Genomic DNA, 72,089 nt, shown 5'->3' with positions numbered 1-72,089 from the left:
GAATATCGACACAGGTCTGTCATTGAAGCATAAGCAAAGAATGAACGACGCGGGCATTGAGGAGGCGGTGGACCAATAGGATGCCTCAAACCCGGGTTTGAGGCATCCTATTGGTCCACCGCCTCCTCAATGCCCGCCCCGTTCATTCTCTGCTTATGTTTCAATGCCGGCACCATTTACTTCGCCCTCATGCTTTTTCCTCTGTGCTCATGCACTGCTTGCCCTTTTCAGGGCATGCAGCGCACGAGCACTTAGGAATAGCATGAAAGCAAAGTATATGTTGCCGGCATTGAAGAATAAGCAATGAACGGCGCTAGCATTGAGGAGGCTGTGATCCTATAGGATGCCTCAAACCCGGGACTTCTGTTGTAGACCAGGGTTTGAGGGATCCTATTGGTCCACAGCCTGAATGCCCACCCAGTTCATTCTCCGCTTATATTTCAATGCCGGCACCATTTACTTTGCCTTCATGCTTATCCCTCTGTGCTCGTGCGCCGCTCGCCCTTTTTGGGGTGGCCAGCGTACGAGCACTTAGGAATAGCTTGAAAGCAAAGTAAATGGTGCCGGTATTGAAACATAAGCAGAGAATGAACAGCGCTGGCATTGAGGAGGCTGTGATCCAATAGGATGCCTCAAACACGGGACTTCTGACGTAGACCCGGGTTTGAGGCACCCTATTGGTCCGCAGCCTCCCCAATGACTGCTCTGTTCATTCTTTGATTAGGCTTCAATGCCTGCCCCCATTTTCTTTGAGTCCTTTCAGAAAACTCTGTGCTTGTGCACTGCCCATAGAAAAAATTTGGTCTCCCTGGAAAACCTCTTTAAGGCCTCATTCACACGACAGTGAAAAACGGCCGTGTGATGGCCGTCCTTTTAACGGCTTTCACATGGCCGTTTTCAGAACAATGATATTCTATGGGTGCATTCACACGGCCGTTTTTTTAACGGCCCGTGAATAATGGCCGTCAAAAAATAGGACATGTCCTATTTTTGCCTGTTTTAACGGCCTGACGGCCCCCATAGAAGTCAATGGATCCGTTTTTAACGGCTGTCAATACATGTAACAACCGTTAAAAACTGATCTGTTACATGGGGATTGGCAAGGGAACTACTAGTTCCCTTGCTGTCTTTCGTTGGCATACTCACGTTTGGGGCGCTTCTTCAGGTGTGGTCACTCGTCTTCACGGGTTTGAAGGCGCCTCGATGACGTCATCGCCCCGTCGCACTGCCTTGCCAGATCCCGTGCCGATGAGTGACCACACCTGAAGAAGACAAGAGACGGCGCTGCTCTCGTGAGTATGTGGCACGATCTACAGGCAGGCTGGTGTGGCATCTACAGGGAGGCTGGTGTGGCATCTACAGGCAGGCTGGTGTGGCATCTACAGGCAGGCTGGTGTGGCATCTACAGGCAGGCTGGTGTGGCATCTACAGGGAGGCTGGTGTGGCATCTACAGTGAGGCTGGTGTGGCATCTACAGGCAGGCTGGTGTGGCATCTACAGGCAGGCTGGTGTGGCATCTACAGGGAGGCTGGTGTGGCATCTACAGGGAGGCTGGTGTGGCATCTACAGGGAGGCTGGTGTGACATCTACAGGGAGGCTGGTGTGGCATCTACAGGCAGGCTGGTGTGGCATCTACAGGCAGGCTGGTGTGGCATCTACAGGGAGGCTGGTGTGGCATCTACACGGAGGCAGATGTGGCATCATCTACAGGGAGGCAGGTGTTGCATGATCTGTAGGGAGGCTGGTGTGGCATCATCTACATGGAGGCTGGTGTGGCATCATCTACAGGGAGGTGTGTGGCATCATATACAGGGAGGCGTGTGGCATCATATACAGGGAGGCGTGTGGCATCATATACAGGGAGGCTGTAAATAGTGTCTAGGTGAACATGTGACCTTCCTTTGGTTGTTTTAAGGGGGTTGGGACAAAAAAAGCCTGACCAATGAAATTCATCAGTTTTTTTTTAACGGCCATGAAAAACTGATGCAAAATGGATGTGAAACGGCCAATAAAAACGGACAGATGGACTTGAAATGGATGAAAATTTAGAGACACACTGATGCAAAATGGCCATGAAAAACTGACAGTTGATCAGTTTTAAATGGACATTTTTTTTCACTGTCGTGTGAATAAGGCCTAACTTCTTCAGGACGGGCCGATTTTTTCAAATCTGACATGTTTCACTTTATGTGGTAAGAACTTCGGAATGCTTTTACCTATCTAAACGATTCTGAGAATGTTTTCTCATGACACATTGTACTTAATGTTAGTGAAAAAATGTGGTCGATAAATTCAATATTTATTTGTGAAAAACACCAAAATGTAGAGAAAATTTGCAAAAAATAGCTCTTTCCTAAATTTTAATGTATCTGCTTGTAAAACAGATAGTAATACCACACAAGATAGTTACTAGTTTATATTTCCCATATGTCTATTTTATGTTGGTATCGTTTTTTTTTTTTTTCTTTATCAAAGATTTTATTTTAAAAATATAACAATACATAAACATTTCACGTTTGTGAAATTTGCACTCAGTGCAATACATTAAGTGAAGTTTCATAGTATAACAATAATATGTAATATATATATACATGTATAAGAACATCAGTAGAAGGTAGCCTCCCACCTATCAGAATTGAGTGATAAGAGAGATATAACGGCAATAACTGTACCATGTTCGCAATAGTCAGGGAGACCACCCCCCCCCCCCCCCCCCAGTAAAGTGAGAAGTGGCACATATAAGAGCACTTTTGAATATATGGACACACAACACATAACACTAGACAACAAAGGGGAAACACATACAGACAAAGCGCCTCAGTTAGGCAATATAATTCGTTCAGAACATTCCATCCAGCCAGAGAGGTAGATCAGCACCACCCCGGAATCCAGACCACACCATCCAAGTTTGGACGAAGAGCACTGATTTGCCCCTATCAGCGGACAGCAACTCCTCCATCCTCATAATCCCGTTCACCTCCGTCACCCATTCCGTCAGGAACGGTACAGTATGCGACTTCCAGTGACGAGGTATCACCGTTCTCGCTGCAGTCAAGAAATGTCGAAAGATCCCCTTTTTGAGGTGTGGGAGTGATCCAGGAACCATAGAAAGCAAGCCTATGGAAGCCGAAGTCGGAACCTCAGTATGGAGAAGCTTGTTGCCTAGATCAAAAATCTTTCCCCAAAAGGGACGTAGCATGGGACAGTCCCACCAAATATGCAACATAGTTCCAGGAGCCCCCCCACACCTACAACAATCAGCAGACACATCAGGATATATCCTATGTAACAAGGTCGGACAACGGTACCACCTGGTTAGTATTTTGTAGTTCTTTTCCTGGGCAAAACAAGACATCGGTAACTTATGGGCTAAAAAGAAAGCGGTACCCCACTCCTCTTCAGAGTGTCTAACCCCCATTTCCTCGTCCCATGCAGCAGTGAAGGACGATTGAGAAAAAGACAATTTTGGCAGAAGGATCCCATGTAAGTGGGACAACACATGAGAAGGGGCTGTGGGCAAGGACAAGTAGAGTTCCAGAGGAGTCTTATCCTGTAGTAAGACCAGGCAGTCACCCATGGAAGAGAGATAGGACCGCAACTACAAATAGGACCACCAGATTGACCGCCTCCCCAGGCAGGCAGCAGATACAGCAGTCATTGGCAAAATGGCACCGTCCGGAGTAAGGGTCTCAGACAAACATCCACCATTCCCTCTCTCCCAACAGAGGAATATATCAACACCCTCCGCCGGAGGGAAGGAAGGGTTATCGAATAGAGGAGTCAAGGGACCCGGGCGATGAACAAGGCCCGTAGTACCGAGGATCCGTTCCCATACCATGAGAAACTGACGTGGGAGGAAAGGTAGAGAAAGAGTTTGTCTCTGAAGGACTGACAGCCACAGCAGAGAGGACAATGCAAGAGGAGACATAGCCTTTTCAATACGCACCCATTGCTTACCTGTTTCCGAACGGAACCAATCCACTACTCTCATAATCATCGCAGCTTGATGGTATCGTTTAAAGTCTGGGAGACCCGCGCCCTCATCTACTTTTGGCCGGCTAAGGACAGCAAACCGAATACGAGGCTTAGAGGAGCCCCACACAAACTTGGTTATGGCCCTATGTAACACCTGGAAAAAACTGGATGGTACGGCAATAGGGACAGTCTGGAAGATATATAGAAATTTGGGCAAGATATCCATTTTAACCGCATTGATACGCCCAAACCACGACATGTGGTTCCCGCCGTATTCCGCCAATTCCTTCAGGGTACACTGTAGAATGGGCGTATAATTCAAATCTGACTGTTGCGTGGGGACATGTACCCCCAGGTGTTTTAAGAAAGTAGATTGCCAATTGAACGGAAAAACCTGAGCGAGATGGGCAGCCAGAGGGGGATCCAAAGAGATATTCAATGCCTCCGATTTAGAGTAATTGACTTTAAAATTACTTAAATGACCAAAGCACTCAAATTCCTCCGTCAAAGATGGCAAAGAAATCATGGGAGTTGTGATGTATACCAGGAGGTCATCCGCGTATAACGCCAATTTATGATGCTGTGAGCCAACGTGTATACCATTAATATTAGGGTTGTTCCGCAGTGCCACGGCCAGGTGTTCCATGACCAGAATATACAAAAGAGGCGAAAGTGGGCACCCCTGTCTCGTGCCATTAGCAATAGACAGAGGATCAGATAATAGTCCGTTGACACGAACTCGAGCAGTAGGCCTATGGTACAAGGCCATTATCCTATCCACCGTAGTGGTGCCAAGGCCAATCTGCGTCAGGACACTGCGGAGGAACACCCAGTGCACTCTGTCAAAAGCCTTTTCGGCATCTATCGATAGTAAGCACATCGGTATCTTACGGGTTTGGCAGTATGACGTCAAAAGGAGGGTTTTGTTAGTGTTATCCCGCGCTTCCCGACCACATACAAACCCCACCTGATCATCCGCGATCAAGCCAGGCAGTACCGGGGATAAACGAGAGGCAAGCAACTTTGCAAAAAGCTTCGCATCTACATTGATTAGCGATATGGGCCTGAAGTTTGCGCACAACGTTGGATCCTTGCCTGGTTTTGGTAGGAGAGTTATATGAGCCTCGAGGGATTGAGGCGCAAAGGGACACGAGGAGGACACCGAGTTAAAAACTTTTGTCAGAAAAGGAGCCAATTGATCTTTAAATGCCTTATAAAATTTGTTATTAAACCCATCGGGCCCCGGGCTCTTGCCCAAGGGTGACTCTCCAATAGCACGCTCAACTTCGGATTCCAAAAAATCCTCCTCAAGCTCCAAAGCCACCCCCTCCTCCAAGGTCGGCAATGCAGTATCATGAACATAACGGTCGATTTTATCATGTAATGCCTCTGCCTGCATATCATGAAATTGGCCTTTAATATTGTATAGCGCCGAGTAATAGTGTTTAAAGCAGTCAGTAATACCAACCAGGTCATGAACCTCACCGCCCGAGGGAGATGAAACTTTAGGGATATATGACGCTTGTGTACGGGGATGCAGCATCCGTGCCAGAGACATACCGCATTTATCCGCATATTCGTATGAGTGCTTGCGCATCCGATCCCTGAACCGAGCATGTGACTGATCTATCAAAGAACGTAAGGATTCTCTCGCTGTAGTGAGCTCTGCAAAAATCTGTGAGGATGGAACCTGTTTATGACAGGATTCCAGATCCCGTATCTGAATCAAGAGACGTGCAATAGCAAACCCCTTTTCGAGCTTCAATCGTGCCCCATTTTGTATCAGTACCCCTCGAATGACACACTTCAGTGCCTCCCACTGGAGTGGCAAGGGAGTAGCTTCATGTTCATGAACCTCAAAGAAACCGGTAAGTGAATCTTTAATGACCACCACGCATACTGCATCCCGTAGCAAATTGTCATTAAGTTTCCAGGATTGGAAATTAGGCAACGAGTTAGGAAATGTAAGGGTCAGAAACACAGGGGCATGATCCGACCAAACCATAGGGCCCACTTCAGAGGTAGGAAGCCAGGTAAGCAAGTGGTGACTAACCAAAAAAGCGTCTATCCTACTGTACATGTTATGCAGTGGGGAGAAATAAGTGTATTCTCTTACCCGAGGGTGTAGAATCCTCCACACGTCAATCAACTGCATGGAATGCATCACAGTTTTCAGTGCCCCCAAATGCGACTTAGGGACAGCAGACCTGCCCGAGGAGGTGTCAAGTCTGGAATCGAAAGTCAAATTAAAGTCACCTCCAACAATTAAAACGCCCTCAGTGAACTCCTCCAGTTTCCTTAAATACAATCGGCCCACTCGTGCCTGGTCCTGATTGGGGAGGTACAAATTAGCCAGAGTAAAGATCTTATTACGTATAGATAGCTTGAGAAAAACATATCGACCATCCGGGTCAACCAGAACATCAAGAATTTTATGAGAGAGTGACTTATGAATACATATACTGGCACCCTTGGACTTGGATTCCGGGTTGGTACTGTGGAACCAGGCCGGAAAATATCGATTTGTGAACTGTGGCGTATGGCCCACCTGAAAGTGGGTCTCTTGTAGGAACAAAATATGTACCCGCTCTTTATGCAGGTTATATAGAATTTGTGAGAGTTTTTCTGGGACATTAAGCCCCCTAGCATTAAAGGTACAAGCCTTCAATTGTGCCATCGCCACCTCCCACTGAAGGAACTCGTAGAGCAATGCACTAAGCAGAGGCGAGACGAACAGAAACAGGACAAACAAGGAAGGGAGACACGACCACAAAGACAAACAGACAGGTGAAGTAGTCACCCACTCCTTGAGCTACTCAAGGAGAAACAATCCAATATACACCAGATATAACCAGTGAGTCCCTAAGAGGAGAAGTGTCAGGACAAGGTCTAGCCAGCGCCCCGCACCCCCCAACCCAGTACAAATATCACACATCTAAGAACCAAAACATGAATGGAAAGAAAATCAAGGCAATTAGCTCAATATCACAAGAAAAATGAAGTAATGGCCGACATTTGGGCAGGATCAAACAGAGATGCCAGCATAACAAGACATTCCCGGAGATGTACACATTTACTGCATGGATGTACAGGCATGTAATTAGTAAAAACGTAGGTAATCACATAACATATATAGTGCAGTATTACTGGCAGCTGAGGAACATTAGTTAATCACGGGCAAATGGCCTATCTGATCACCTGCAGCCCCCACCTAGATCGGACGAACAGACATAACGGGGTGTTACATGAAACACATCAGACCATCGCCTCCCAAGATATAAGCAGTAACAATTTGAACTTAACAGGCCTAGTCCGACTGCTGGCCGACAAAGAAACATCCAGACGAAATCACAGCGGATCAGCACGTCGCCCACCAGGACGACCCATAGGAGAAGCGGGAGAACGACCACGCCGGCGTGGCTTTGGACGCTGCGGTGGTAGGGGGACATAAGGCCAATCAGGCAGGGAAACTCTCGGCACCCGGAGGGCAGCACAGAAGTCCGGAACATCTCCTGAGTCTCGAACACTCAGCAATGTCCCGTCCCTGCGAACCTGCAGCTTGAAGGGGTGACCCCAGGAATAGGAGATCTCATGCTCTCTCAGCACATCCAGTAAAGGACGAAGCACTCGCCGTTTGTCCAGGGTCATCTTGGATAAATCGGATAACAACTGGATCTTGACCCCTTGTAATAAGACTTCTCCTTTATCTCGGGCCTTCCTCATGATCTGCTCCTTCAGAGAGAAAAAATGGACACGGCATAGCACATCTCTAGGCCTATCAGGATCCGGGTTACGGGGACCAAGAGTCCTGTGAGCCCTATCCAGCTCTAATGGATCATCAGCAGGACGCTCCAGCAGGGAGTTAAACAAGGACTGTAAGACAGGTATGAGTTGCCCCAGAGAGATATCCTCAGGAATGCCCCGGAGCCGAATATTGTTACGGCGATTCCGATTCTCATGATCTTCAGCCAGGTTAAATAGCGCACGAATCTGCTGGGAGTGATGATCCAGCCGTTCTGTATGAGAGACTTGCTGCTGTGTAACAGTGGAAACGTCGCCTTCTATGTGATGAACTTGATCGGACAATTGAGAGACATTATTCGTAAGTGCCTGTATCTCAGATTTGTAAGTCATCTCAAGACGATTCACATAACGCTCCATGTCCTGTTTAGTGGGCAATGTGGCGAGCTGTTGTCTCAGGCCCTGTAAATCATCTCCCATGCTAGCAGAGCCAACAATGTGGGGAGAGGAATGTAGATCCAGATCCCGAGGAGAAGCAGGCATCGATGCAGACCCCAGCATGCCAGAGGATGAGGAAGGAGAGACCCGGGCGCCATGACTAACACCACGTGGCGAGCAGGACGGAGCGGGAAGCGCCATGACAGTCCCAGAAGGACCCATCTCCACCCCCGCCAGCAGGGAAGGAAACGGACCCAGGGAGCTAGAGACCGAAGAGTGGGTACTGTCAGTACCTGATGCTGCAGCGGGAACCCTGTTCCAGTACGTCTCCCCTCCTGCGGCGCCATCTTGGGAGACGGCCCGGCAGCAGCATCGGTGAGGAATCTTTGAATGGAGCCGGCTGAAGACATCTGCCTCGTACAGTATGGAGTCCCCGTGGTTGCCTTAGATTTCCTGACCATTAGGTAGGTCCAAGTGTGCCTTTTAGTATGCTTATGAGCGGGTTAGGGAAGTGCAGGAACGGAGCTCCCAAGCAGCACGTCTGGTCAGCGCCATGTCCAAGCCACGCCCCTTGGATGTGTTTTCTGGCATCGTTTTTTTGAACGTTCTTTTCTTTTTCTAGGACGTTACAAGGCTTACAACTTTAGCAGCAATTTCTCACATATTCAAGAAAATTTCAAAAGGCTATTTTTTCAGGGACCAGTTCAGTTGTAAAGTGGTTTTGAGGGCATTATATATTAGAAATCCCAATAAATCAACCCATTTAAAAAACTGCACCCCTCAAAGTATTCAAAACAGCATTTAGAAAGTTTCCTAAGGCCCCATGCACACGAACGTAAAAACGCCTGTAATTAGAAGTCTATGGGACTCCCGTAATTACGGGTGACTACGTGTGTGCACCCGTAATTACTGGAGCGTTGCTAGGAGACGTCAGGGGATAGTCACTGTCCAGGGTGCTGAAAGAGTTAAAAGATCGGCAGTAACTCTTTCAGCACGCTGGACAGTGACTTCCGATCACAATATAGATCAACGTGTAAAAAGAATAGAAGTTCATACTTACCCAGAACTCCCTGCTTCTTCCTCCAGTCCGGCCTCCTGGGATGACGTTTCAGCCCATGTGACCGCTGCAGCCAATCACAGGCTGCAGCGGTCACATGGACTGCCGCGTCATCCAGGGAGGTCGGGCTGGATGTCGAAAGAGGGACGCGTCACCAAGACAACGGCCGGTAAGTATGAATTTCTTTTACTTTTATTACGGAAAGGGCTGCCCCTTCTCTTTATCCTGCACTGATAGAGAGTAGGGGCTGCCAATTAGTGCAGTGCAATTTTGCATAGAAAACATGCCCGTAAATACGCGTGGAATACTGGTGACACCGGACCCGTATTTACGGGCACGGGTCCGTAAATACTGGTGCAATATGGGTCGAATACGTGTGACCAAGGACCCGTATTTATGCCAGTATTTACGGGAGGAAAAAAATATGTTCGTGTGCCTCCTTAGGCGTTTCACAAGAATTAAAGTAGAGGTGAAATTTACAACATTTTTTTTTTTTGCAGAAATTCATATTTAATCCTTTTTTTTCTGTAACACAGTGGGTTTTACCATAGAAACGCAACTCAATATTTATTGCCCAGATTCTTCAGTGTTTAGAAATATCCCACATGTGGCCCAAGTGTGGTAATGTACTGAAACATAGGCCTCAGAAGCAAAGGAGAACCTAGAGGATTTTGGGGCCTTCGTTTTATTAGAATATATTTTAGGCACCATTTCAAGTTTGAAGAGGTCTTGTGGGGCCAAAACAGAGGAAACACTCCCAAAAAGACACCATTTGGCAAACTACACCCCTCAAGGAATTTATCAAGGGGTATAGTGGGCATTTTGACCCCACAGGTTTGTTTTGCTGAATTTAGTGTAATTAGGCCGTGGAAATGAAAATCAAATTTTTTTTCTAATAAACAATATGTAAACTTTATTCTGCGGGTCGATTCGATTACAGTGATTCCAAATTTATATTGTTTTTTAAGTTTTACTACTTTCCCACAATAAAAATACTCTTTTCTAAAAAAAAATCATGTTTTAGTGTCGCCATTTTCTGACAGCCATAAAATGTATCTTTTTCAGTTGATTTCGCTGTGGGAGGGCTTGTTTTTTGCGTAACGAACTGTCGTTTTTGTGGGTATTAGCAACATTTTTTATCACTTTTTATTAAAAAAAATTCTGAGACAAGGCGACCCAAAAAATTAATTCGGTCATGGTTTTTTATTTAATTTTTTTACCATGTTCACTGTGCGGTAAAAATAAAGTGACATTTTTATAGTTCAGGCCTTTCCGAACTTAGCGATATGTATTATGTATAGTTTTTTTTATTTTTTTCTAATGATAAAGGACTTGATCAGGGAAATAGGGTGATTATTGTTTTTATTACTTAAAGCTTATTTATTTTTCTTAAAACATTTTTTACTTTTTTTTCTTTAGGCCTCATTCACACGACAGGGTCCGAGTGTCGGCCGGGAAAATCGTCCGTTTTTGGCCGATTTTCCCGGCCGGTTTGCATCCGTTCCGATTTCGTTCCGGGCCGTGTTGCCGTTTTTACCGGCCGATTTGGACCCGATTTGCATCCGTTTTTTTCCCTGTCCGTTTTAAAATCGGATGAATTTCATTTAAATTTGTTGCCACACACAGCCCTTTGTAGATAATGCCACCCAGCCCCCTGCAGGTAATGACACCCAGCCCCCTGCAGGTAATGCCACCCAGCCCCCTGCAGGTGATGCCACCCAGCCCCCTGTAGGTGATGCCACCCTGCCCCCTGTAGGTGATGCCACCCTGCAGGTGATGCCACCCAGCCCCCTGTAGGTGATGCCACCCTGCCCCTTGTAGGTGATGCCACCCTGCCCCCTGTAGGTGATGCCACCCTGCCCCCTGTAGGTGATGCCACCCTGCCCCCTGTAGGTGATGCCACCCAGCCCCCTGTAGGTGATGCCACCCAGCCCCCTGTAGGTTGCACCCATCCCCCCCCTTCCAGGAGAAGTCACTGACTTTAATGTCCATATATGGACAGTGTAGTCACTGACTTCTCCTGGAGAGGAATTCCCTGCCACAGGTCGGGAATTCCGCTTCAGAAGTGAGTGACGTCACTGTGTCCATATATGGACAGTGTAGTCACTCACTTCTACTGTAGCGGCATCCCCGGCCATAGAGTCGGGGATTCCGCTGCAGAAGTGAGTGACTTCGCTGTGTCCATATATGGACAGTGTAGTCACTCACTTCTCCTGTAGCGGAATCCCCGGCCATAGAGTCGGGGATTCCGCTGCAGAAGTGAGTGACTTTGCTGTGTCCATATATGGACAGTGTAGTCACTCACTTCTCCTGTAGCGGCATCGCCGGCCATAGAGTCGGAGATTCCGCTGCAGAAGTCCGTGACTTCGCTGTGTCCATATATGGACAGTGTAGTCACTCACTTCTCCTGTAGCGGCATCCCCGGCCATAGAGTCAAGGATTCCGCTGCAGAAGTGAGTGACTTCGCTGTGTCCATATATGGACAGTGTAGTCACTCACTTCTCCTGTAGCGGCATCCCCGGCCATAGAGTCGGGGATTCCGCTGCAGAAGTGAGTGACTTCGCTGTGTCCATATATGGACAGTGTAGTCACTCACTTCTCCTGTAGCAGCATCCCCGGCTATAGAGTCGGGGATTCCGCTGCAGAAGTGAGTGACTTTGCTGTGTCCATATATGGACAGTGTAGTCACTCACTTCTCCTGTAGCGGAATCCTCGGCCATAGAGTCGGGGATTCCGCTGCAGAAGTGCGTGACTTCGCTGTGTCCATATATGGACAGTGTAGTCACTCACTTATCCTGTAGCGGAATCCCCAATCCCCGGCTGGGGATTGGGGATTCCGACTCCTACAGGGAGCAAAAAAAGATCCTCCTCCTCCTCACATGCACTCTGCACTGTGAGGAGGAGAGAGAGCGCGAGCGACGGTAGACCCGGCCATCACTCGGGACACATTCCGGTGATGGCCGTGTATTACCCGGCATGTCCCAATTTTTGACGTCCGGTTTTCCCGGCCCGTCAAAAAATCGGTCGTGTGAATAGACCCATTAGGGGTCTATTGTTCCTAATGCAGCCGGGCGCCGGCCGATTTATGAACGGCCGGCACCCGGCCGGGAAACCCTGTCGTGTGAATTCCGCCTTACACTTACTTTGGGACATGAAGATCTGATCTTCTGATCCCCTGCACAATACACTGCACTACTTATGTAGGGCAGTGTACTGTAACTGTCATTTTTCATCTGACAGTTAAGCTTATTAGGCCCTGCCTTGGGCAGGACCTAATAGTCTTCTGTACCTGGCCGACCATGAAGCCGTTGCTAGGCTTCCTGGTTGCCATTGCAATCGCGATCATTTAAAGGGAAGGTGTCATGAATTTTGTATTTTTTTTTATAATATTGCTTTTAGTGTGATATTAAAATACATTTTATTTATTTGTGTTCTTGTGTTCTACTTGTGTTCTTTTTTCTTACTTTTACTTCTCTATGGGGGCTGCCATTGTTTTTTCCATCTCTGTATGTGTCGATTAAAAACACATACAGAGATGGAATACGGCACATACATCCCCATAGAGAATGCGAACAGGAGCCGTTCCATTCACTGCAGCGTACGCCGTCTGTGTGGGAACGGCGCCTGCACCGCTCCCACACAAACCATAACAAAGCTCGTTAGCAGAGCGAAATCCGGCGCTATTTTCATGTGGACCGGAAGCTGGTAACTTATGTTTGTGTATGTGATGTATGTATTATGTTCGTGTATGTTAGTGTTATACTGTCTGCTTAGCACTGTATCTAATCCTCCTACACTTGTCATTCGCTCAGAAAATGGCGGCCCACAGTGTAGGAGGTTTGAAGATTTAACCCCCTCCTTCTCCTGGCACTAGCCAGAATGAGGGAGGGGGGATTGTGTGAGAACACTAGAGCGAGTGTGTCTACCCCAAATTTGCAGCATAAAGCAATGAGGTTGCTTTACCACATTGACCATGTTGCAATTTTGGGAACTGCTCCCTCTAGTGACCAGCACATGGAAATTTTATAAATTACAATCTAATTTATAATATTTCCTGACTTGTGAAAAAATTTAAAAAATGCAAACAATGTGTAATCACTCAAATAATGATTGTTTAACTAAAAAAAAAAATAATTCTAGCGACACATTCCCTTTAAGTCCTGTAACTTGTGAGGTGCAGCCTCCATAGAACGGATTTGTTTTTCCTGCACATCCCACAGATGCTCAATTGAATTAAGATCTGCAGAATTTAGAGGCCAACACCTTGAACTCTTTTTCATGTTCCTCAAACAATTCCTGAACAATTTTTGCAGTGTGGCAGGGCGCATTATCCTGCTGAAAAAGGCCACTGCTATTAGGGAATAACATTATCATGAAGATGTGTACTTGGTCAGAAACAATGTTTAGGTAGGTGGTACACTACCGTTCAAAAGTTTGGGGTCACCCAGACAATTTTGTGTTTTCCATGAAAACTCACACTTATACTTATCAAATGAGTTGCAAAATGACTAGAAAATATAGTCAAGACATTGGCAAGGTTAGAAATAATGATTTTTATTTGAAATAATAATTTTCTCCTTCAAACTTTGCTTTCGTCAAAGAATGCTCCATTTGCAGCAATTACAGCATTGCAGACCTTTGGCATTCTAGCTGTTAATTTGCTGAGGTAATCATGAGAAATTTCACCCCGTGCTTCCAAAAGGCTCTCCCACAAGTTGGATTGGCTTGATGGGCACTTCCATCGTACCATACGGTCAAGCTGCTCCCACAACAGCTCTATGGGGTTGAGATCTGGTGACTGCACTGGCCACTCCATTACAGATAGAATACCAGCTGCCTGCTTCTTCCCTAAATAGTTCTTGCATAATTTGGAGGTGTGCTTTGGGTCATTTTCCTGTTGTAGGATGAAATTGGCTCCAATCAAGCGCTGTCCACAGGGTATGGCATGGCATGGCGTTGCAAAATGGAGTGATAGCCTTACTTATTCAAAATCCCTTTTACCTTGTACAAATCTCCCACTTTACCAGCACCAAAGCAACCCCAGACCATCACATTACCTCCACCATGCTTGACAGATGGCGTCAGGCACTCTTCCAGCATCTTTTCAGTTGTTCAGCGTCTCACAAATGTTCTTCTGTGTGATCCAAACACCTCAAACTTCGATTCGTCTGTCCATAACACTTTTTTCCAATCTTCCTCTGTCTAATGTCTCTCTGCGTTTGCCCATATTAATCTTTTCCTTTTATTAGCCAGTCTCAGATATGGCTTTTTCTTTGCCACTCTGCCCTGAAGACCAGCATCCCGGAGTCGCCTCCTCACTGTAGACGTTGACACTGGCGTTTTGCGGGTACTATTTAATGAAGCTGCCAGTTCAGGACCTGTGAGGCATCTATTTCTCAAACTAGAGACTCTAATGTACTTGTCTTATTGCTCAGTTGTGCAGCGGGGCCTCCCACTTCTCTTTCTACTCTGGTTAGAGCCTGTCTGTGCTGTCCTCTGAAGGGAGTAGTACACACCGTTGTCGGAAATCTTCAGTTTCTTGGGAATTTCTCGCATGGAATAGCCTTCATTTCTAAGAACAAGAATGGACTGTCGCGTTTCACATGAAAATTCTCTTTTTCTAGCCACTTTGAGAGTTTAATCGAACCCACAAATGTAATGCTCCAGATTCTCAACTAGCTCAAAGGAAGGTCAGTTTTATAGCTCCTCTAAACAGCGAAACTGTTTACAGCGGTGCTAACATAATTGCACAAGGGTTTTCAAGTTTTCTCTAATCATCCATTAGCCTTCTAACACAGTTAGCAAACACAATGTACCATTAGAACACTGGAGTGATGGTTGCTGGAAATGGGCCTCTATACACCTCTGTAGATATTGCATTAAAAACCAGACGTTTGCAGCTAGAATAGTCATTTAGCACAATGTATAGAGTGTATTTCTGATTAATTTAATGTTATCTTGATTGAAAAAAAACTGTGCTTTTCTTTCAAAAATAAGGCAATTTCTAAGTGACCCTAAACTTTTGAACGGTAGTGTATGTGTCAAAGTAACATCCACACGAATGCCAAGACCCAAGGTTTCCTAGCAGAACATTGCCCAGAGCATCACACTGCCACGCCAGCATGTCTTCCTCCAATAGTGCAGCCAGGAGCATCTCTTCCCCAGGTAAGCCACGCACACGCATCAGGCTGTCCCCATAATGTAAAAGAAAATGTAATTCGTCAAACTAGGCCACCTTCTTCCATTGCTCCAGTTCTGATGCTCACATGCCCATTGTATGCACTTTCTGGGGGTGGACAGAGTTCAGCATGGGCACTCTGACCGGTCTGCAGCAACCTGTGATGCAGGGTGTGTTCTGGCACCTTTTTATCATAGCCAGCATTGATACGTTTAGCAGTTTGTACTACAATAGGTTCATGTAATATCAGACCAGATGGGCTAGTCTTCACTCACCACGTGCATCAATGCGCCTTGGAAGCCCATGACCCTGACACCGGTTGTCCTTTCTTGGACCACTTTTGGTAGGTACTAACCACTGCATACTGGAAATATTCCACAAAATCTACCGTTTTAGAGAATCTAACACAGTTGTCTAGTCATCACAATTTGAGCCTTGCCAAAGTCGCTCAGAACCCATTTTTCCTGCTTCAAACATATCAACTTACTTGACATGTACCATTGGAATGAGATAATCAATGTTATTCAATCTTTGTCAGTGATTTTAATATGACTGAACAGTGTGTGTTTTTAGTGGAACTCTTTTCCTGACACAGAGCTCTAAATCCGGAAACATATTATTCTGGCTGCCTGCAGCGACCACTACAGCAGTGTTTCCCAAACTGCGGGTCTCGATTCACTGGGTGGGTCATATCATGACCTCCGGCAGCTCGTGAGACACTCACTAATGTTCAGGTTTCAATTGTATCTGCGTCCTCAGGACGCAGATACAGTTGAATTCAATGCTGGAGCAAGGAGCTGATGGCTATGCCGTGAGCGGCTTGGCGCAGACAGGTGCGATGTAGTGACGTCATTGCGCTGAGCCACAAACTGCACAGACTGGAGAAGTAGAAGGGTCTTCTCCACTCGTCGTGGGAACCAGCGTGGATGAGTATGTATTTAATTAATATTTTTAGGCACTATTGGGTCTGTGTGGAGACAGCTATGGGGGCATTATACTGTGTGTGGGGGCATCTGTGGGGCATTGTACTGGGGGATGGCAGCTCTGGGGGCTTTATCTTTTGTGGGGGTAGATTGACAGGAATTATTCTGTGTAGGGAGGCACTACAGGGGCGTTATACTGCGTGGGGGCAGCTATAGGGGCGTTATACTGCGTGGGGGCACCTATAGGGGCGTTATACTGCGTGGGGGCACCTATAGGGGCGTTATACTGCGTGGGGGCACCTATAGGGGCATTATACTGTGTTTCAACCCCGTGCTAAACCCCCAGCTACACCTCCAATTGCCACTGATGGACGGGTTGGCTCACATGACCCACCGTCAGCAGCCATGGTTGGGCCTCAGCGACACACAGCAACAGGATACATTGAGTCCGTCCCATCCCCTACCCCCAAACACTTGTTATTGTTTTCGATGTGGTAGGGACTTTTTCAAAAGTAGTAGTGGGCAGTCCCAAAAAAGTCTGAGCTAAAATTAGGTCCCGGCCTGAGAAAGTTTGGGGAAAACTGCACAAGAGGAAGCTTACTGCAGACTTTTTAGTTATTTTGAAATGTTCAAAGTATAACTGTGAGCAGTTCTCTTAAACTCTCCCTAGTGGTGGCTCCAGGCAGCTGGAATTTTATAATTTAACGGTCTAATAGCTATGGTCGTTCCGTTAAGGTGGTCATACACGTTAGATAGAAGCTATCTCCCATATAAACATGCATGCTCGGATCAGGTGAGTGTGCATGTTTATTTCACTAGGGAGATAAGCCACTGCCAGACATATCTGGAAGTGACTTTTTCCAGGGGAACGAAGGATTGGGAATGTTAAAGTCGCACACCCCTGATCCCTTTTTATCAATTATGTTAGGATTTAGGCAAATAGCAAATGGCCTTGTGCATGGACCTTGTATAACAGCAGAGTCCATTATGGAACCAGCGGCACTCAAGTGTGCCACTGCATTTACATCTAGGGGAGAATACCTACAAAGTACGGTTTGCAATTCAAAAATTACTTTTTTTTTTCTCATGGATTCTGTGTGTCTCAATATACAATTGGAGGTACAGTATGAGACCATAACAGGCTATGGGCGTTTTGTATTACAGATCCGTACAAAACTGGGCCATAACTCTGCCATTTGGATGTGTTATGATTAGCTTTATGGGAGTTGTGTCAGCTTCTCTGATCAATGTCCTGTATGTAATTTCTAATGCAGTAAATAAATCGTAAAATAGGGCAGCATATTCAGGTGACAGATCAGCTTTAAAGAGGCTCTGTCATCACATTATAAGTGCCCTATTTCCTACATAAGGAGATGGGTGCTATAATGTAGGTGACAGCAGTGCTTTTTATTTAAAAAAACAAACGATCTATTTTCACCACTTTATTAGCGATTTTAGTTTTATGCTAATGAGTTTCTCAATGGACAACTGGGCGTGTTTTACTATATGACCAAGTGGGTGTTGTACAGGAGTGTATGATGCTGACCAATCAGCGTCATACACTTCTCTCCATTCATTTAGTCAGTGCATAGGCAGCCTTTTAGATCAGTATGTGCCGTTAATGTGTCTGTGGTAGTTACAGCAATGCAAGCGTAATCTCGTTGTAACCTATCTACAGCGTAATCTCGCGATATTACGCTTGCTCTGCTCTAACTACCACAGAAACATTAACGAAGTGCAGGGATTGTGAATAGACATCACGTGGAATGTCTATTCACTGTCTAAACACTTCAGTATCGTTAATGTGTTAGTATAAGACAGCACATACTGATCTAAAAGGATCCCTATGCGCTGAATAAATGGAGAGAAGTGCATGACGCTGATTGGTCACTGATTGGTCAGCGTCATACACTCCCCTGTACAACGCCCACTTGGTCAATAGTAAAACACGTCCAGTTGTCCATTGCGAAACTCATTAGCATAAAGCTAAAATCGCTAATAAAGTTGTTACCTACATTATGGCGCCCATCACCTTATGTAGGTGATAGGGCACTTATAATGTGGTGACAGAGCCTCTTTAAGACGGTTTTCTCAACCTCAACATTTAACACCGATAAACAGGACAGGTGAGAAATGTTAGATCTGTGGGGGACTAACTGGGGACTTTCATCAATATTACAGGGGCCCTTGTACCTTACGTTGACGCCTGCAGTATGGAGCTATGACCTTGCGTGCCCACAGCCCAATTTTTCCATCTATAGGAATTACAGATGTTCGGTTGGGGTCCCAGCGTCAAAACCTGTTTATCACCTGGCCTGTGGATAGGTGATAAATGCAAATAGTAGGAAAAACCACATAAAATAAATATATCTGTTGAAAAACTGAGTCTTGCCTGCACTACTGGCGTTCCCCCACAGCCTTACCTTTTCCAGTAGTCCTGTAATCCCAAGCCAGCAGCAATTTCTTGCTCCATGCCGCCTTGCCCGCCACCTCCTCCAGTGACGCTGGAGGCCGGCCATAGAGTGCATCGTGCAATTCAGGTGATAAGTGGTGCTGGAAACGTCTGGCAACTGCCCACATTTCCAAAGCTACAGAAGCAACAGGCACATTCAGCCGAGCCAAACACGTACATTGATGAGGGAATTAGGGCTTATGCACATGGCTGGGTGCACTTCCCCTGTACGGCTGCACATAGGTTACATACAGATCTTAATTATGGACTTTTAAGTAACTCCCATAGTATGCCATGTGTTGGAAAACGCAAAAGATTTTAGTGTAAAAATCAGGGGCACAAACCAGTACGGGATCCTTGCACCATGGATCCATAATACAGCTGTGTGCACGAGCAATAGGGCCGATCTTCACCCGCTTAAAAATTGCTCAGCCTGTGATATCTAATGTCTAGTGAAGGGCCAAGCAAATGTACAAAATCGAACTTTGTTAGCCCCCTCTATTGTTGGAATTTTCATTTTAGTCTTTAAGCAATATTCTCCACCTAAATGTAATATTAGAAAAATCTGATTATTAATGCAGGCCTAGATGTAGAATAGAAGTAGGCAAGCAGCACTTCCATTTCTCTGGTGTCAGCACAATGACAATTCAACTTTGATTGAAATTGCCTAAAGTCTTTTAAATTAATAAGCATGGTCAGACCGCCCATCCTTGGGGCCCTTTTACACCGGCCAATTATCAAGCGTTCACAGAACGCTCGTTCCCAATAATTGCCGTGTGTAAACAGGACAACGATCAGCCGATGATCGAGCAAACGCTCGTTCATCGGCTGATTGTATAGTTTTAAATAGCGAAAATATTATCGTTGTCGGCAGCACATCTCCCCGTGTAAACAGGGAGATGTGCTGCTGACATGATAGAAATATATGGGAACGAGCGATCATACCAACGAGCTGTCTCGTTGATCAGCGCTCGTTAACACGGCCCATTAGCAACCAGTCTATTCTATGGCAGCCATACACATTAGATAGTGGTCAACGGATATCTATCAGGCCAAAAGCCCCTAATAACATGCGGCCCACTAAATGTTATTACAATGCAGCAAGCAAAAGGAGTATGTCAGACACCTCAAGTGTCTCCCTGGTAAACCATGGGATCAGACAGGGAAAATTCCCCATGGCAGACCTCGGGTTAGGCTACATAGACAACAAGCTGCCCATACACATTGGAGAGGAGTCAGCTGAACCCGCTGATATAGGCGAGATAGACTATTTTTTGTGTTTTCTTATATGGACAATGTGTAGTGATTCTTTATCACATATATGTTTGGTTCCATAAATAAAGGAGTAAAGAATGTTATAGGTTTTGCATTTTTTCCAGGTTTCAAATTTCCTAAATATAAAAAGATAAACAACAATTTTTAATATTATTTAGTATTATAAGCCTTTCAAACAGAAAATGATATTCAATATTGGCAAACCATGTAGAACATACACAGAGCTTGTGATTTCCATATAACTTTATTTTGTTCTCCTAAAAACATGAATTCCATAAGCCTAACTAAAAAGGCACAAAGTGAATTGTGGCGATGACGAGAACCGGGAACAGAATGTACTTTGTTGAAGAGACGGAAGAGGAAAATACATAAATAGGGCACTCATATTTGGAGATCATTCAATACTGAAGAGAGAAAGTGAACACTTTTATAAATTATTGAACACAAATGCAGGGAAAAAACAAAATATATATACATAAAATACAGAAAACCTCTAAACCACTGAGTGCAATGGTTTGTTGGGGGCGGGGTCGTCTATTATTTGGTGGTAGTTTAAAGGGGTTGTGTGGAGGACAGTTTTAAGCAATGATTGGGAACCTCATTCCTCTGTGCCCTGCTGTTCCAAACCATTGCTCTGTGATATGGAGTAAGGGCCTGTTCACATCAGCGTTGCCTTTCCGTCTGAGGTTTCCATCAGGAGAACCCCTCGATATCAATGGTGATGCAAACGGAAGCTAAGGTTTCCGTTTGCCATTCCATTGAGGGGTTCTCCCAACTGAAACCTTCGACGGAACCCCTCAACGGAAAGCCAATGCTGATGTGAACAGGCCCTAAGCCAGTAACATTTCATCCATAGAGTTGTAATGTCCCATCATTAGGTGACCACGTTGGCTCTAGTGTGTATATAATGCTAGAGCCAATGGATGACAGTCATGTGATATTACACCACTGTGGATTAAACACCCCTTCCTCTTACTTATAGTACAGAGCCGTCGTGGGGGACAGAGGAAGAAGCTTAAAACTCTTCAAGTCCTAGATAAAGCCTTACAGAATTACTACACTTAGGATCCCAAATAAAGTGTTATAAAACGTTACTCCCACGGAGTGAAATGTTAATATTTGGAGGAAAGAGTGGAAGAATAGTGCCCAAGTATTCGGAATGCATCAACAACGGCGGAAATTCAAGTAATACAAATATTAAGGCATTTTATGTACTGGAAGACATTAAGGCAAGTCGGCATCAGGGAATTTTCCTGAAAAATAAGAGAACAAAACAGATTATAGATCAATTAGAATACAAAAGAAAAAAAAAAAGGAAATGAATAAAGAAATCATACACACTATTCAGTTACTCATAGTGCGCTCATTGTATAACAGACCAGTACAACTCAGAAAACGCCCAATTCTGCAGCTTTATATAAACAGAACTCTGACTATAAGGGTACATTGGTCGGATTTGCTGTGGAAAACTCTGCAACAAATCCGACCTAAATTCCGCAAGGATTCCGTGCTTAAACCCACACCAAATAGTGTTCGAGTTGGTACAGATTTTATTGACGGGTCCCTGCTTCTCTGGCTGAATAGGGTATTTTTTGTAATTTATTTTTTAGGTGGAAATAGGTTTTTTTCTACGTACGCTTTTTTTTTGCTGTGGAATAGCTGCGCTTCCGCAGCAAAAATCACATTTGCCATTAGTTTCAGATCTCCTCTTCCCCATTCAAATTTGGAAAATCTGCTACAAATCCACAACAGATTCACAAGATGCAGAGCCAAAAAATCATACCGCCGTGAGTGGATGAGATTTGTTAAAATCTTATCCTCTTTGCGGTTACTGTAATTTTCTGCCTGCAAATTGGAAAACTTTGCAGCAATTCTGCTATGTGCGAACCTAGCCTAACAGCGCTTCCGAAGATTACATATTTTTGTGTTTTCATGAGAACACGTCCCTCAAAAATTTAATATTCACCATGAAATTTAAGTCCGAGTCCTCCTCTTCTGTTAAAGTTGTTAAAAATCCCATACAGCCGTTTTGTAGTTTAATTTCGGCCTTATTCACACGACCGTAGTATACGTCCGTATGACAGTCGTTAAAACAATGTTCGTCACACGGACGCATGTATTTTTAATTCGGCCGTTGTTTTAACATTCCGTGGAAAAAATAGGACATGTCCTTTTTTTCTACCGTTTTTACGGATCCCTCGATAGTCTCAAGTCTGAGGGATCCGTGAAAACGGGTCCCGCACGGGTGCAACTCGGACTTGAAAAATTGCTGATTTTCACGTCCGAGTTTGCACTAGGTCATGTGAATGAGTCCTTAGAGTTTAGAGCTTGGGAAAACTGTGTGACAATCGATATGGCTGCCATTACGCCTCAAAGAATAATACATGCTGGGTATTATTTGATTTTCCGTGGTAAAACGATCTTCATGTTCTTGTTCCAAAAGCTGCTTGAGAGGAATTAATGGAGGTGGCGGTTTTGTAATCTAACCTAATCCGATAGTAACTCTTAAGGGTCAATGCACACGATGCGTATTATGTGCGGTTTTGCTGTGCGTATTTGCGTGTAGCAAAACCGCAGTGCAATACAGTACCAGCATAGTTAATGAGATTCCAGGAAATCTCGTGTACACGCTGCAGTATTTTTCCGCACGTCAATTGACCTATGGTGCGGATTTTAGAATCCGCAGCATGTCAATTTATCTTGCGCTTCCGCTTGCGAATTGTATCTGCCTAGTGTTGTGGAAAATTGCACCAAAACCCGCAGCATAAAAAAGCGCCAAAACACGCATTAAAACTTAAAAAATGCAGTGAAAAAACGCACGATTGGGTATTACTGTGGTTTTGGTGCGTATTTTCCGCAGCAAAATATGCAACGTGTGCATGTAGCCTAAGGGTATGATCACACATGGCAGATTTGTTGCAGAAACTTTTGTGACTGAAAAAAATCTGTCCAATAAATCTGAATGCGGTTTGTAAAATACAAAGCCTACTGTAAACACAAAGGACACATACAGAGCTCGCGATTTCCATACAACCATTCAGATGTGCAGAACAGATATTTCAGCAAAAATCTGTCACATATGAACACACCCCAAGGGCTTATTCACACCCGAAGGCTTTTCCTGCGTTGCAGTTCCATGTGACATCAGTGTACTTCGTGCGTCTGTGTTTTTTATGTGCGTACGTCATCTGTATCTCACGCGTTTTTTTTAAGTCAGCAAAAAAAAAAAAACTGAAGGAGTTTTTCTTTTTGTCATAATTTCTTTAGCAACTGTTGCGTGAATCACAGACTGCGTCCGTGTGCTGTCCACGATTTTCACGCACCCAGTGACTTCAATGGGTGCGTGATGCGCAAAAAAAAAAAAACGCACAAGAATAGGACATGCAGCGAGTTTCATGCAGCGGACACACGCTGCGTGAAAAATCCTGAATGTCTGAATGGACCCGTTGAATTGCATAGGTCCGTGTGACGTCCGTTGTTTTCACGCGTGTAACACGGTCGTGAAATACACTCGTGTAAATAAGGCCTAAGGCTGGGTTCCCACGGGACGGATACGCGGTGTAAAAATCACGCAGCGTATCAGACCTAGAAAATGCAGGACATTCTGCCTGAAAACCGCACCAAATTGTGTTGCGTTTTTTTTCGGACAAAATTTCCGCCGTGGAAAGCAGCAGTAAAAACCGCTCATACTTACACAAGTCGTTGTTATGGCAACCCGTCCCTCCATCGCAGTCCGGTCCAGTCTCCCTGAATAACACTCCAGCCTATGTGGCTGCTGCAGCCCGTTATTGGCCGCAGCGGCAGTCACATGCGATATAGCGTCATCCCAGGAGGCCGGCCCTCTGACGTCATCCAGGCCGGCCTTCTGGGATGACGTATTATCCCATGTGACTACTGCTGCAGCCTGTGATTGGCTGCAGCGGTCACATGGGATACAACGTCATCCCAGGAGGCCAGACTGCAGGAAGGAGGGCGTTCTGGATAAGTATGATTTATTTTATTGTTTTCTGTAGTTGCGATTTTTGCGGCATAAAATCGCAATACTGGGCTTTCTGTTGCGGGATTTGCATACCCATTGAATTCAATAGGGAGAACCCACAATGGAAAATCAACATAAACGCAGCATAAGTTGATACGCTACGGAAATAAATTCAGCACCGCAGGTCAATTTCTTAACGTTTACGCTGCATTTTTTTCCCCGCAGCGTGGCCGTGAGATTTTCTGAATCTCATCCACTTTGCTGCTACTGTAAATGCTGCGGAATTTCCGCACCGACTTCCGTTGCAGAAATTACGCAGCGTTTACGCTACGTGGGAGCCAAGAATAAAGTTACAAGTCCTTAGCAAAATTGCCAACAGGATTTCAATAGTGCTTGAAAGCGTCGGCAAACATCTGCCCATTCATTAGAATGGGCTTTACGATGTTCTGTGCCGACAGTCATTTTTTTTACGCGCCGCTGTCAAAAGACGGCACGTAAAAAAAGACGCCCACGTCAAAGAAGTGCCTGTCACTTCTTGGGACGTAATTGGAGCCGTTTTCCATTGACTCCATAGAAAAACAGCTCCAATTACGTCCGTAATGGACCCAGCGAAAAACGCCTGCACATGCAAAAACGTCTGAAATTCGGGAGATGTTTTCGCCTGAAAACAGCTCCGTAATTTCAGCTGTAACGGACGTGCACGTGTGAACATACCCTTAGAAGCCTTGTAAAGTGCCTTTATTACATAGCTATCCTGTATACATGTGATACCGTCTCTATAGATCACTTCCATGTCTTACCTCGATACAGTGAATTGGTTCAAGGCCAATGGTTTTTCAGGTAATAGATCACTTCGGAATTCAGCTGAGGTCCAAACAGAGGATTTAACTGGGACAATATTGCAATGAGCCAGCTGTGTGTGATAAAATGAGAACATGCTAGATGCAATAGTTCACGACCCGATACCAGGCGATCACATTTATAGTATTGTAGATATTGAGATTGGTCATTTTAGCACGTAACTTTACCGTATGAATAATCTACAGCAGATGCTCATCCGTGAGATGACAGGCCTGTGAATCCTACAGACCACACACACACATATATATATATATATATATATATATATTCAGAAATTGCTATTTTATTTCAGTGCCCTATTCTAGAACTATGCATTTTAGAGAGTGTTCCTGTGCAACTGGATGAATTTAAATCCCCTACAACGTCCCTTACTAACCAATGCTGGGAATTTGACATTGATGGTCACATGCTGAGGAGCAACCGTCAAACCTTTCACTGTTATGCAAGAAATCTCAAAAGAATAGGAACTTGCACTAGAATGCCAAGCAAATAGGACTACAGTAGGTACCTTAACATAATACAACGCACTCGATGACAGATCACTATTGCCTGGAACGCTACAGATACTAACCGTCTCTATGCAAATAGAATATCGGATGGGAAAAGTCAGAATGGCCTTGTTTATAACCAGTGCTGCAATAATAAGTTCTCAAGGTTATGGGAAATTTGCACTCCCCACCGTCGCTCTATAAATTTATCAGCAGGATGCTGTTTGTGGCGGCCTGTAGCTGGTTTGCAATTCTCCTTGTAAAATACACAGGTCTTTATTGGGGGTTTGCTATATCCTAATGTAGGTTTGCCCCAGGTATTTTACACTATATAGGTCTATAAAGTGTAACCAATATAAAAGGATCACATGAAGAAACAGGCATAAAGAGAATGGTTACTGAAAATCCTACTACATCATCTACATGTACGTGACAACACGACTATATGTCAAGCTGTGCGAGCAATCGCGTTGAACAAACAAAAACGCATTGTGCAGCAACACGGCATCTGAGAAGTAAAGAGCTAATGTCAGAGCAGCATCCTCAGGAGGCTCGTACGCCGCGCACATTCCAGCCTTGTTTTGTTGCATTGCAGGGTTTAGGGAGAAAAAAAAAACAAAACACAGCAAGCTAGGCAGAGATTGCAGAGCGTGGTTATGTAACGCTGCCCCAGAAATCCTAGCAGCTACTTGAGATGGATCCCTTGGTTCAGTTCACCGCTGAGGAAAGATAAGGGTTTTTTGTTTTGTTGTTGTTATGGAGTAGTGTGAAAAAACAAGACAGTATCACAGAAATGACTATTGATGTGCCGGTATAACCAGCATTGAACAGGACCGTAGCCAGTTTCAGTACGCAGAGGATGAACACGTCCGTGGGACAACCTTATAGATGTATTAATACAGTTGCTGGGTTTCAAACGGGAGCCAAAGTGTTAACTGCAAACAGTTAAAAAGGTCATACGTTTATTTTTGGAGTCATTTTAGAATACTATAAGGGAGGTAGATCAAAACCGGTGCAAAGAAAAAGTAGAGGCGTTGCCCAAGAAGACCAATCAGGTTGCTGCTTTTTTTGGTCTGGAATCTTATTGGTTATCATGGGCAACTACTCCACTTTTCCTTTGCACCAGTTTTGATATATCTCCCCCGTGCAGCTTTGTTACTTTTAACCTTTAGATCCATTTTAAAGCAATACCTTAAAGGGTTGTCCAGCCCCATGATATTTTTTTACTAACAGCTTACAACGGTCTAAAATAACAAAAGGGGTCATACTAATTTTACCAATCCGATGCCGATGCTTCCATGTTCCCCCGCCGATCACTGATCACCTGACTACTGGTTGCAGGGGTGAGCTCATTGGCGTCAGGAGGTCATCGATACAGCCGGTGATTGGCTCCAGCAGTCACATGTCTCATCGACACATCATCGCTGAAGTTGGGTGAACAGACCAGTGTCGGCACGGGATTGGTGCATATTTCTCCTTTTGCTATTTTAGACCATTGTAATCGGTTTGTAAAAAATTCATGGGGTTGGACAAGCTCTTTAAATATTCGGGAAATGCATTATGTACAATTCCTCCATTATACACTATGAAGCCATACCGTTCGTGATGCAAGAAGCATTCCAACCCAAGCTGTGGGCCCATAAAAACACTGCAGATTCTCTACAGTCTGTCAGACTTAGACCTTATTCACACAGTGCGGTTTTGGTGCAGTTTTTGAAGTCATAACCAGGAGTGGATCGTAAAGAGAGGGATAGTATAGGAAAGATTTTACTGGGTTTTTTTATCCACTCTTGGTTGCGGCTTCAAAAACGGCACCAAAAGTGCAGTGTGTGAATTAGGCCTAAAAGCAGACTTGTCAGCTAGGTTACAACTGACTAATTTCCCCGATCTCAGAAGATCGGTGGAGGCTGTGAGTTCAAGCCCCTATAGAGCACCCAAACCAATGCCTCTTGTACCATAGATTTCCTGCAGTAGAAATCTGGCAAAACATTGAAAGGCTATGTTCACACGGAGTATTTTGGGGTAGGAATATCTGCCTCAAAATTCCGTTTGGAACTTTGAGGCAGATATTCCTCTCCCTGCACACCGATTTTCGCGGCGAAAAAAACTCCGCGTCAAAAAACTCGGCAAAATACCCCGTGTGAACATAGCCTAAAGCCCCGTATTTTTCATCAGTATTACACCTGTTTTTTTCGCCCGTAAGTGAATATTAATCTATGAGGCGATTCACATGGGCGTAGGAAATATGAGCGTATTTTAAAAATACAGCATGTACTACTTTCATCAGTTTTCCAGATGGAAATCTCCCACTGCAGTCTATGAAGTGAATAAAATACGGATTTAATCTGTATTGTATCCGATTTCCAAAGGGGCTGTCTCATGTAATTCATTTAACTGGTTGCCGACACAGGATGAGAATGCTCGTCCTGAGCGGCGGGTACTTCGCGCATTAGGACGAACATTCTCATCCTGTGCAACAGCCGTCTCTGCGCGCGATCGAGAGCGGGGAAACGGCTGTTATACACAGCCACGGCCCCGCTCTGACAGCGGAGAGCAGAGAAACATCTTCTCTCCACCGTTAACCCTTTGAACGCCGCGATGAAAGCTGATCGCGGCGTTCAAGGAAAGGGGACTGCACTTTGATCGCGTCACAGAAAATAACTGACACGATCAAAGCCCACAACTCATATGGCCAGACAGCCCAGGGTCCAGTGAAGGACCCCAGGGCTGTCTGAACATATTTCCTGTTAGGGCATACTGAGGTCTGCCCTAACAACTGCCTGTGTACAATCAGTACACAGGCTAATGTACTGGCATATTGATCTATGCCAGTACATTACAGTTACAAAATCAAAATGCTAAATCCCTTTATGGGATTAAAAAAAAAAAAAAAAGTTAAATGAATGTAAAAAAAAAAAAAAGAATGATAAATAAATAAATCGTAAAAAAATACACACAAACAATTTTTTTTATAATAAACGTTTTAAAATATAAGTCCCAAAACATTAAATAATAGACATATTTGGTATCGCCACGACCGTAACAACCTGTACAACAAATGTATAACATTATTTATGATGATCGGTGTATGGTGTAAAAAACTGCCGCGGAACTGCTTTTTTTCTGCAATTTCGCCAACATAAAAATTTATAGAAAATAAACGATAATGTATTTGTACCAAAAAAATGGTACCTACATAAAGTACAACTCGTCCCGCAAAAAACAAAGTCTCATACAACTATGTCGTACAAAAAATAAGAGTTATGAGAGTCGGGATGTAAAGAGGGAAATCTAAAAAAATTGCTCTGTCCTCAAGGCCAAAATTGGCCGTGTCCTTAAGGGGTTAACTTCCTAAAAGACTGCCCATCAGTAATATGGATCTGTAAGGGTATGTGCACACACGAAAACCGCTTTGTATTTTCAGACATTTTTGATTTTAAGGGAAAACAGCTCCTGATTTTCAGACATTTTTTTTAAGCCACTCGCGATTTTCGATGCGTTTTTTACAGCTGTTTTTCTAGAGTCAATGAAAAACGGCTCCAAAAACGGCCCAAGAAGTGACATGCACTTCTTTTTCACGTGCATCTTTTTACGTGCCGTTTTTGGAAATAAAACTTGTGTTTTATGGATTCGTATTAATTCCGGGGTTTTTTCCCCATTGAATACACTTAAATGTTTTTCCACATGGCGTATTTTTTTCCCCCAAAACCCAGCATGTTCCAACGGATCCGTAGAGGGTACTGTTTTTAGCCCATAGAAGTCAATGGCACGTTCTGTTTTTGCACAGCTCATATTTGCGTATTTTTTAAGTTAAAAGAGTTATTCCCATCTCCAAGCCATACATGTTTGATAGATGAGGGGCCAAGCTCTCGGACCCACACTTATCTCGAGATTGGAGGTCTCCCAATTCAGTCCCAGCCTGATGGGATAGCCGCTAGTCACGGTCTCCAGAGGAGGAAACGGTGCAGAGGTGGTCGAGGTCTCGGAAATAGCTAAGCTACGCGATCTCTAACTCCCATAACTGGATGGGAGTTACGGCAACAGGTCAGCACAGCAATCTACACGGTTTACGTAATAGCCAAGTTCCAGAAACAACGTAGCTCGCTGTGCTAACCTGATTCTGTGACTCCCAACCACTGCTATTCAGCTTTTTTATTAATCCTGGCCACCTTGCCACGGAGTCTCTGCCTGGATGTGGCATCTCACCAGGCATGGACGGGGGACCTCCGATCTCGAGATTGATGTGGGTCCCATAGCTGGGACCCGCATCTGTCAGACATTTATGGCATAGCCTATGTATATGCTATACATGTCTGAAATACGAATTCCCATTTAATCCTTTAACATAAATACGGATGAAAAACGGACAACTCCAAGCACAGCATGGAAAACGAATACAATACAGAAACAAAAATACTGAACAAATTGTATTAAAAAAAAACAAACAAAACACAAACCATCCATATTGCGCAACAGTATTAAATCTAGATTTTCATATTTAAGTGTGAATAAACACTAAACAAAAAATTCAAATCAGTGGTGCTTTGTCCAGAACATGGTGTAAAAGGCTTCTAATATCTGAGCGGTTTGTATATGCAGGGCCGGATTATGTGGAGGGCACATGGGACACGTGCCCTGAGGCCTCCATCACCTTAGGCTTCGTTCACATCTGCACCATTGTCCTGTTCCGTCTGACACAAACGGAAACCAAAAGGTTTCAGTTTCCATCACCATTAAATGGTGACGGATCCGATGCCAACGGTTTACATTTGTCTCCGTTGCGCAAGGGTTCCGTCATTTTGACGGAATCAATAGCGTAGTCCACAAACCTTAAAGAGGATGTCCAGCCATGAAAAAGTATTTATAAAACAACTCAGACTCGTGTATAAAAAAAAATAAACACACTCACCTCCGATTCCCCACCAGTCTCTGTACTCCCTGCTACAGGCAAACGTCCCTGTGTCGGGATGTCATTACTGCAGAAGGAAGTACAGGGACTGGCGGGTGATCAGTGAAATTAGTGTATTTTTTATACACCAGTCTGAGTTTTATAAATATTTTTTGTGGCTGGAGAACCCCTTTAATCCAGCCCTTTCCATATGTGGGTACAGGGGCTGTATGGAGGACTGCAGTGCCTTGATTAAAGTTGGTGGACTAACCTCAGACCCCTGCAATGAGATTTCCTTACATGGTTCTATCACGTCACAAAATCATTTTTTTTGGGGGGTTGGATTTCGTTTTTAAATAGACCCGAAGAAGCAGGATCTGCCTTAGGCCTCATGCACACAACTGTTGACGTTGATTGGCGTAATGCCTCTGAGCTGCTTCCACCACCTTTCTGTATGGCCATATATTACAGCCATGTTGTTTCAGTGTCATCCATATTTCACGGTCATGTCATCAGATTTCCCAGGCGTTTCCTAGCAGCGAATGTCTTCCCCGTTTCTCGTCTTTCTTTTGTGGACCCATAGACTTGAATGGCAGCAATGGTCCACAAAAACGAACAGAGATCGGACATGTTGCGGAATGGAACACCTTCTGTCAAGGTGAAAGAAATCTATTCAGTCCTCAGGTTGCCCTTTGTGTGCAGTTTTAATATTTTGAGCTTTATTTTTTTTTACTTTAGTTTCTATTAAAGCTGAGTGACAGACAATTTTACCACAATTGCTGCTTTTTTACGAGGCTGAAGTGAAACTTAATAACTTGATAGATGGGATCAACATTTTGCAAGATACAAGAATCACCAAACTGCCCTTGTTTTTCTGCCGTCAGCTCCTTACGGACCCACCTGGCAGAAGAAAATACCAGCATCCACCTGAATGCCATCAGCAAGAAGTACAGTACTGCCAACAGGAACTACGGTATTTAAACTGGCACCCACCCAAAGTACTGGGCTTCAGGAGATGCTGGCACCAGTAGTTTCATGCCACTCAGAGCGCCGGGCCACTGTTTCTCCCTTCAAGTCACAATGTTATTCTCATAGACATTAGACTATTAAGTGGTAGAATTTTTGGCCTTGATATTTCACCACTTTTGCGTGTAATAAAGTAGATCGATACAATTTTTCATAAATAGCAGTTATGAGACCAGTCACCAGGGAATGCCACGTATAGTGTAAACCAGAAATAAAAACATCAGGTCACACAACAGGTTAAAACAGCTTTTTGTGGTCTCCGTCACATAAAACCAGAAACATCAGGAGTTAACACGAACCTTCATCTAGACTAGAGCATGTCGTGGAAACTGGGAGCCGGCCAGGGGTCTGGACTACATCAATCTCATGACAACCTGCTGCTCTGCTCTCCATCACGGCAGAACTCCACCAACACGAGGACACCTTCACATCTACAATCTATTATGTGCTTCATTACTACTATTAACCTTAGTGAACTGCGGCTTTCTACAGGCTTTAGTAGATTAAATTCCTAAGGAGGTTTCGATAGTACCAATCTCGTGAACACCATCACCCCTCTAGATCTGAAACAGGAAGGATCTAGTAGAAAAAGCAGGGTAAATACTAAGGGTAGGAACACACAGGGCAGATACGCTGCGTAAAAGTACACAGGAAATTATGCCCGAAAAATACCACCACATTGTGGTGCAGTTGTCCACTGCCGAAACACTTCAGGAAAAAAGGAAAAAAAAATAATTGGTCACGGAAATGCAATGCCTCTTTTCGGAGTACAGGCCGCCACTTGGGATGATGCTGTAGCCCATGTGACCACTGCAGCCTGTGATTGGCTGCAGCAGTCACATGGGATGAAAAGTCATCCCAGAAGGCCAGGCTGCGCTCAGAACAGAGGATCGCGTCACTAGGACAAAGGCAAGTATAAACTTGAATTCATTTTAAAATCAAAAAAAGTCTGCCGCAAAAGTCGCAACACATAGCTCTTTGTTGTGGGATTTACCTCCCCATTGAATTCAATGGGGAAATCCTGCAACAAAAGAGCAACGATTCCGCAGCATAAATGGTCATGCTGTGGTTTAACCCCTTAAGGACGCAGCCTTGTTTTGGCCTTAAGGCTCAGAGCCCATTTTTCAAATCTGACATATTTCACTTTATGTGGTAATAACGTGGGAATGCTTAAACCTACCAAAGCGATTCTGAGATTGTTTTCTCGTGACACATTGGGCTTCATGTTCGTGGTAAAATTTGGTCGATATATTCAGTGTTTATTGGTGAAAAATTGCAAAATTTAGAGAAAATTTTGAAAAAATTGCATTTTTCAGAATTTAAATGCATCTGCTTGTAAAACAGACGGTTATACCACCCACACTAGTCACTAGTTCACATTTCCCATATGTCTACTTTAGATTGGCATCGTTTTTTGAACATTCTTTTATTTTTCTTGGACGTTACAAGGCTTAGAACATAAACAGCAATTTCTCATATTTTTAAGAAAATGCCAAATGCCTTTTATTTAAGGTACCTGTTCAGTTCTGAAGTGGCTTTGAGCGGCCTATGTATTAGAAAACCCTGATAAAATACCCCATTTTAAAAACTAGACCCCTCAAAGTATTCAAAACAGCATTTAGAAAGTTTTTTAACCCTTCAGGCATTTCACAGGAATTAAAGCAAAGTGGAGGTGAACTTTGCAAATTTCTTTTTTCTTGCGGAATTTCAATTTTATTAATTTTTTTTTCTGTAACACAGAAGGTTTTACCAGAGAAACACTACTAAATATGTATTGTCCAGATTCTGCAGTTTTTAGAAATGTCCCACATGTGGCCCTACTGCGCTCGTGGACTAAAACACAAGCCCTAGAAGCAAAGAAGCACCTATTGCATTTTGAGTCCTCTTTTTTATTAGAATATATTTTAGGCAGCATGCCAGGTTTGAAGAGGCGTTGAGGTGCCAAAACAGTAGGAATCCCCCAATAGTGACCCCATTTTGGAAACTACACCCCTCAAGGAATTAATTTATGGTTGTTGTTACCATTTTGACCGCACAGTTTTTTCACAGCACGTATTTGAATTGGGCTGTGAAATGAAAAAAATGAAATTTTTTCCAATAAAATGTCATTTGTGATCAAAATTTCTTATTTTCACAGGGAACAAAATACCCCATTTGGTTGCCCAATTTGTCCTTAGTGTGGCAATACCCCATTTGTGGTGATAAACTGCCGTTTGGGCCCATGGGAGGGCTCAGAAGGAAAGGAGCGCTATATGTTTGTTGGAGTCCAGATTTTGCTGGATTGGTTTTCGGGTGCCATGTCGCATTTGCAGAGCCTCAGGGGTATCAAAGCAATGGAAACCCACCAAAAGTGACCCCATTTTGGAAACTACACCCCTCAAGGAATTCATTCATGGTTGTTGTTAGCATTTTGAGCACACAGTTTTTTCACAGCACCTATTTCAATTGGGCTGTGACATTAAAAAAATGACATTTTTTCCAATAAGATGTAATTTTTTATCAAAATTTCTTATTTTCACAGGGAACAAAATGCTCAATTTTGTTGCCCAATTTCTCCTGAGTGCAGCAATACCCCATTTGTGGCAATAAACTGCCGTTTGGGCCCATGGGAGGCCTCAGAAGGGAAGGAGCGCTGTGTGTTCTTTGGAGTCCAGATTTTGCTGGATTGGTTTTCGGCTGCCATGTCGCATTTGCAGAGCCCCAGAGGTATCAAAGCAATGGAAACCCACCAGAAGTGACCCCATTTTGGAAACTACACCCCTCAAGGAATTCATTTATGGGTAATGTGACCATTTAGACCCCATAGTTTCTTCACAGAACTTATTTGAATTGGGCTGGGAATTAAAAAAATATATATTTTTTCCAATAATATGTCATTTTAGCTCAAAAATTCTTATTTTCACAAGAAATAAAATACTCCATTTTGTTGCCCAATTTGTCCTGAGTGCGGCAATACCCCATTTGTGGTGATAAACTGCCGTTTGGGCCCATGGGAGGGCTCAGAAGGAAAGGAGCGCTGTGTGTTCTTTGGAGTACAGATTTTGCTGGATTGGTTTTCGGGTGCCGTGTCGCATTTGCAGAGCCCCAGAGCTATCAAAGCAATAGAAACCAATCACAAATGACCCCATTTTGGAAACTACACCCCTCAAGGAATTCATTTATGGGTGTTGTGACTATTTTGACCCCATAGTTTTTTCACAGAACTAATTTGAATTGGGCTGGGAATGAAAACAAAATTATTTTTTTCAAATAATATGTAGTTTTGGCTGAAAATTTCTTATTTTCACAAGAAACAAAATACCCCATTCTGTTGCGCAATTTGTTCTGAGGGCCGCAATACCCCATTTGTTGTGATAAACTGCCGTTTGGGCCCATGGGAGGGCTCAGAAGGAAAGGACCACCATTTGGCCTACTGGGGATTTTCTAGTGCGAAGTCATGTATGCAGAAGCACCTGAGGTACCAGTACAGTTGAAACCCGCAAGAAGTGACCCCGTTTTAAAAACTACACCCTTAAGGCATTCATCTAGAGGTGTAGTGAGCATTTTGACCGGAGACCTACACCCCATAAACTGTAATGTGGGTTCTCCCGGGTATGGCAATACCCTACATCTGGCTGTTAGCTGCCTGGGCACACAGCAGGGCTCAGAGGGGAAAGACGAGGGGGGATAAGCTGTGCGGAGTGCATCAGGGTAAGTAAAATTGGGGTAAATTATAAACCAAGGGATGTATGATAAATTTTAAAACACTCTTTCATACAGAGCTCTGGTTATTCGGGACACGTGTCACATTGATATATTGTGTCATCCATTATCGCCCTCTTATAGCAGACTTTGCACCTCTTTTGACTTTTTCCCTTCTTGCCAGTTTGGGGAACTTCCCCTGGAAAGTGTTGCCGCCCTGGTACGATGCGTGTGGCCCCGCTTCCAGAAGTACTGGGTGCCCCCCCTTCTTGGTCCCTAAAGATTAGGTTATTGATAATCACCTCTTGAAATTCCAGGAAAGTTCCCGTCTGGCCTGCACATCGACGTAGCATGTACGCATTGTACAATGCCATCTGTATGATGTGCACGGCCAGCTTCTTATACCACACCGCATGGCGCTGTAGGGCTTCAGGGCTTGATCTTACAAGTCCATCCCTCCCATGTACCTATTGTAGTCCAGGATGCAGTCTGGTTTGGGGGTGGCCTTTCCTTCATATATCCTAAACCTGTAGGTATACCCTGATGCACTCTCGCACAGCTTATACATCTTCACGCCATACCTTGCCCTCTTACCCAGCAGGTACTCGCGGAATTGAACCCTCCCTTTAAAATGTACCAGGGACTCATCAATAGAAATACACTTCTCGGGGGTGTATGCTTGGGAAAACCGGGCACTGGAATGGTCTAATAGGGGTCTCCGTTTATGCAAACGGTCAAAACTGGGGTCATCTCGGGGTGGGCACGGCTCATTATCAGTATAATGTAAGAAGCGAAGTATTGCCTCATTTATTTATTTTTTTAGGTTCCAGTTCAGTTCTGAAGTTGCTTTGAGGGGCCCATATATTAGAAACCCCTATGAAATACCCCATTTTAGAAACTAGACCCCTCAAAGTATTCACAACAGCATTTAGAAAGTTTATGAACCCTTTAAGTGTTTCACAAAAATTTAGAGCAAAGTAGAGGTGAAATTTAAAAAAATTTTTTTGTCAGAAAATCCTCTTTATACCATTTTTTTTATAACGCAAAAGGTTTTATCAGTGAAACGCAAATTAATACGTATTGCCCAGATTCTGCAGTTTTGAGAAATATCCCACATGTGGCCCTAGTGTGGTAATGGACTGAAGCACCGGCCTCCGAAGCAAAGGAGCACCTAGTGGATTTTGAGGCCTCTTTTTTTATTAGGCACCATGTCCGGTTTGAAGAGGTCTTGTGGTGCCAAAACATTGGGAACCCCACAAAAGTGACCCCAATTTGGAAACTAGACCCCTTGAGGAATCCATTGTAGTTTTCTTGGGGTGCATGCGGCTTTTTGATCAGTTTTTATTCTATTTTTAGGTGGCGTGGTGACTAAAAAACAGCAATTCTACTATTGTTTTTTTATTCTTTTTTTTTTACAGCGTTCACCGTGCGCTATAAATAAAATATTCACTTTATTCTGCGTGGCGATACGATTACGGCGATACCAGATGTTTATAGTTTTTTTTTATGTCTTATGGCGTTTGCACAATAAAATACGTTTTGTAAACAATCATTCACTTTTTGTGTTACCTTATTCTAAGAGCCAGAACTTTTTTATTTTTCAATCAATCAAGCCGTGCGAGGACTTATTTTTTGCGTAACGAACTGTAGTTTCGATCAGTACCATTTTTAGGTACATGCGACTTTTTGATCTCTTTTTATTCCATTTTTTGAGAGGTGAAGTGACCAAAGAATTGTGATTGTGGTACGGTTTATTATTATTTAATTTTACGGCGTTCATCGTGCGGGATAAATAACGAAATAGTTTTGTAGTTCAGGCCGTTACGGACGCGGCGATACCAATTATGTATAGTTTATTTGTTTGTTTATATATTTTTATTAATAATAAACGACTGATAAGGGAAAAGGGGGGATTTTTACTTTTATTACTTTTAAAACTTTTATTTTCTTATTTTTACACATCTTTTTTTAACTTTTTTTTTACTGTATTACTTTGTCCCACTAGGGGACTTGAGGGCAGGAGGCCCTGATCGCTATTCTAATACACTGCACTACATGCGTAGTGCAGTGTATTAGAACTGTCAGCTACTCACTGACAGCAAGCATAGTGGGTCCTGACGTGGTCAGGACCCACTAGGCTTCCGTCTATGGCATAGCCGGACGCCATTGTTTGGTGTCCGGTTGCCATAGTCACCATCGCCGGCCGCTATCGCGTAGCAGGCCGGCGATGGCAGCTTAACCCCTAAAAAGCTGCGATCTCTATAGAACGCGGCTTTTAAGGGGTTAATCAGCGGGGACACAGCGATCGGTCCCCGCTGTAGGAGCTGTGACAGCTGCTGAACAAGACAGCAGCTGTCACATCTCCTGTATGTGTCGGAAGGACGGCCGAAACGGCCGTTACTTCCGTGACGTACTATTACGTCATGGAGCGCGAACGATACAGCTGCCATGACGTAATAGTATGTCAAGGAGCGGGAAGGGGTTAAAAAAAAAAACGCACAGCAGGTCAATTTCTTAGGCCTCATGCACACGAACGTAAAAACGCCCGTAATTACGAGCCATAATTACGGGCCCATAGACTTCTATTGCTGAAAGAGTTAACTTATCTGCAGTAACTCTCAGCACCCGGGACAGTGACTACCGCTGGAGTTAATAGTATTAAAAGTTAACTTACCCAGAACTCCTCTTCTTCCTCCTCCAGTCCGGCCTCCCGGGGGGACGTTTCATCCCATGTGACCGCTGCAGCCTATCACAGGCTGCAGCAGTCACATGTACTGCCGCGTCATCCAGGGAGGTCGGGCTGGAAGTCGAAAGAGGGACGCGTCACCAAGACAACGTCCGGGTAAGTATGAATTTCTTTTACTTTTACTGCGGAAAGGGCTGTCCCTTCTCTATAGCCTGCACTGATAGAGAGAAGGGCTGCCAATTAGTGCAGTTGAATTTTGCAGCGAAAACGTGCCCGTAAATACGGGTGGAATACTGTGACACCGGACCCGTATTTACGGGCACGGGTCCGTAAATACAGGTGCAATACGGGTCGAATACGTGTGACCAAGGACCCGTATTTACGGGAGGGAAAAATACGTTCGTGTGCATGAGGCCTTACATACACTTTTTCCCAACCAACTTTTTTTGCTAGTAAACAAAACAAAAAAACAACATGTATTTTAAGCTTTTCATGCGTTTTTTTTCTCGTACAGCTCCTGTTCTATAGAGAATTTTATGGAAAAAAAACACCATATCTAGAGCATGCTGCGCTTTTTAAAAAAAAAAACAAAAAAAACACCACACACACCAAAAGGCCAGAAATACGTTACAAACAAAAAAGCATTATTTGTAGTGGGTTTTAGATTTCACTATAGACCACGGGTACGCAACCTGTCTTGTATGGCATGCCGGGGACAAAGATCCTTGAAATCTTTCCCCCTATGGCATAGATTTCTAAAGTGACTTCAACTTGTAAAACAGGGAGATGTGCTGCCAACACAATAGAAAGGACAAGCGATCATAGTAAAAATCGCTCGTCCCCATACATAGCTCCTTGTGAAAGGAGCAAACAAGCGCCGATCACGTTGATCGGCGCTCGTTTACGCAGCCCGTGTCAACCAATTTTGGCCGTAACCATGAGCACCGATCAACGAGACAGCTCATTGATCAGCACTCATTTGCTCCTTTCACGATTGCTCTACACCATGAATTACCGTCATGTCGGCAGTGTGCTGACGACAAGGATAATATTTTCTGCTGCGTAAACAATCCAAGCAACGAGAATACGCTCGTTCATCAGCTGATCGCTGCCCTGTATACACAGGGCAACGATCGGGAAGGAGTGTTCATATGAATGCTAGTTTGCCCGATCATTGGTTCGTGTTAAATGGCCTTTAGTCTCCTCAAATCTCGGGAGTGTGCTTTTTTTTAAATTAATTTCTCAGAACACACAGTGTGATATATTTATTTTTACAGCTCATATCAGACGCTAGTAAAATAGTTCAGGCAAGAACCTGTAATCTGTGCAATACACCCCATGCGCATGCATATACTACTATGCTTTGAAGCTGGGGCAGAGGTCTTTTAACCCCTTCCCGCCACAGCCCTTTTTCAGGTTTTCGTTTTCTCCTCCCCACTTGCCAAAAGCCAGAACGTCTTTATATTTCAATCGATATAGTCCTATAAGGGCTTGATTTTGGTGGGACGAGTTGTAGTTTTTCGTAGCACCATTTATTTTGCCATATAATGTACTAGAAAAAAAATTATTTGTGGGGTAGAAAATGAAAAAAACAGCAATCACTGTGCAACTAAAACAACATGTTAACCTTATTCTGTGGGTCAATACGATTACGGCGATACCAAATATATATAGTTTTTTCTATATTTTACAAGTAAAAACCTAAGTGTAAAAAAGAAAATTTATTTTGTGTCGCCAAATTCCGAGAGCCATAACTTTTTATTTTTCCGTCGATTAAGTAGTATGAGGGCTTATTTTTTGCGGGATAAGCTGTAGTTTTTAATAATACCATTTTGGTGTAAATGTGACGGTTTAATCGCTTTTTATTTCATTTTTTGTGGGAGATTAGGTGACCAAAAAATAGACATTCTGACGTTTACAATAATTTTTTTTACGGCGTTCACCGTGCGGGTTAAATAATGATATATTGTGATAGTTCAGACTTTTACGAACGCGGCGATACCAATTATGTTTATTTCTTTTTTTACTATGATCTAGGGGGAAAATGGGAAAAGGTTTTGTTTTTTTAACTTTTAATATTTTTTATACAAAAAAAAAAAAAAAAGAAAAAAAACGTTATTTAACAAATTTTTTTTTTTTTTATTAGTCCCCCTAGGGGACTTCAACCAGCGTATGTATTGCAGTATATCGTGATTCGGACAGCCTTCTATTAAGGGCGTGCGGATGGCGCGATGAGCTGTTAGAGGGGGTCGCCCCCCTCTTTCTAACGATTTAAATGCTGCGGTCGCTATTGACTGAGATGCCGCTCGTTACTCTGAAGTGTTGGATGTAACAAAGAGCCGACATCCGCACCGTATGGAGTCACTCCGTGAGCCCGCTCCATACTTCTCCTACCCAACTTTGGTGTATGGATACATCAAATGTCGTGAAGGGGTTAAGCACCAACAACTCCATGGATCATAGGCGCAAACACCAAGGTGTCCAGATGTAAACCTTCTGATTGCAATGGTCAGTCAGTATCTCTCCAGTGTTTTCTTTTTAGACTATGGAGAAGCTTTGTGGATTATTAGTGATCGGTGCATTCAGGCTTAATTCACATCTGCATCTGGGATCCATTGATGGGTACCGTTAGACCTTTCCGTCAGAGGATCCAAGAACGGAAACCAAACGGAAACTACGTCATTGATTCCACACAAAGAACAAAGCACAGAAACCTTACGGATCAGAGACAAACAGAAACCATTAGCAATGAAAGCATTACCAGTGAAATCAATGGTAATGAAAATGGAAAGCTATGGTTTCCGTTCACGGGTTCCCCTGACGGAAACCCGACGCAGATGTGAACGAGGCCTAAAGTGTGAATTCACCTTCGGGATTTATAGAAATCGCTTCTACCTAATATATTCTTTATTCCTGGATTTGCTCCTTTAAACTTGAGCTCGACCCCGCAGATCCTGCCACCATGACATTTTCACTAGACAGACCGGCTCATGTTTACAGCTAGTTTGTTGGGCAACAGGATTAATCAGTCATGTATAGTGAATACGCTGCCAGAAGGGCGCATCAATGTCACTGTATACTGACCCAAAACACAGTTGTTTATACTCACAACAAATAGCAGCAGACCGCACACGTCACCAGCATTGTATTAATGACCCTGGAAAAGAAGCAAAAGCATTAGAGGTCGTGTAATAAACTAATACATGTGGGCCTATAAAACACAAAGTCATAATGCTATTGAAATTAAAATTAGGACAGTTTGCCTTTAAAATAGAACATCCTCACAAAAAGAAGAAACCGTCATACCTCTGAGAAAACAGAACCGATTACTTCTATAGAGCAAAAGGAAGCAGTAATAAGGTAGATTAACAGTTAAAGAGGCTCTGTCACCACATTATAAGTGCCCTATCTCCTACATAAGGAGGTCGGCGCTGTAATGTAGGTGACAGTGATGCTTTTTATTTAATAAAACGATCTATTTTTACCACTTTATTAGCGATTTTAGATTTATGCTAATGAGTTTCTTAATGCCCAAGTGGGCGTATTTTTACTTTAGACCAAGTGGGCGTTGTACAGGGGAGTGTATGACGCTGACCAATCAGCATCATGCACTCCTCTCCATTCATTTAAACAGCACATAGGGATCCGGTTAGATCCTTATGTGCTGTCTTATACTAACAGGATCCCTATGCGCTGTGTAAATGAATGGAGAGGAGTGATGCTGATTGGTCAGCGTCATACACTCCCCTGTACAACGCCCACTTGGTCTAAGGTAAAAATACTTGGGCATTAAGCAACTCATTAGCATAAATCTAAAAACGCTAATAAAGTGGTAAAAATAGATCGTTTTTCTAAATATAAAGCACTGCAGTGATCTACATTATAGCGCCGATCTCCTTATGTAGGAGATAGGACACTTATAATGTGGTGACAGAGCTTCTTTAAGAGCCTGGGAAATCCAGGTGAGAAACTCCGTAGAAGCCATAAGGAAGGTCATATTTGTCATCACCCATTCACGGAAACGTAAGCAGGCCGTACATTGATTTCATAGATTCAGATGGCTGTTTTTGGAAAACAACTTGTTGGACTGTGAAGGTTGTCATTTTGGAGGACACCGCCATAAGTTTAACCAACAAATCGCTGATCGATCTGTGACCTGGTCTGGGTTTCTATTGATTGGATATAGATCTGTTTGGCATGAATAAACTTCCAAGGACTGGACCCGACAACAACCAACATCACACATCAACTTTTCCACAGATATCGGCCTTCAGTCAGCATCTGTGACGCTCATTTATGTCACCAAAGGCGCCGACCGTGGTCTAAATCAGCATTTTGGGCTTATTTAGACCACTGCACGCCATAGATGGGTCCACCCTCTAATAGCCAGAGTGGAGAATTGCTAAGAAAGAGTGGCTCAGCTCTGTCGGACTCAGCCCAGCCATGTAACCCTAAATTTCCCATGCTATGCAATTCAGCACAGCAAAAAAAACATTTATGCAACTGTACAGTCCTATAGACTATCCTCTGTAGATTTATGATTTCTAAACAAAACACACAATAGTTATTTTTTTTCAATCTTTTTCTAATCTTAATCTAAATTTGAAAGATTGCGAGCATAGCAATTCTTTGCCGTGATGTGTTGTATGACGCGAGTTGCACATTTTGGCTTGAGATTCCTTACTTCTCATTTGATCCCCTTTAACCTGACCAGATTTTTTTTTCTCCTGGAGACATCTAGACATATCAGATCTTGGGCAAAATAATTAAAGTTGCTTAAACAGGTGTGCGCACAGTAAGGTTTACACTACAAACTAGTCCGCGTGATAGTCTGTAGAGGCAGCACAGTCAGCAAGACAACAACAAAAGCTCCTGTTACAAGCATTGTCACAAGATACGCTGTAATGGGACAGAGCATAAGAGATGTAGGGGTTAAACAGTGAGCTGCCAATGGAGACCACAATGCTATAGAAATGAAGTTCAAATAATGGCAATAAAGGAACACCCTGGCAAAACTATACACGGATATACATAGAGACTAAGTGGGTGGTGCATGACACAGGGATTCAAAGGACACCAAAGAGAGAAACCGTGTCATGCACCGCCCACCCGGGTCTAACAGAGTAGGACAGTTTTGCCCAGTGTTCCTTTAACCATACCAATAGCTGACAATGGATATCTCACCAAAGGCTTTTACACAGGCCAATGATCAGGCAAACTAGCGCTTCTATGAACACTCGTTCCCGATCATTGCCCTGTGCAGACACTCGTTCCCGATCATTGCCCTGTGCAGACACTCGTTCCCGATCATTGCCCTGTGCAGACACTCGTTCCCGATCATTGCCCTGTGCAGACACTCGTTCCCGATCATTGCCCTGTGCAGACACTCGTTCCCGATCATTGCCCTGTGCAGACACTCGTTCCCGATCATTGCCCTGTGCAGTCACTCGTTCCCGATCATTGCCCTGTGCAGACACTCGTTCCCGATCATTGCCCTGTGCAGACACTCGTTCCCGATCATTGCCCTGTGCAGACACTCGTTCCCGATCATTGCCCTGTGCAGACACTCGTTCCCGATCATTGCCCTGTGCAGACACTCGTTCCCGATCATTGCCCTGTGCAGACACTCGTTCCCGATCATTGCCCTGTGCAGACACTCGTTCCCGATCATTGCCCTGTGCAGACACTCGTTCCCGATCATTGCCCTGTGCAGACACTCGTTCCCGATCATTGCCCTGTGCAGACACTCGTTCCCGATCATTGCCCTGTGCAGACACTCGTTCCCGATCATTGCCCTGTGCAGACACTCGTTCCCGATCATTGCCCTGTGCAGACACTCGTTCCCGATCATCGCCCTGTGCAGACACTCGTTCCCGATCATCGCCCTGTGCAGACACTCGTTCCCGATCATCGCCCTGTGCAGACACTCGTTCCCGATCATTGCCCTGTGCAGACACTCGTTCCCGATCATTGCCCTGTGCAGTCACTCGTTCCCGATCATTGCCCTGTGCAGTCACTCGTTCCCGATCATTGCCCTGTGCAGTCACTCGTTCCCGATCATTGCCCTGTGCAGACACTCGTTCCCGATCATTGCCCTGTGCAGACACTCGTTCCCGATCATTGCCCTGTGCAGACACTCGTTCCCGATCATTGCCCTGTGCAGACACTCGTTCCCGATCATTGCCCTGTGCAGACACTCGTTCCCGATCATTGCCCTGTGCAGACACTCGTTCCCGATCATTGCCCTGTGCAGACACTCGTTCCCGATCATTGCCCTGTGCAGACACTCGTTCCCGATCATTGCCCTGTGCAGACACTCGTTTGTTGGCGGATCGGATCTTTTAGGCAGCCCAAAAAATGGTCGTTTGTTGACCGTATATCTCCCTGGTTAAACAGGCGATGTGCTGCCAACAAGACGCAAATGTATGGAGACAAATCTTGGTATTAACGATAGTTTGTCCCCATACATGCCGATCATTGCTCGGTCTATATGGCACAAATGAGTGTTGATCAATAAGCGCAATTAACAGTACAGAATGTTACCGGGAAAAAGGATCTATCCTGTGCTACAGCAGGTCTAGGTATGCCGCCATCCATTCAAGAACATGGATCAACAATTCCTTGCATTCATCCAATCTCATTTTTGTGCTAAAGAAATGGCTTTAAAAGGGGTTTTCCGACCTTTATAAATACCCAGCGGCAAGCTCCGAATCACAAATAATTGCAAAGAGTAACGTACACATCCTTAACCCCTTCCCGACATTTGACGTATCCATAGGCCAAAGTCGGGTAGGGGAAGTATGGAGCGGGCTCACGGAGTGACTCCATACGATGCTGGTGTCGGCTGTTTGTTACAGCCGACACTTCAGAGTAACGAGCGGCACTGCGCTCGAGCGCGATCCCGCTCGTTTAACTCGTTAAATGCTACGATCAATAGCGACCGCAGCATTGAAATCGTTAGACAGAGGGGGGCGACCCCCTCTAACAGCTCATCACGCCCCCCGCAACACAATCGTGCGGGTGGGGGGGTGGCGTTGCTATGGTCCGCCATCTTTTTGCACCCTATTAAGCTTAATAGATGCCTGTCAGAATCACGATTAGTATTGCAGTATATCGTGCAAGCGATCTAACGATCGCTGGTTGAAGTCCCCTAGGGGGGACTAATAAAAAAAAGTAAAAATTTGTTAAAGGGTTTTTTTTGTGTAAAAAAAAAAATTTTCATTTTAAAAGTTCAAAAAAAAAAACCTTTTCCCCCTAGTGCATAGTAAAAAAAAATATAATTGGTATCGCCGCGTCCGTAAAAGTCTGAACTATTACAATATATTGTTATTTAACCCGCACGGTGAACGCCGTAAAAAAATTAATAAATAATTGTAAACGCCAGAACCTCTATTTTTTGGTCACCTCATCTCCCACAAAAAAAATGAAATAAAAAGCGATCAAACCGTCACATGTACACCAAAATGGTATTATTAAAGAGTACATCTTATCCTGCAAAAAATAAGCCCTCATACCACTTAAATCGACGGAAAAATAAAAAAAAAGTTATGGCTCTCGGAATTTGGCGAAACAAAATAAATTTTCTTTTTTACACTTAGGTTTTTATTTGTGAAAGTAGTAAAATATAGAAAAAACTATATATATTTGGTATCGCCGTAATCGTATTGACCCACAGAATAAAGTTATCATGTTGTTTTAATTTCACAGTGAATTCCGTAAAAACGGCACGCAAAAGACCATGGAGGAATCGCTGTCTTTTATTTCATTTTCTACCCCACAAATATTTTTTTCCCGTTTCCTAGTAAATTATATGGCAAAATAAATGGTGCTACGAAAAACTACAACTCGTCCCGCAAAAATCAAGCCCTCATGGAACTATATCGACGGAAAATGACAGAAGTTATGGCTTTTGGAAGGTGGGGAGGAAAAAACGACAATTAAAATCTGAAAACGGGCTGCGGCGGGAAGGGGTTAAGATTTCTATACAACTTTCATGCCGTTTACATTGGCACAATGATGTTGTAGAAAACATGCAAAGGGTGCGAATCGGTGGTGGGAGATCCGGAGTCACGGGATTTACTGTAAAAAGGTACCGACCCGCTCATTCTAGGAAGCCCTGACTCAGAGACTTGGGGAGAATGAAAATAGGGAAGTTGTGGATACAGATATTCCGTAACATACCGGTCACAGCGGACGACCCTCATCTAAAATGGCCATGCCAATGCGGGGTGTGAGGGTATGATGAACCTTTATTCAATCCACCTGAAAACTCTGGCAGTAAATGACTCCTGGTTGTAAATTGTAGCAGGCAATAAACATCTTACCAAGAATTCCCCATTTGTGACAATGCAGATGAACATGGCTGCTGCCCCAATGTCCCAGATAAGAAAAGTCACCCCCGGTGTTCAGCAGTCACACTTTCACAACTTTCTATACTCACCCTCGATTTGGTCCTTTGGGGACAAACCACGGCAGTACACCGCCCACGATGCCCCAAAACACAGTCATGACGATAATAGGGACGAGGAGCCCAGGATAGGCCATGTTGTCGTCTCAGCACACACGAAAACCTCCGCAGCACCGACGACTATCAGAGTCATGTGACCACACCTGGCAACGTCATGTGACAAGAAGCCCACACACCGCCCCTTCCGCCAACGCCTCTGGAATGTCACACGAATATTTTAAACGCTAGAGGACAAACTGTACTTTCGGGAGACATTTTTTCGGAGACCAAAGTTGCATAAGTCTAAAAGTGGCGGAAGCCATTATCTACTAGTTAGATGGTAGCTCATTTGAAAGGTCTGTCCCGTGGTTTCTTTAGAAGCAGTTCTGACCTGGCCAAGTAGCTATTCCATACTGCGACTTATGCGGCACAATGTTACACAAAAGCACATCTCAGGAATGCTCTGAGCCACACACTAAAAAGGCTACCTCAAGAGAAATTCTGTCATGATAACTAATACGTAATGGCGAACCGGTGGTGTACAGTTTAGGCCTTATCCAGGCTACTGTATATGTCTGTGTGCTGTCTGTTAAAAAGAATGGACAGCACACGGAAGCATGCAATTCAATGGCGCTATTCAGACGTCCGTGATTTTTCATGCAGCATTTTTCCGTTGCGTGAAGCTGACTGCTTGTCCTATTCTGGTCCGTTTTTGCGGATTACGTCGCCCATTGAAGTCAATAGGTGCATCAAAAACACGGACGACATCTGTGTGCTGTCCGTGTTTTTCACGCACCAGTTGCTAAAGAAATGCTGAGAGAGAAAAAAAACAGCAACACTAATGCCACACGGAACTGAAATGCATGAAATACGGATGGAAAACGGACACGCTCTACTGAATAAGGCTTAAGTGCGCCTTATGTACCCATGGGTGTCACAGGAGCCGGGAGCCACATGCAGCGCGTGGGCTCCTTCCATGCGCTTCATGACACCATGATAGCGAGGCATCCGGGATCCATTGAAACAGTCCTGGAACAGTAACCGCGCACCACATCCGTCCGGAGAGGAAATATCTATTCACACCTTGGCCAGGGCAGACGTACGGCATATACATTTGAAGTATGTTGCCAAACCTGTGCGGCAGACATATATAACAGTATGCCCATGCAGTTATATACATCTGCCATTTTCTTCCATTGTAAAAAAATATACCACTAAAAATATCTGCACGTTCGTGTGCATGAGGCCTTAGGCTGGGTTCACATTGTGCCTTTTTTTGTTTTGATTGATGAACTCAAAACATGCTAAAAATGCAACAAAAACGCACCGTGTGAACTCAGCCTTAAAACGTTCGTTCCTGAAGAATTGCAGGAGCATGGATTAGACATACGTGTTGGATAATAGGGCACTGCTGTAGCAATAACTTTTCTGGGGAGCTGCAGCAGGGAACCTGTGAAGAATCTTTAGGGTATGTTCACATTTACTGAATGCGCTGCAGAATTTTCATCCAGATTTGCGGGTGGAGAATCTGCAGTATTTTACAGTAGCAGAAATTGACCTGCGGTACAGATTTTACATTTTTCACTGCAGATTTTTGTTGTGGATATTCCCCTTTGAGATCAACGAGGAAGTAAAATTTTGCAACAAGTGCCAATTTGCACAATTTGCTGTGAATACGCTGCTTTTTTACAGCAAGTTTAAAAAATATATATTTTCAAAGTTCGAAACCAAAAAAAGGACTATCTACCTCTCATGGCGATCCCATGACAACCGGTCCCTGCTCTTCTTGGTGGTCTGTGCACAAGCGGCCTCCTGTGATGACATTTCATTACATGTGATGGCTGAAGCAGTCACATGTGATGAGGCATCATCAGAGATGGCAGTATTTTTTCTGATGCCCGTTTTCCGCAACAGTCAATCCGGATGAATATGGTGCAAAATATTCAGATGGATTTCCCTGCGGGTTCTGGGTCAGTTACGCTGCAGACTTTTACACAGCGTATCTGACCAGTGTGAACATAGCCTTAGAGACTATGGAAGAATTTGAAGAGTTTTCAATACTTAAACAATGTATTATAGTGTTTGGGTAAGGCCACACGGAGCGGCCCTGACACGGTCACAACACGGCTAACAACCTCGCCGGCACCATGTTCGGTGCGGCTGTCAAACAGCCTGTTAGTGGCCGCATGTTAACGCGGGTAAACCGTCTCTTTATCTGCAAAATCGTGCGGCCATGAATTAATACACCCTTTATGGCCGCACGATTTTGCAAATTACAACAACTTACCCCCTATTCATTCTCTATGGCAGCACCGGAAAAAGCCAAACACTGCACTCGGCTATCTCCGGCGCTCCCATAGAGAATGAATGGAGCGGCAGTGCACATGCGCATGTCACCGGAATACTTCTTAACCAGGTATTTGTCAGCCGCTCCTACATGGTGCCGGCGCGGTTGTTGACTGCGTTGCGACGGTGTCAGGGCTGCCCCGTGTGGCCGTACCCTTTAGTGCAACTTAGTCATTTTTAAAATTCATCTTCTGTGTATTCTGGATACATAGAAGCTGTATCTTGCACTAAAACCCAAATCCGTCAGGTCAGCGGGACTGCCGATTTTGGTGACAGCGGGTCTGACACGCAGGATCCACCAATTTGTTGAGGCATGTCCTCCTGCTTGTTCTATGGGGTCTCCAGAACCTCAGCCAGCCATTACTTTGGCTCCCAAAAAGCAGGAAACTGGCCACCACTGTTTTGTACACTTTGTAGCATAGTATATATACACCTATAATTTTGGGACTGTATAGAAAAACCTACCACAAACAATGTCAAGGGAGTTATTATGCAAAGAACTACATATTATAAAATGTATTTATGAAGTTACTCCACTTGTGTAGATAAATTCTATATGTAAACTGTTCGTATACATACCATACAAGTAAAATCCCTGTAACCGCTTATGCCAGATTCACACGAACGAGTGCAAACTCGGACGTGAAAAACAGCAGTTTTTCACGTCCGAATCGCACGCGTGCAAGACCCGTTTTCACAGGTCCCTATAGACTTTATACGGGATCCGTGAAAACGGACGAAAATAGGACATGGTCTATTTTTCAACGGACCCTTCACACAGTCCGTTAAAACAACGGCCCCATTCAAATACATGTGTCCGTGCGACGGACGTTATTTTAATGTAGACTACGGTCGCCTGAATTCGGCCTTAGGGTATGTTCACACACAAAAAAAGTGGCTGAAAATTACATAGCTGTTTTCAAGGCGTTTTAACCCCTTCCCGACATTTGCCATATGGGTACGCCATGGAAAGCTAGTGCTTCCCGCATTTTGCCGTATCCATACGCCAAATGTTTGGCACCGCCTCAGAAGCTGAGTCGGTGCCTTCATCGCCGGATGTCAGCGGGATCTTACAACTGACATCCGGCTCTAATGGCGGGGACAGAAATTAGCTTTGATCCCCGCCATTAACCCCTTAAATGCAGCGCTCAAACGCGATCGCTACATTTAAGGTGTTTGCAGCTCATCGGAACCGCAGCAATGAAATCGCCAGGGTTCCGGTGGCTGCAATGGCAACCGGAGGCCTAATACTGGCCTCTTAGTCTGCGTAGCACGGAAAACTTCCAGCCCCCGCCCTGCGGCGGAGCCTGAATAGCTCATCCGGCGTCATCAGCGGTGGAAGTCAGCTGTATGTTACAGCTGACATCCACCTGTAACGGCAAGAACCGGAGCTAGCTCCGATCCCTGCCATTAACGCCTTTGATGCAGTGATCGAAAGCGATCACTGCATCTTAGCGGTTGCTAGCAGATCGCCAGCCCTAATCGGCTTGCTGTCAGTGAATAACTGACAGATCTAATACATTGCACTACGTAAGTAGTGCAATGTATTAGAAAAAAATAAACCTGACAGTTGGACCTTCAAGTCCCCTAGTGGGACTTGAAAAAAAGTATAAAAAAAAGTGAAAAAATAAGTTTGAAAACATAATAAAAGTTTCAAGTAATACAATAAAACACAATTGCTCTGTTCCCTTATCAAGTCCTTTATTATTGAAAAAAAATAATAAACTATACGTATTTGGTATCGCCGTTAATGTAACGACCTGAGTTATAAAACTATTATATTATTTATTGCACGCGGTGAACAGCGTAAAAAAAAACGTAAAAAACTATACCAGAGTTTCTGTTTTTTGGTCACTTTGCCCTACAATTATCGCAAAAAACAAGCGCTCATACAGCTCCTTCTACGAAAAAGTTAAAAAGTTATGGTTCTCACAACTTGGCGACAGAAAAAATACATTATTTTTACAAAAGAAATTTTATTGTGCAAAACGTTGTAAAACATAAAAAAGTGCTATAAATTAGGTATCGCCGGAATCGTACTGACCCACAGAATAAAGGTAACATGTAATTTATAACGCATGGTGAACGCTGTATAAAAAAACCTATGCCAGAATTGCAGTTTTTTGGTTACCTGGCATCCCAAAAAATAGGATAAAAGGTGACCAAAAAGTCGCATGTACCCCAAAATTGTACCAATAATAACTACAGCTCGTCCCGCAAAAACACAGCCCTCATACCACTACGTCTATGAAAAAATAGAATTAGTTAAGGCTCTAATAAGTCAGGAAACAAAACATATGCAGTTGTGCAGCCCGAGGGGAACATTTCTTCTGATTCAAGAGGCGATTTATCAAGGCCCTAAAATTAGGGAACCAGGAAGGAGAGGGCCCAAACATATCTGCTGGAAGTGAGGGTGCCCGTATTATACCGGGACAACAATCCCCAGCAAAATTCCCCAAACTGCAAAGGTGTGGATTGTGGACCAAAAGGGGCATAAGAAAGGACGCCATATATCAGTGCGACACTGGCCTGTGCAGAAAGGATTGCTTCACAGCGTAACACACATCTTTGGATCATTATATTGTTTTTTTTACCCCATTATTATACCACCTGACTATGCCCCTGATATACTCTGCCCAGTTTACATGTACCCCCACATTATAAATGGAAACACCAGCAATACTCAAACAAATCTACAGGGTGGGCCATTTATATGGATACACCTAAATAAAATGGGAATGGTTGGTGATATTAACTTCCTGTTTGTGGCACATTAGTATATGGGAGGGGGGAAACTTTTCAAGCTGGGTGTTGACCATGGTGGCCATTTTGAAGTCGGCCATTTTGTATCCAACTTTAGTTTTTTCAATGGGAAGAGGGTCATGTGACACATCAAACTTATCGAGAATTTCACAAGAAAAACAATGAAACACCTGTGGGGTCAAAATGCTCACTACACCTCTAGATGAATTCCTCAAGGGGTGTAGTTTCCTAAATGGAGAACCTTTTTGGGCGTTTTGATTGTTTTGTCCCCTCAGGGGCTTTGCAAATGTGACCTGGCCTCCGCAAACCATTCCTGCTAAATGTGATCTCCAAAAGCCAAATAGCGCTCTTTCCCTTCTAAGCCCTGCCGTGTGTCCAAACAGCCGTTTATTACCACATGTGGGGTATTGTTTTACTCGGGAGAAATTGCTTTACAAATTTTGCAGTGCTTTTTCTCCTTCAGTCCTTGTGGAAATGAGAAAAAATTAGCTAAATCTACATTTCATAGAAACGTAATTTTATTGTGCAAACGCTGCAAAACTTTAAAAAAAACTATATACATATGGTATCGCCATAATCGTAACGACCCGCAGAATAAAGTAAAATGTCATTCATTTCACACGGTGAACGCTGTAAGAAATAAAAAATTTAAAACGCCAAAATCGCTGGTTTTTGATCACCTTAGCTCTAAAAAAGATGTAATAAAAAGTGATCAGGAAGATGTATGTACCATAAAATGGTACCAATAAAAGCTACAGCTCGTCCCGCCAAAAATAAGTCCCCTCAGCGCTCAATCGACAAAAAATTTAAAACTTCTGGATGTCAGAATGTGATGATACAAAACAATAATTTTTTTAATAAATAGACTTTGCTTTGTAAAAGTAGTAAAATATAAAAAAAACTATATAAATTTGGTGTCCCTGTAATCGTATTGAGACGCAGAATAAAACTAGAGTTGTCGTTTTTACCCCCAAAACAATGGAGGAATCACAGTTTTTTCCAATTTGAGCACGCAAATAATTTTTTTTCAGTTTCCCAGTACATTTTATGGTACTTTAAATGGTGTTAATAGAAACTACAACTGTTCCCGCATAAAAATAAGCCCTCACACCGCTCTATTGATGGAAAAATAAAAAAAAGTATGGCTCTTGGAAGGCGGGGAGTGAAAAACGAAAATGAAAAAGCAAACAAGGATCAGTCGTGAAAGGGTTAATTAATTTCTAATAAAAAAACATTTATGACCACATATGGGCTATTGCCGTAATCGGGAGAAATTGCTTTAGAAATGCTGGGGTGCTTTTCCTCTTTTATCCCTTGTGAAAATGAAAAAATTCAACATTTTAGTGGACAAAAATATTGATATTCATTTTCACGGCCTAATTCCACTAAATTCTACCCAAAAAAATACTGTGGGGTCAAAATGCTCACTATACCACTAGAAAAATTCCTTGAGGGGTGAAAAATAGGGTCACTTTTGGGGGGTTTCCACTGTTTTGGTCCCTCCGGGGCGTTACAAACCCGACATGACACTGAAAACCAATCCAGCAAAATCTGCGCTCCAAAATCCAAAAGGCACACCTTCCCTTCTGAGCCCTGCAGTGGGACCAAACAGCAGTTTATTACCACATATGGGGTATTGCCATAATCAGGAACAATTGCTTTACAAATGTTGGGGTGCTTTTTCTCCTTTATTCCTTGTAAAAATGAAAAAATTCTATGTTTCCACCGAAAAAAAGGTGATTTTCATCTTCACAGACTAATTCCACTAAATTCTGCCAGAAAACTGTGGGGTCAAAATGCTAACTATACCCCTAGAAAAATGCCTTGAGGGGTATATTTTCCAAAATGGGGTCACTTTTGGGGGGGGTTTCAACTGTTTAGGTACCACAAGACCTCTTCAAACCTGACATGGTGCCTAAAATATATTCCTAAAAAAAGGAGGCCCCAAAATCCACTAGGTGCTCCTTTGCTTCTGAGGCCGTTGCTTTAGTCCATTAGGACACTAAGGCCATATGTGGGATATTTCTAAAAACTGCAGAATCTGGGCAATAAATATTGAGTTGCGTTTCTCTGGTAAAACCTTCTGTGTTTACAGAGTTTTTTTTATTACAAATTAATTTTGGCAAAAAAAAAATAATTTGTCAATTTCAGTGGTTTTGAATACTTTGAGGGGTGAAGTTTTCAAAATGGGGTGATTTATGGGGACTTTCTAATATAGAAGGCCCTCAAAGCCACTTCAGAACTGAACTGGTCCCTGAAAAAATAGCCTTTTGAAACTTTCTTGAAAATATGAGAAATTGCTGCTAAAGTTCTAAGCCTTGTAACGTCCTAGAAAATAAAAGGACGTGAAAAAAAACGATGCAAACATAAAGTAGACATATGGGGGATGTTAATTAGTAACTATTTTGTGTGGTATTACTATCTGTTTTACAAGCAAATACATTTAAATTTAGAAAAATGCTAATTTTCGCTAAAATGTGACATATTTCACAAATAAATATTGAATTTATCGACCAAATTTTTTCAGTAACATAAAGTACAATGTGTCACGAGAAAACAATCTCAGAATCGCTTGGATAGGTAAAAGCATTCCGGAGTTATTACCACATAAAGTGACACGTCAGATTTGAAAAAATCATCTGTCTCCACAAGGCCAAAACAGGCCGTGTCCTAAAGAGGTTAATGGTTATAGTTATGACTGATATGTTTTGTTTATAAGTTTTTGTTTTTTTTGTCCCCCTCCCCCTTTCAACCCCCCCCCCCCCCAACTACATGGATGTCCAAAATGGTTCGGTCGTATTTGTCTGATATTCATTGAGATATAGTTGCCGTTTTGGATGCATGTTTGTTTTATTTTTCGTTTTTTTGTTTCTTATTCTTTTATTTTATCTTTATTATTATCTTTTCTGTTACTCATACCCCATCCCCTCTTTACTTTTTGTATCCCTTATTGAAAAATGCTAAAAAAAACAATTTTGAAAAAATAAATAAAATAGGGAATAAAACCCAACCCCCCACCTTGCTTCTGTCATCATCGTGGACTACTTTTCCAATCTGAATGAGGAGACTGTTTGCCAAACAGAGAACCTTATCTTTCCCCGCTTCTATCCCTGTTGAACCTGGGAACCCCTTTTTGGCAGTAGCCTTTTCCTTGATGTCTTCTAGAAAATAACTAAAAAGGTATTCCCCTTCACAGGGAAAGGTGCATAATCTAGATTTTACTTCAATACATTTTTATTGTGATTTTGTATTAACCCCTTCCTGCTTTGGCTACTTTTGAGCTTCCTGACAGAGCCTCATTTTTCAAATCTGACATGTTTCGCTTTATGTGGTAATAACGTCGGAATACTTTTACCTGTCCAAGCGATTTTGAGATTGTTTTCTCGTGACACATTGGAATTAAAGATAGTAGTAAAATTTGGTCAATACATTAAGTATTTCATTATGAAAAACACCACAATTTAGCTAACAATTTCACAAATTAGCATTTTTATCAATTTAAATGTATCTGCTTATAAGACAGGCAGTTATACCACACAAAATTGTTGCTAATTAACATCCTCTATATGTCTACTTTAGATTGGCATCGTTTTTTGAACATCCTTTTATTTTTCTAGGATGTTACAAGGCTTAGAACTTTAACAGCAATTTCTCAAATTTTCAAGAATATTTCAAAAGGCTATTTTTACAGGGACCAGTTCAATTGTGAAGTGGTTTTGAGGGGCCTACACAATACAAACCCCCACAAGTGACCCGATTTTAAAAACTGCACCCCTTAGAGATTCAAAACAGCATTTAGAAAGTTTATTAACCCTTTAGAAGTTTCACAGGAATTAAAGCAAAATAGAGGTAAAAAAAAAATTTGTAACACAAAAGGTTTTACCAGATAAATGCAACTCAATATTTATTGCCCAGATTCTGCAGTTTCAGGAAACATCCCACATGTGGTCCTAGTGTGCTTATGGACTGAAGCACAGGCCTCAGAAGCAAAGGAGCACCTAATGGATTTTGGGGCCTCCTTTTTATTAGAAAATATTTTAGGCACCATGTCAAGTTTGCAGGGCTCTTGCGGTGCCAAAACAGTGGAACCCCCCACAAGTGACCCTATTTTGGAAACTACACTCCTTTAGGAAATGATCTAGGGATATAGTGAGCATTTTGACCCCACACATTTTTTGCAGAAATTTTTGGAAGTAGGCCGTGAACATGAAAATCTACATTTTTTCAAAGGAAATGTAGGTTTACCTTATTTTTTCTCATTTCCACGAGGACTAAAGGAGAAAAAGCTCCACAACATTTGTAAAGCAATTTGTCCCGAGTAAAACAATACCCCACATGTGGTCATAAACGACTGTTTGGATACACGGCAGGGCTTAGAAGAGAAAGAGCACCATTTGGCTTTTGGAGCTCAAATTTAGCAGGAATCGTTTGCGGAGGCCATGTCGCATTTGCAAAGCCCCTGAGGGGTCAAAACTGTGGAAAGCCCCCACAAGTGACCCCATTTTGGAAACTACACCCCCTGAGGAAATTATCTAGGGGTATAGTGAGCATTTTGACCCCACAGGTTTTTTGCAGAAATTATTGGAATTAGGCCGAGAAAATGAAAATCTACATGTTTTCAAAGAAAATGTAGGTTTAGCTAATTTTTTCTAATTTCCACGAGGACTAAAGGAGAAAAAGCTCCACAACATTTGTAAAGCAATTTCTCCCGAGTAAAACAATACCCTAAATCTTGGACACACGGCAGGGCTCAGAAGAGAAAGAGCGCCATTTGGAGCTCAAATTTGACAGGGATGGTTTTGGGAGGCCATGTCAAATGTGCAAAGAACCTGAGGGGCCAAAACAGAGGAAACCTTACAAAAGTGATCCCATTTTGGAAACTACACCCCTTGAGGAAATTATCTAGGGGTGTAGTGAGCATTTTGACATCACAGGTTTTTTGCAGAAATTTTTGGAATTAGGCAGTGAAAGTGAAAATCTACATTTTTTTCAAAGAAAATGTAGGTTTAGCTTATTTTTTCTCATTTCCACGAGGACTAAAGGAGAAAAAGCTCCACAACATTTGTAAACCAATTTCTCCTGAGTAAAACAATAACCCACATGTGGTCATAAACGGCTGTTTGGTCACATGACAGGGCTCAGAAGCGCCATTTGACTTTTGGAACTAGGATTTATCTGGATATGTGTGTGGACGCAATGTTGCTTTTGGTATAATAAAGGAGTTAATGAAGCATGAAATTACTAATTTATGGATGTATGGTACTCTTTGAAGCAATCCTCGATACACAGGCCTGGTTTTTCGGGGCAGGTTTCACAGTGGTAAATAGTGTATTTTCTAATTCCCCTTTTGGAACACACTCTGCACCTTTTTTGTGTCCTTCCCTTCTTTGCAATTTGGGGCACTTCATTGGGGAAATGTTGCCCTGGTATAATAAGTGGACTATCGCTACCAGCAGATGTGCTTGTGCCCTCCCCTGCCTGGTTCCCAAATAGAAGTGCCTTGATCACCACTTCTTGAAAGTTAAGGAATGTCCCTGTCCGGCCTGCACATCGGGATAGTACGTAAACATTATACAATGCCATCTGTATAATGTGCACGGCCAGTTTTTTGTACTATGTCTTTGTTTTCCGTAGGGCACTATAAGGCTTCAGTACTTGATCAGAGAGATCAACCCTGCCCATGTACTTATTGTAGCCCAGGATGCAATTTGGCTTCCGGGTCACTGTGGTGGTACCTCGTTCAGGGACAGGGGTGCTGCGGCTGCCATCAATTGTGGTCAATATAAGGACATCCCTCTTGTCCTTATATTTGACAAATAGCATGTTCTCACTGCTCACACCCTTTCTGAGGCTTTGGCTAAGCAGTGTTTTAGGGAGGTCCCACTGAGTTTTGCGCACAGTACCGCATGCTGCAGTACTTCTGGCAGAAAGGCGCCTAAATAGTGGGATGCTGGTATAGAAGTTATCCACATAAAGGTGATAACCCTTGTCCAGCAATGGGTGTATTAAATCCCACACTATTTTCCCACTAACTCCCAGGACGGGGGAGGGGGGGGGCATTCTTGGGGTTCAATAATAGAGTCCTTCTCTTTGTAAACCTATGTGTATATACCCAGATGTACTCTCACACAGTTTGTACAGTTTAATTCCAAACCTTGCCCTCTTACTGGGCAGGTATTGGCAGAATTTAAGCCTCCCCTTAAAATGAACAAGGGACTCGACTATGGAAATATATTTATTGGGGGTGTACACTTGTATCATTTGGTGCTGAAATGATCAATGACTGGCCTGATTTTTAATAGATGGTGTTGTCCTGGGGCGGGCACTGTGCATTATCATTATAATGCAAGAATTTTAAAATCGCTTCAAAGCGATTCCGGGTCATGGCCATGCGGTAAATTGGGGTGTTGTACAAAATATCCAGACTCCAGTATTGCCTAACCTCTGGCTTCCTCACTAGTCCCATATGCAGCACAAGGCCTCAAAATGTCATCATCTCTGCTGCATCTACTGGGGTCCACCTAACAAATGATGAAGTGGGGTTTTGGGTTAAAAATTGTTGGGCGTACAGATTTGTCTGGGTCACCATTAAATTAACAAACTCCTCAGAAAATAAGACCTTTAAAAACGTAATTTCTGTGGGGCCTTCAGGCTCAAACTGAGCTGCCTATAAAAGCAAGAATTTGAGGCTCATAATTTTTGGGGAATGGAGTCCACACGGGATCAATCATTGGGGTTGCCTCAGCTGTTCTCCTGGATCGCCTTTGGGGGGGGGGGGGGTTCCTCATCACTGGAAGAGGAGGAAACTAAAAGGAGTGGGGCATATTCCTCGTCCCCCTCGCTGGCCGAATCCGTGTCAGAGGCAATGATGGTGTATGCCTCCTCGATTGAATACATCCTTCTGGACGATTGAGACATTTTTATTTATTACAGGGGGTTGTGTGGTGTTTTAACCCCTTAGTGACCACCAATACGCCTTTTCACATTGGTCACTAAGGGGCCTTAGGCTAGGCTGACGCCTTTTCACGTTAGCCTAGTCTAAGTCCTGCTCGGGTGTCCTGTGCAGGCAGGAGCCGGGGCTCTGCTGTCTGATGACAGCTGGGCTCCTGCTCCAACACCCACGATCGAAGTTTACTTCGATCGCGGCCGTTTAACCTGTTAAATGCCGCCGTCAATAGCGACCGCGGCATTTAACTTGTTTACAGAGGGAGTGAGCTCCCTCTGTCACCCATCGGCGGCCCGCAAATGCAATCGCGGGTCTCCGATGGGGTGTTATGGCAGCCGGGGGCTTGATAAAAGCCCCCAGGTCTGCCCTGGACATATGCCTATTAGGACGCCTAAAATGTCAAAAGGCTATTTTTACAGGGACCAGTTCAGTTCTGAAGTGGCTTTGAGAGGCCCATACAAAACAAACCACCCCATTTTAAAAACTGCACCCCTCAAAGTATTCAAAGTATTCAAAACAGCATGTATAAAGTTTCTTAACCCTTTAGGCATTTCAGAAAAATGAAAGCAAAGTAGAGGTGAAATTTAGAAATTCAATTTTTTTTTGCAGAAATTTAATTTTAATTCATTTTTTTTCTGTAACACAGAAGGTTTTACGAGAGAAATGCAACTCAATATTTATTGCCCAGATTCTGAAGTTTTTATAAATATCCTACATGCGGCCCCAGTGAGATAAGCCTCAGAAGCAAAGGAGCACCTAGAGGATTTTGGGGCCTTCTTTTTATTAGATTATATTAGATTATATTTTAGGCACCATGTCAGGTATGGAGCGGTCTTGTGATGCCAAAACAAAGGAAACACCCCAAAAAGACGCAATTTTGAAAACTTGACTCCACAAGAAATTAATTTAGGGGTGTAGTGAGAATTTTAACCCCACGGGTGTTTCATAGATTTTGTTATAATTTGAACGTGAAAATACATTTTTAATTTTTTTTTAATAAGATGTCGTTTTTCCTAAAAAAAAACAACAACAATTTCCACAAGGAATAAAGAAGAAAAAGCCCCCCAACATTTGTAAAGCAACTTCTCCAGAGTATGTAAATACCCCATATGTGGTCATAAACTGCTGTTTGGGCACACAGTAGAGCTTAGAATAGAAGGAGCGCCATTTGTCTTTTGGAGCACAGATTTTGCTGGATTGGTTTCTCGGCACCATGTCACATTTGCAAAGCCCCCTGAGGGACCAGTACAGTGGAAACTCTCCAAAAGTACTCCATTTAGGAAACTACACCACTTGTGGAATTAATCTAGGGGTGTAGTGAGAATTTTGACCCCGCATGTGTTTCTTAGTTTTTATTAGAATTGGGAAGTGAAAATTAAATTATTATTTTTTTCCCAATAAGATGTAGCTTTAGACCAGAATACGAGATTGTTTTTGTCCCACCGTCTGGTTCCTGGAACGGACGTTATTTGGTGATGATGCTCTATAATGGCCCGGTATAATCACACACACTGAGTGATTGATTTTCTTTTTTCTCAGCGGCCTGTGCCTTTGAACCATTCTCTCTGCCCCCCCCCCCCCCCCATTTTTAATTTTTTTTTATTTTTCTCCTCGCTACTGCTAACCAGCCTTTAATACACAACTGCAGCTGCAGCCCAGTAGTCTGTAAATTGAGAGTAAGCGGACACCAGCCCCTTCTGTATTTCTGCAAGCTCCCTATTTGGACTCACCCTGGATGACCTGCTCCCTGGAGCCCTCTCGTCGGAACAACCCCTGAATGACCTAGAAACTTTTCTCTTTCTGAACTCTTTAATCCTCCTCACCCCTCCCCCCCTTTCCCTCCTGTTCTGTTTGCCATGGAATTCCATGACTGGTTGTAAAAAGTTAGAAAATATTTACAATAAAAACATGTTGAAAAAAAGATGTAGTTTTAGCTCCAAATTTTTCATTCCCTCAACAAATAAAGGAAAAAACGAACCCCAACATTTGTAAACCAACTTTTCCAGAGTACAGAAATACCTCATAAGTTGTCATAAAATGCTGTTTGGGCACACAGCAGGGCTCAGGAGAGAAGGAGCGCCATTTTGAGCACAGATTTTGCTGGACTGGTTTCTTGGCACCATGTCGCTTTTGCAAAGCCCCCGAGGAACCAAAACAGTGAAAACCCCCAAGAAGTGACCCCATTTTGGAAACGGCACCCCTCAAGGTATTCACCTAGGGGTGTAGTGAGAATGTTAATCCTTCATGTCTTTTCCAGAAATTAGTGTACACTCGATGTTGCAGTGAAAATGGAAATTTTTCCATAGATATGCCAATATGTGGTGCCCAGCCAGTGCCACCATAACAAGACAGCTCTCTAATTATTATGCTGTGTTTCCCGGTTTTAGAAACACCCTACATGTGGCCCTAATCTTTTGCCTGGACGATTGACAGGGCTCAGGAGTGAAAGAGTACCATCCGAAATTGAGGCCTAATTTGGCGATTTACAAAGTACTGGTTCACAATTGCAGGGCTCTGATGTGAAGTAATAAAAGAAACCCCTGAGAAGTGACCCCATTTTGGAAACTACAACCACCAAAGCATTTATTAATGGGTGTAGTGAGCATTTTCACCCCACAGGCCTTTTCCATAAATGATTGTGCTGCAGATGGTGCAAAGTAAAAATTTCAATTTTTCCCCAGATGTGGCATTTCAGTGGCAAATATGTCATGCCCAGCTTGTGCCACTGGAGACATGCACCCCAATGTTTAAAAGGGTTCTCCCTGGTTTAGTTATGCCATATATGTGGAAGTAAACTGCTGTTTAGGCACGCTGTAGGGTTCAGAAGGTAGGGAGCGCCATTTGGCTTTTGGAGCATGAATTTTGCTTGGTAGTAGTTTTGTTTGGAGTTTTACTGGTATTTTAGTTTATAAAGTGGGGGCATATGTAAGCTGGGAAAAGTACGTCAGGGCATAGTCAGGTGGTATAATAATGGGGCAATAAAAATAAAACTAAAATTATCCATAGATAGGTCCAGAATTATTTGGACAGTGACACAAGTTTTGGCATTTTAGCTGTTTACCAAAACATATTACATATACAGTTATATAATCAATATGGGCTTAAAGTGCAGACTCTTGGCTTTAATTTGGGGGTATTCACTTCCTAATTTGAGGAAGGGTTTAGGAATTACAGCTCTTTAATATGTAGCTGCCTCTTTTTCAAGGGACCAAATGTAATTGGACAATTATCTCAAAAGCTATTTAGTGGGCTTCATGGGCTATTCCATCGTTAATCCATCATCAATTAACCCCTTCCCTCACACGGGCGTGACTGTACGTCCAAATAGCAAGTGATTTCCCGCACTCGGGCGTACAGTTACGCCCGGCAGATAAAGCGAGCACAGGAGCTGTGCGCGCTTTATCTTCAGCGGCTGTCAGCTGTTATACACAGCTGACATGCCGCTGCAATGGCTGCGATGGCTGTTACCGCCGATCGCAGCCATCGTCATTTGCTGGACCCCACAGGTGGACCCCGTAGACGCAGCGGAGATGAGGAAACTTTAGGGCCTTGTGCGGCTTATAGGGCTAGTGAAGAAGTCAAATATAAGGCAATACTGGAGAGCAGATATTTTGTATAATACCCAATAAACCCAGCCTGTGTATAAAGGATTGGTTCAAAGCAACCACACCAATCCATGGATTATTCATTCACCCCATTATTACATCATCCTATTATGACCTGATGCACTCCGCTCAGCTTACATATACCCTGATTTACTCCGCCCAGCTTACATATACCCTGATGTACTCCGCCCAGCTTACATATACCCTGATGTACTCCGCCCAGCTCACATATGCCCCCACATTATAAGCTGAAATACCACTAATACACCAAGCAAAATCTGCGCTTCAAAAGCCAAATGGTGGTCCAACTGAGCCTGGCAGTGTACCCAAACGGAAATTTATGACCACATATGGGGAACTATTGTATTCTGGAGAACCCGCTTAACAATTTATGGGATGTGTGTCTACGGTGGTACAAGCTGAGCACAACACATTGGTCACTGAAATGGCATATCTGTGGAAAACGGCAATTTTCAATCTACAACATTTATAGTTTACTCATTTTTGCAAAACACTTGTGCGGTGAAAATGCTCACTACACCCCTAGATCAATTCTTTGAGGGATGTAGTTTCCAAAACGGGGTAATTTTTCAGGGGTACCACTGTACATGGTGTCAAAAAACGAATCTTGTAAAATCTCCACGCCAAATACTAAATGGCGCTCCTTCCCTTTAGAGCGTTGCTGTGTGTCCAAATAGCAGTTTATTACCACATGTGGGGTATTTTTCCGTAATCCGGAGAAGTTGCTTTACAAATGTTATGGTGCTTTTTCTCTTTTATTTGTTGAGAAAATGAAAAATGTTGAACTAATGCTACGTGTTATTGGAAAATAATGTAATTTTTCATTTTCATTGCCCATTTGTAATAAAATCTATGAGACACCTGTGGGGTCAAAATGCTCACTACACCCCTAGATGAATTCCTCAATGGGTGTAGTTTGCCAAATGGAGTCACTTTTGGGTAGTTTCCACTGTACTGGTACCCAAGGGCCTTTGCAAAAGCGACATGGCGCAGAAAAACCAATCCAGCAAAATCTGCTCGCCAAATGGCGCTCCTTCCCTTCTGATCCCTGATGTGTATTCATACAGTGGTTTATTACCACATATGGGGTATTTCCGTACTCTGGAGAAGTTGCTCTGCAAATGTTATGGTGCTTTTTCTCCTTTATTTGATGAGAAAATGAAACATTTTGACCTAAAGCTACATCTTAGTGGAAAAAAATGTAATTTTTAATTTTTACTGCACAATTCTAATGAAATCTATGAAACACCTGGGGGGTCAAAATGCTCACTACACACCTTGTTGAATTCCTCTAGGGGTGTAGTTTCCCAAATGGAGTCACTTTTGGGGGGTTACCACTGTACTGGTACCTTAGGTGCTTTACAAATGAGACATGGTGCCGAGAAATTAATCCAGCAAAATCTGTACTCCAGAAGCTAAATTGCGGGCCTTCCCTTCTGATCCCTGATGTGTATTCATACAGTACTTTATGACCACATATGGGGTATTTCCGTACTCTGGAGAAGTTGCTTTACAAATGTTACGGTGCTTTTTCTCCTTTATTTGTTGAAAAAATAATAATTCTGAGGTAAAGCTACATCTTATTGAAAATTAATGTAATTTTTCATTTTCACTGCCCAATTCTAATGAAATCTATGAAACACCTGTGTGGTCAAAATGATCACGACACCCCTAGATGAATTCCTCTAGGGGTGTAGTTTCCCAAATGGGGTCACTTTTGGGGGGTTTCCTTTGTTTTTGCACCACAAGACCTCTTCTAACCTGACATGGTGCCTGAAATATAATTTAAGAAAAGGAAGGCCGAAAAATCCACTAGGTGCTCCTTTGCTTCTGGGGCTTTTGTTTCAGGCCCGTAGCACACTAGGGCCACATGTGGGATATTTCTAAAAACTGCATAATCAGGGCAATAAATATTCAGTTGTGTTTCTCTTGTAAAAACCTTCGGTATTACAGGGAAAATGGATTAAGATGGAATTTCTGCAAAAAAAATGAAATTTGCAAATTTCCCTTCCACTTTGCTTTAATTGCTGTGACACGCATAACTTTCTAAATGCTGTTTTGAATACTTTGAGGGGTGCAGTTTTTAAAATGGGGTGATTTGTGGGTGTTCCTAATATATAAGACCCTCAAAGCCACTTCAGATCTGAACTGTTACCTAAAAAAATAGCCTTTTCAAATTTTCTTGAAAATATGAGAAATTGCTGGTAAAGTTCTAAGCCTTGTAACGCCCTAGAAAAATAAAAGGATGCTCAAAAAATGATGCAAACAAAGTAGACATATAGGAAATGTTAACTAGTCACTATTTTGTGTGGTATTACTATCTGTCTTACAAGCAGCTATATTTGAATTTCGAAAAATGCTATTTTTTGCAAATTTTCTCTAATTTTTGGTGTTTTTCACAAATAAATATTGAATTTATCGACCACATTTTTTCACTAACAAAAAGTACAATATGTCACGAGAAAACAATCTCAGAATCGCTTGGATAGGTAAAAGCATTCCGGAGTTATTACCACATAAAGTGACACGTCAGATTTAAAAAAATGAGGCTGTGTCAGGAAGGTAAAAAGTGGCTGCGTCCTTAAGGGGTTAAGCAGGTAAAAGGTCTGGAGTTGATTCCAGGTGTGGCATTTGGAAGCTGTTGTAGTGAACCCACAACATGGTCAAAGGAGCTCTCAATCCAAGTGAAACAGACCATCGTTAGACAGAAAAAAATGAAGAAATCCATCAGAGATAGCACAAATGTTAAGAGTGGCCAAATCAACAGTTTGGTACATTCTTGAAAAAAAATTAGCGCACTGATGAACTCCAAAAGACCTGAACGTCCACGGAAGACAACAGTGGAGGATGATGGCAGAATCCTTTCCATGGTGAAGAAAAACCCCTTCACAACATTTCCCCAAGTGAAGAACACTCTCCTGGAAGTAGGTGTATCAGTATCCAAGTCTACCATAAAGAGAAGACTTCATGAGAGCAAATACAGATGGTTCACCACAAGGTGCAAACCATTAATCAGCCTCAAACAGAAAGGCCAGATTAGACTTTGCCAAACAACACGTAAAGAAGCCAGCCCAGTTCTGGAACAGCATGAAACTAAGATCAACCTGTACCAGTATGATGGGGGGGAAGAAAGTATTGAGAAGGCTTGGAACGGCTCCTGATCCAAAGAACACCACATCCTCTGTAAAACATGGTGGAGGCAGAGTGATGGCATGGGCATGCATGGCTGCCAAAGGCACTGGGTCACTAGTGTTTATTGAGGTGACAGCTGGATGAATTCTGAAGTGTTCAGGGATATTCTTTCTGCTCAGATTCCACAAAATGCAGCAAGGTTGATTGGACGTCGCTTCACAGTACAGATGGACAACGACCCAAAACATACTGCGAAAGCAACCCAGGAGTTTTTTTAAGGCAAGGAAGTGGAATATTCTGCAATGGCCAAGTCAATCACCAGATCTCAACCCGATCGAGCTGCACTTCACTTGCTTAAAGATGCTCTGTCACCAGATTTTGCAACCCCTATCTGCTATTGCAGCAGATAGGCGCTGCAATGTAGATTACAGTAACGTTTTTATTTTTAAAAAACGAGCATTTTTGGCCAAGTTATGACCATTTTCGTATTTATGCAAATGAGGCTTGCAAAAGTACAACTGGGCGTGTTGAAAAGTAAAAGTACAACTGGGCGTGTATTATGTGCGTACATCGGGGCGTGTTTACTACTTTTACTAGCTGGGCGTTGTGTATAGAAGTGTCATCCACTTCTCTTCACAACGCCCAGCTTCTGGCAGTGCAGCACTGTGACGTCACTCACAGGTCCTGCATCGTGTCGGCACCAGAGGCTACAGATGATTCTGCAGCAGCATCGGCGTTTGCAGGTAAGTCGATGTAGCTACTTACCTGCAAATGCTGATGCTGCTGCAGAATCAAGTGTAGCCTCTGGTGCCGACACGATGCAGGACCTGTGAGTGACGTCACAGTGCTGCACTGCCAGAAGCTGGGCGTTGTGAAGAGAAGTGGATGACACTTCTATACACAACGCCCAGCTAGTAATAGTAGTAAACACGCCCCGATGTACGCACATAATTCACACCCAGTTGTACTTTTACTTTTCAACACGCCCAGTTGTACTTTTGCAAGCCTCATTTGCATAAATACGAAAATGGTCATAACTTGGCCAAAAATGCTCGTTTTTTAAAAATAAAACCGTTACTGTAATCTACATTGCAGCGCCTATCTGCTGCAATAGCAGATAGGGGCTGCAAAATCTGGTGACAGAGCCTCTTTAAGACAAGAGTTAAGGCAGAAAGACCCACAAACAAGCAACAACTGAAGACGCTGCAGTAAAGGCCCGGCAAAGCATCACAAAGGAGGAAACCCAGCGTTTGATGATGTCCATGGGTTCCAGACGTCAGGCAGTCATTGCCTGCCAAGGATTCTCTACAAAGCATTAAAAAAATACATTTATGGTAATGTTAAATTTGTCCAATTACTTTTGAGCCCCTGAAATGAGGAGGCTGTGCGGAAAAATGGTGGCAATTCCTAAGCATTTCACACGATTCTTTTGTTCAATCCCTTGAATTAAACCTGAAAGTCTACACTTCAATGGCATCTCAGTTGTTTCATTTCAATTCCAATGTGGTGGCAGCAGGGCCCAAATCATGAAGATTGTGTGACCTAACTATTTGTTACGCTGTGAAGCAATCCTTTCTGCACAGGCCGGAGTCGCACTGATATATGGCATCCTTTCTTATCCCCCTTTTGGACCACACTCCGCACCTTTGCAGTTTGGGGAATTTTGGGAAGTGTTGTCCTGGTATAATACGGGCACCCTCGCTTCCAGCGGATATGTTTGGGCCCTCCCCTTCCTGGTTCCCTCATTTCAGGGCCTTGATAAATCTGTTTTTTTGCAGGACGAGCTGTAGTTTTTATTGGTACCATTCTGGGGCACATACAACAGCTTATTCACTTTTTATCCTTTTTTTGTTTTTTGGGAGGCAAGGTCACCGACCAAAAAACAGCAATTCTGGCAGTTTTTTTTTTTAAATCGCGTTCACCACGAGTTATAAATTACATGCTAACTTTATTCTGCGGGTCAGTACGATTCCGGCAATACCAAATTTGTAGCATTTTGTTTCACAACGTTATGCACGATAAAATTACTTTTGTAAAAAGAATGTATTTTTTCTGTAGCCATGTTGTAAGAGCCATAACTTTCTAATTTTTTTTTGGCGACAGATCTGTAAGAGGGCTTGTTTTTTTGCTAGACGAGCTATAGTTTTTATAGGTACCATTTTTGGATACATGCGGCTTTTTGATCACTTTATATTGATTTTTGGAAGACAAAGTGAACAAAAAACACCAATTCTGGCAATTTAGTTTTTTTTTTTATGGCTTTCACTGCGCAGGATAAAAACCATTTTTGTAGTTCAGGCCATTACGGATGTGGCGATACTATGTATGGGTTACTTTTTTTTTTTTGTTTCAATAATAAGTGTCTTTATAAAGGGAAAAAGGGAGATTGTGTATTTTATTACATTCAACTCTTTTTTTAGTCCCACTTGGGGACTTGTGGGTCCAACCGTGATTGTTCTTCTAATACATTGCACTATCCATGTAGTGCAATGTATTAGAACGGTCAGTTGTTCACGGACAGCAAGCCAATTAGGCTTCATCTCCAGGCGGGGCCTAATCTGCAGCCCTGCCATCGCATGACTGATTTGCTACAAACCACTAAGCAAGAAGGGGCCAAGAAAAACATCCTAAAAGGTCTATCCTACACTATATAAAAATTGAGAAAGTACCCTTTTACAACCCCCATAGTATCTGGGTTACCTACAGGTCAAGTGTAGCTCTATTTCCACAGAGATTTTGAAAAGTAACTATGCCAATTACTAAATTGGTTGAACAGCAATTCAAGCTGCAGTTGGGTGCAATTTACCCTTTAGGCCGTGTTCACATTTGCGTTGGCTCCATCACTAATGTCATCACATTTAACAGGAAGAATAGCACTGCATGGAACGCTGTTCTTGCAGTCACAAGAAAGGACGCCAGAGAAACACCATTATAAGTCAATGGGGTTCATCGGGCACAGGTGGTCTCAGTCATACAACTGATCTGGCACGGTTATGGTTTCTGTCAAACGATGCAGATGTAAACAGAGCCTTACTGTAACATTGGCACAGAACTAAACCATTATAAAAGCAAAATAATTTGGTATAAATTGAACAAGTAGATGCATACACCGGAACTGTATCCTCATGTAACAACCGTAAGCTTTTCTAGATATCTGACTGCAGCAAAAATGCCTAAATTTCCATATGAAAATAAGCAGATCTGAATAAGAGAGCCACACTTTGTAGAAACTGAAAAGTTTGTTTTTTTATTGATAAAGTTACTCTTGCATTTTCTCGATTGTTTCTTCCTTGTATTTGCCCTTCTCTTTGCCAACTTGGCGAGACTTAGCCTTGCGTTCCAAGATCTTCTTGCGATCTTTATCAAGCTTTAGTCTGGTGATCACCACCTGAGAGAAAAGGCAGATAAATTAGTTAGTGATAGGCACAGATTGAACACTGGAAAAAAAACAAAACAAACAGTTGAGGTAATATAGTTAAGAGGATTTCCCCTCAGTTTAGAAAATGTATATTAGGAAAACGAGTTGGAGCAGTAAGTTTGTTATTCACGTTTGCTTTGCCTACAAATCGGTCGTCACGTTGGAATTTGCTTCTCATAAAGAACGTAAAACTGTCACTCATTTAATATTTGCCATTTGTTTCTGAGAAAGCCGGTACAGGAATACGTTACCGAACCTTTGCCATCACTTCTGGTTGACTAGTACATGGCCATTATTAGATACTTCCTCTACTGCACCCACACTACTACTGTATCTATCCTGTGAAGTCAGACAGGGACTAGAAACAAATCACCCCAGAAATTGTACAGCAGATATCAGCACCAACTTACAAACGATGCTCAGCTTTACCCAGAAGACACCTGGGCACCAATTTAAGCAGTTTACTTTTCTGGAACAACTCCTAACCAACTGGTAGTCAATCTATAGCTAAAACAAATTGAACCATTACAAGGCTATTTGTTTTCCCTAAAGCGAGACATTACTCTACAATGAATCAGCTTGACAAGCAAAATCGTTTGGGTCTAGTCCTCTAATATGGGGAGAAATAAAAAAAGCCAACACTGAGCAGCTCGAAGATACCACTTAGTGTAAAATGTTATATTGGGCAAATAATGCCCCTGTGTAGCTAGACCCTTTTTAGATTTTCAACAGACCTCAGCATAACCCCCCCCCCCCCCCAATTACATGTAGCAGGGTATCACAATATCCATGCACAGGATGCCCAGTACTAGAAGGTGCGGGCATTTATAAAGACCGAAAACCTTTAGGGTATGAAAATTATGCCAGAATTTGATCTGTCTGCACACAATTTGCCGCATTTTTCGCCCATGACCATTGAGCACCGCAGAAAAAAAACGCTGCGAAAAACGCTCTACTTCCCATTGATGTCAATGGGAAGTCAGAGACAAACGCCCAAAGATAGGGCACGTCGCCTCCGCCTCCAATTGAAATCAATGCGAGGCGTCTTCGGCTCATTTTCCGCATAAAAAAAACTCAGTGTGAACAGGGTCTCAAACTGAAATGCTGCCAGACTAAACAATTAGGGTTCTAGGGCATTATGCCTACAAATGCAATGTCCCTTTTTGGTGCAATAGTGCAGTTGCCAGCCACAACACTAAGGCTCCCTTCACACGAGCGGGAACCACATCCGTGTGTCGTGCATTGAAACGCACGGCACACGGACCCATTGATTTCAATGGGGCCGTTCAGAGATGCGTGATTTTTCACGCAGCGAGATTCCGCTGCATGAAAGATACTGCATGTCCTATATTGGTGCGTTATCACGCACCTACGCGCCCATTGAAGTCAATGGGTGCGTGAAAAACACGCACAGCACATGCGTGTTCGGTGCGTGAGGTACACATTAATTCAGTTGAAATAAAAAAAAAAGATGCGCTTTGTGAGTGCGTGAATAACGCATGCCACTCGCAAAGCACACTGATCCACAACGCCACACACACACACACACTGACCCGATTCACGAGCGTTTGTCACGTACGTGAATCTGACACGCCCGTGTGCATGAGGCCTAAGGCCAGATTCACACAGCATCATTTAAATTTTTTGTAAAAACCAGGTACGGATATTAACCCCTTAAAGAAGCTCTGTCACCACATTATAAGTGCCCTATCTTCTACATAATGTGATTGGCGCTGTAATGTAGAGAACAGCAGTGGTTTTATTTAGATAAACGATCAATTTTGACAGAGTTATGACCTATTTTAGATTTATGCTAATGACTAATGCCCAACTGGCATTACACACCCCATTGACAGTCCAGGGGGTTATTTAAATATCGGGAGCCAAAAATAATAGCACGAATACCTAAATAACGGAGGAGGATAGAAAAAAAAAAAAAAAAAGGAAAGTGTCCCAGGGTTTGTGCAGCCCTGCCCATTACATGCTGCACATGTATGGGCAGGTGAGAGGTTCTCTAACACAGCAGAAGTGCGCATGGCCCCATTGAGATGAATGTGTCAGGGTGTTATCAGTTAAAAAAAAAAAAAAGGAAGTGGGCACGAAGCTTAAAAACTGTGCTCTACTTTCGAATATAATGTTTATAATTCAAGTCAACTACATCTTTAACAATTCACTTAGCATAAAGAATAGCGTAGAAACCGTAGCGTATACTGACTTTCTGGCGGTAACTTTACCAGACGTTTCTCCGGTCTTCCTGTAACCCCATAAAACCCTGAAATAGATCACTTACTGTACACAACAGCACAGCAAACCTACATAAGTCACCAAGTTTAGGCTGGGTTATCACCATAGCATGGCTTTTGCAGCAACCAACATGGTTTTCTAAGTACGTGCCATCACGCTTGCTGTGACCCGTCCATTTTATGGACAATATCACAACCGTTACTGACGTGAAGCAAACGGGTGAAAAACGCAACAGTTTAAAACAAAGGAGTGATGGATAAGGTGTGCGATTTGTTTTTTTTTGGGTCATTTGAGAAGTTTAAACCGCAACACACGAATAGGATTTTCAGACATCCCAATTACTTCAACTGCATGTTTTACCACTGCCAGACGCAGGGTTTGACAGGAGTCAGTAAAAATCACAATATACTGCAACACATTAGTATCACAAAGTCATATCTGCCCAAAAAAACAAAACAAAACGGTACCAATAACAGATCGCCCCGCAAAAAATATGCTCTCAGAAATTGCTAAAAATAAAATTAAATAAAATGGTCGTGTCGCCAAAGTTTATTCTATGTAAAAGTGGAGAAAAAAATAAATAAAAATATTTATAAGTTTGATATCAGTAATTATTTTGACCCGCAGAATAAAGTTAAGGCCACACACACGCACGCACGCACGAGAGAGTCTTTACACCACTCTGACAGAATTTTTTTTTTTTTTATGGCTCTTGGAAAGAGGAGAAAAAAGAAAATCCACCAGAATTCATATAAACCAGAAATGGATAATTCTCTGGATGCCGAGTCTGATACAGCTCCTTACAATAAACATGCCCTCATTCTAGTACCATTCTCTCACGGTTCAAAAGATTCACTTGTATCTGACGTAACAATGGAGGCGATATATCAAAACTTGTGCAAAGGAAAAGTGCAGTAGTTGCCCATGGTAACCAGATTCCACCTCATATTTGAGGCTTTTTGAAAAATAAATGCAGCAACCTGATTGGTCACCATGGGCAACTACTCCACTTTACCTTTGCACCAGTTTTGCTATATATATCCAATTCTTCATGCCACATCCTAAAGAACACCTGTAGTCCTGCTTTTATACAAGGACCCAGGCTACCCTGTGTGGTAGGACTGGCAAAAGCCTCTGGGTGCTGCTCACCACACACAGAGCAACCTGCAACTACCATACACCGTCAGGCTACATGAGAGTACCTGATAGGTGGTATGCAGCGAGAGGAGGAAGTGGCCAGCAAAGAGCACTTACATTAAATTGTTAGGATCAATTAAATATGGCCTTCAGCTTAAACACATTTATGTCAATTAAATTGTACCCAAGAACTGGCAGAAGGCTAGTGCACGACACAGGGATTCGCTCTTTGAATCCCTGTCTCATGTACCATTCCCCTCAGGTCCCTCACTGGGTATAATGTTATACCTTTTGCCCACAGCGTTCTTTCAACTCAGCAAACTTTGTAACTGGTAGTGAAAAGACCATGTTGCGTACATCAATATAAATCCCACATTAAAAAG

General features: G+C 43.1%; 2 protein-coding genes across 2 annotated transcripts in view; both read right to left on the bottom strand.

Annotated features, from left to right (window-relative positions):
- Positions 1-20,264: 20,264 nt before the first annotated feature.
- Positions 20,265-46,283, bottom strand: ATP6V0E1 (ATPase H+ transporting V0 subunit e1). Its single transcript, XM_075860022.1, has 4 exons — positions 46,089-46,283; positions 40,758-40,805; positions 24,819-24,931; positions 20,265-21,292 (listed from the first exon to the last, which is right to left on the bottom strand). Exons 1-3 carry the CDS (start codon positions 46,190-46,192, stop codon positions 24,838-24,840), a joined length of 246 nt encoding a protein of 81 aa, XP_075716137.1. The 5' UTR covers positions 46,193-46,283; the 3' UTR covers positions 20,265-21,292; positions 24,819-24,837.
- Positions 46,284-68,127: 21,844 nt separating this feature from the next.
- Positions 68,128-72,089, bottom strand: part of RPL26L1 (ribosomal protein L26 like 1) — a 7,434-nt gene continuing 3,472 nt past the window's right edge. The window contains exon 4 of the mRNA XM_075856506.1: positions 68,128-68,295. Coding sequence (XP_075712621.1) covers positions 68,167-68,295 — 129 coding nt within the window. The 3' untranslated portion in view covers positions 68,128-68,166. The remainder of the gene's footprint in view (positions 68,296-72,089) is intronic.

The sequence above is a fragment of the Rhinoderma darwinii genome, chromosome 3 (assembly GCF_050947455.1).
Source record: "Rhinoderma darwinii isolate aRhiDar2 chromosome 3, aRhiDar2.hap1, whole genome shotgun sequence".
Lineage (NCBI taxonomy): Eukaryota > Metazoa > Chordata > Amphibia > Anura > Rhinodermatidae > Rhinoderma > Rhinoderma darwinii.
This window is presented reverse-complemented; position numbering and strand designations above follow the sequence as displayed.

What these genes read in the sequence shown, in the direction of transcription:
- ATP6V0E1 (XM_075860022.1), bottom strand. Translation starts at nt 46,192, where the DNA reads ATGGCCTATCCTGGGCTCCTCGTCCCTATTATCGTCATGACTGTGTTT. An exon ending in CCCAAAGGACCAAATCGAGG is followed by an intron (nt 40,806 to 46,088) that starts GTGAGTATAGAA and finishes CTTCTTTTCCAG; the next exon opens with GGTCATTAATACAATGCTGG. An exon ending in GCGGTCTGCTGCTATTTGTT is followed by an intron (nt 24,932 to 40,757) that starts GTGAGTATAAAC and finishes TATCACACACAG; the next exon opens with CTGGCTCATTGCAATATTGT.